The 72,089-nt window shown below is 38.5% G+C and overlaps 1 protein-coding gene across 3 annotated transcripts; it reads left to right on the top strand.

The window, feature by feature from the left end:
* The first annotated feature begins 12,972 nt into the window (after window positions 1–12,972).
* On the top strand, window positions 12,973–67,864 carry SPHKAP (SPHK1 interactor, AKAP domain containing). Of its 3 annotated transcripts, XM_010568312.1 has the most exons (11): window positions 12,989–13,072; window positions 19,459–19,569; window positions 45,858–45,917; window positions 49,102–49,236; window positions 52,212–52,467; window positions 52,747–56,491; window positions 59,944–60,123; window positions 62,058–62,144; window positions 64,163–64,215; window positions 64,300–64,484; window positions 67,072–67,215. In XM_010568312.1, the coding sequence occupies exons 1-11, from the start codon at window positions 12,989–12,991 to the stop codon at window positions 67,213–67,215; spliced, it is 5,040 nt and encodes a 1,679-aa protein (XP_010566614.1). The 3 variants fall into 3 exon arrangements, with proteins under 3 accessions (XP_010566615.1, XP_010566613.1, XP_010566614.1); XM_010568313.1 differs by lacking the exon at window positions 62,058–62,144 and having other exon boundaries at window positions 12,973–13,072; window positions 67,072–67,864; XM_010568311.1 differs by lacking the exon at window positions 62,058–62,144 and having other exon boundaries at window positions 12,982–13,072; window positions 59,845–60,123.
* The last annotated feature ends 4,225 nt before the right edge of the window (window positions 67,865–72,089 follow it).

Here is a 72,089-nt window from a genome sequence, read left to right as displayed (position 1 = left end):
GGTTGTGGCATCACAATTTGTTATATATCTAATTATTCTTGACTGCGACTTAAGAAAGTTTCCTTTCTAAATCTTGATTAAATGTAATTTATAGCTGAAAGAAAAAGGACTTTTTAAAAAATTCTAACACAGAACCTGATGTGGCAGTGCACATTTCCCAGCTATTCATAACTGGTCAACAAGCCCTGTATAGCCCTAAGTGGTCACTTTTAAGACTAGGATCTATCTTCTACAGTCTATTCTGAGCTGGGTCCATGCACCTGCAGTAACCAGCTTCTGAGTATTACAGGAGTTTTTTGTTTTCTGGAAAAATTTTGATTTATTATATGAACTGCTGAAAAACTGGAATTCATTGAATTAAGACATATTTGTGTTACAGTTAAAATTTTTTAAACAGAAAGATGCACTGAGTTTAGGAGGCCTAGACTTGGAGAATAGTTTAACTTCCATGACTGGCTTTCCCAAACACACACCAGACACTCATGTGGTAGGACATTGTATAGAATTAGTTACCTAGTGGCAGCTATGTAACCGGTTAGATTTGTAGATTTTTTTTCTTGCATGGAGGTCATGTTCTTGCTGAAGTGGCCTCACAGGGTGTATGGACTAGGTAAGTCCAGAAAGCTTGAGTGTAACCGTTCAGCCCACAGACAGAACTGTTGTAAAAGTACAAGTGTTCAGCAGGACAGGGGGGCTGCAGTGCTCGTCTGTGCAGTAATCCTAAATTACTTGGGTACTGTAGTTTCACTTCAGCAAAGGCTCAGTTTACTTAGAATGTCCCATAAGACTGGACTTGTATTTTCTTTCAGCAATGAAAAACTTAGGTGGTCCTTGTGAGACTGCATAGTTATCAGAATTTCATATACCAGGCATAGTGCTTCTGCACCAGCAGTGGAGCTGTTCATTACATGCAGTGGATCTTCAGAATATTAAACGGAGAAAGAAGAGGTGTCTCTTAGTTTTCAGAACTGTGTTTAAATTAGGACCAAATCCTTTTCCCCTAAGATTCATTTATAACTATCTATGCTATTTCAATTTGAAAAGGGAAGAGATCAAATCAGCAGGGTAACAGTTCAACAATGTGCTTATAGATTGTTCCTCTTCTATTTTGTCAAGGCAGTATCTTCCTTCTCAGTGAAAAAATGTGTATTACCATTGTAGACACCGAATAAAAATGAACAGCTGATTTATTTTTAAATGGAAAAGATTTGCATGCTGTGATATTGAAATGAAAAACCCATCATCCTCACACAAATTCTGGAATAAGACCCTCCCCTCAGAAAAAAATAATTGTTTCTTGAATGTGTAAAAATACAGAAGTGATAGCACTGCTATTAAGGAGCTTAGTTAAATGGTCACATTGTACCTGCCAATAAAGTCAATCCTAAGCATAATATATGCCATAAATTTAGTGAAATCCAATGGTCCAATTATTCACATTCTTAAAAGTAAGTAGCATATATGAACTGTATCAGTGGTTTCCATGATGTAATTTAAACGTTAATATAGTTACCAAATACAAAGTTTTGATACTTTAAAAAGTACAGCCATATTTCTAAGATTACGGAAATCAATACTGTACGTTATGGAACAGTGCATCCGAGTGTAAGAGAGAGGTGTCTTTGGGTACTACCATTAGCAGCGGATTTTTATTTAATATGAGGAAAATTAATTCATAGGTAAGCACATATTTGCTGCATGCAACAGATGATTTTCTGATTCAGAAGGCACGGCTTTTAAGGTATCAGGTATTAGAAAAATAATTGAGTAACTACTCAAAAAACAGAGATGGACAATAAACACATGATACAAATAGGAATAATAATCCAAATCCAGTAATTAAAAACATAAAAAAGAGGCCATAGGACCAGGTTTCCTTTGGCATGGATTACTTTTGGATACACAGAACTAGACTTCTCTTTCAAACTTTCTCCAAGTGAAGTTGCTACAGTGATTCCCCTCTAATAAAACAGTAGTAATTTTGCAAAACCTGGATTTAAGTGCATACATCTTTTTTGTTCCTTTGAATCAAAAGAACTTAAACCTTGCAGTGCTGATCAGGGTAAAACTTAAACACACCCAAGACATGAAACAAGAGGCAATCTCTACTCTTAATGAAGTTAATAGGAAGACCGTGGCTGCTGCTGGGCTCTGCTGAAGCAGGGCAATATCCCTGCCCCAGAGACAATGAACACCTTCAGCATCATTTGTACTGTGAGTTATGGTCATTTTGCAGTTTTGGATGCATTACAAAATACAAAAATTTCATGCTGCCATATTATTTTTATTTTTTCAAAAGAAGCCTGCACAAACTAATGGTTGTGATACAGACGGTTAATTTAGACACCTTTTTTGTTCATCATGTGTGATCCAACTACATGGTCAGCTTCACTTAAGTTATTGTAGGATCATTCCTAGACTGTGGTGCAAGTGAACTTGTCTGTATCTGAACTAACAACTAATAGAAACGCTTCTATCTGCAAGGACCAAGCATGAAAAAGAGCAAGCGGCATCAATTTAATCTTTCTTAGATTCTCTGCAACCAAATCACCTCTTGATTTCTGAGCAGATAACTGAAAATCCATGTCTACACATAGTCTGGTCTATATTTTCGCATTACGTGTAAATGCAAGAATACTAATTTAGCAAGTACTCACATAATCACACTGTGGGTAATGATAAGGTTACATGAGAGCTTAACAAGCTCAGTCGGTGGTGCAGATAGTCCTGCTGGACCTTGTGCATCCCAGCAAGAACAAATTAAGCATTTCAAGCCCAGTTATCACAATAGTTTCATAGTTACTCTGCAGTTCATTGCAAAGCAGTGGCTGAAGATCTGCGGTTTATCTACATCATGCCACCAAAGAAAAAATTTAGATTAAATCAATAACGCATTGATCTGATTCACCTTTCGACTCCCAGAGATAATGTCCTATGTTCCTTATAGATAGTTAGTAAGGCAGTAGATTTTAGGGGGTAGAAAGAAGAAGGATTCATCTTGCTAAAAAAAAAAAAACCTCAATCACAATTTCTTGGACTAAAATCTCATGCTTTCCTTATGCTGGTATAAGCTAGGAAAAAATTGAGAATGTTGCCTTTATAGCTACCACTCAATCCTGTTAAACACATTACAGTCCATGGAAAAAAGTTTCACAAATTCAAGCAAGCTAAACCAAAGACAATGCTTGTAGTTTCTTGACAGAATTATACAAAAGAATGTTTTATCATATTAGAAGCCATGGTAATTAGAGGCAGCTTCATTTTTTCACATCTCTGACAATGTTATTATGCTTTTTAAAGAAAACAAGTGGGTTTTGAGGCCTTGCTTTCTGTAAGTTATCACAGATTGCTATTTATTGATGTATTAAATTAGCATCAAAGTTGATAAGATTTGTGTTCCTTTGGGATATTAGTAGCAAATCAGAATTGTTCAGGAATATTTCAGGCATGTAAATTATGTTAAAATGTATTGTGAATAAGCAATGACAGAATGTATTCTTTGGCATTAAAATAACTTCAGAATGTACCCTGACATTTTAACTAGATAGTTTATGAATGTAACTGCAGGTGGTCATAGAAACAATACTGGATTAAAGAGAACAGGAAATTTCTGTGAATATTTTAGGTGAATTTTTAGACTATTTTTAGACTTATTTTTAGACTATTGTTTTACTTTTCTGGTATCACTAGTTAACGTAAAAACGTATTGGTTTCTGAACACTATTATAATCCTAAAGAACATTTCGAAAGATTTAGCAGGTATCTAAACCAATTTGGCTTTCTTTCAAATAAAAAGGGTTGGAAACCAGAATAGAGTTGAAGAAATAATACATAGGCAGGTACTTTTGAAAGTACTTTAGATACTGTTAAAGTAAAATATTTACCATAATCAAACTGAGTTTAGTAGGGACCAACATCACAACTCCATAGAGTAGTTTTGACCAATTTTTTAATATATAAATAAGTTGGTGAAGCTTCCTGTCCAAGGAAATGAATGACAGTGGACTATGAATTGCTTTCATTTTTACAGCTGTAGAAATGATTTTACAATTGGGTAACTTTATTTCTGAGAACTGAGGAAGAAGGGTAGACTCTCCATGGAAGAATATCTACCAAAGCTTCCATCTTTGCTCACAGCAAAGATGGTTCTCTCGGGGGCAGGCGGAAGGGAGGAATTCAAGCAAGTGGGTTCAAAATACCTGCTTAGATATTCTGTTCTGCCAAACAGAAGATCAAAATGTCTTTTGTTGCTTGCCAGAATATCTGCAAGCCACCGTTATGTTGGGAATGAGGGTAATCTGACCATTCAATTTAACACACTGCCTCCTTTATGAATTAGAACAACCACACAGGGTAGCATGGTTATTTGGTGGTAGGAGAGATCATTCTGCAGTAGCACTGTTGCTGTGTTATAAAAAGCTTGTCATAACACCAGTTCAGCTACTTGTATGCCACACAGATTCCTGATAATAGGATCACCTCACTCTATTCTTTCTCCCTCTACTCTGTTTGACATATATCTCAGAAATGCCCCCCAAAAAGAAAAAAAAAAAGAAAATAAAAAGGAGGTTCTTACACTTTACTGATTAGTTCTGTGGCTTACTGGTGGCTGAAGAGTCTTCAGGCTTTTGGAATAAATATTTTGTTATAATTTCCTTTAGCATTCAGAAACATTAACTTCTGTGATACGGAAAACTGCTTCTTCAACTACACTATGCTGAAGTCAATTCTACGATCTCATGATTTGTAATAAAGAACACTACAGCATGATATTATGGCCTCTCGGCTGGTCATACATATACTTTTTTTTTCCAAGACCCCAAGCTGTTCCATAATTCAGATTCTGTGTTTAAAAATTTGGTTTTCCAGTTTCACCAGTTCCTTTTCATTAACAGCTTTGCCCTTTACCTTTTTTAAAGTAGCTGAAAGTGATTCTGTGACACTAGGAAATTCCCAAGCTTCTCCCTTAAATATCTGGGGACAAGTCAGCCCCTTCTTAATCTCAGATTTCCAAAGCCAGATTTATTATTTGATTTATTATTTCTGAGGAGACCTGGTACAAAGAATTCCAGAAATTCTGTCGAACATTAGAAACACGCCATTCAAAACATGAAAGCAATGTTCACCTTCCTATCACGCACATAGTCCTGAGTACCTACCACATTTCAATTACACTTTTTCAGTCTATTTGATTTGTAATCAATCTAAAAAGGAAAACACTGGAACAGCTAGCAAGTTTTGATTAGCTACATGCATTTTCTATTCAAATAAAATCATGACATACACATTTACTTCTAAGTTACGAGCATCTTTGTCACATTTCTCTTCCTTTCAGAAATACTTAGTATCTGTCTTGAATTTAATTAATGAAAAGCTTTTATAGAGTAGATTTGAGATCTTTAAAAGGTAACCTTTAAGAAAAGTTGTCAGACAGTGAAATACTTGATTGCACATGTTACACTTTGAGGCCTGTTTTGTCAGTATTTGATTCTTGTTGCTCTAATACTCGGAATCAAAACCGCACTGCATGGGTCGATGGCAGAAGCTGATTGAGAAGCTTGACTGTGAAGTTTGGCTATATAATATAAACAAGATGCCAAAAATTACTTAACAAACTAGTTAAGCCAAGATTAATATCCTCCACATGAAATCACTGGTTTCTTGCTATGTCATGTTCCACTGGTTCTCCTGAAATGCCCACTTGACAGTGTGCATAGCAAAAGGATGAGAGGAGCAGTCAGAGAACACAACTTGTTTGTTAGATACAAGAAACATTTAAATCAGACTTTTTAAAGTTACCCAGTGGCTTATGGCATGAAAGCCTAATTTACAACATCTTTGACTTCATCTGCTGAGAATTTCCATTTCTAGTTGAAATCTGTGGGAGCTGCTCGCACATTTGTTATGTATTTAACTTGGACCATATTTCAGCAGATTCCAACTGTGTCACAATGTTTTTTCCATTATCTTTAAAAGAAGTCAGATCAGATAACATCACACACTTGGAATATTATTCTGTACTGCACCAACAACATTAAATCAAGAATAGGCATTGCCATCAAAAGTGCAGTAATAATATAAGTTGCTTAATAAATACAATCATGAACATTCTTGTTTGAGAGGAAAAACAAGTGTTTCCTCTTAGGTCCTCCTTTCTATGGCAGGAGGACAAGTGCTATTGTACAGTACACCTACATATGCTAAGTGAATAAGGAATTTTTTGTGGGACATCTTTTTAAGACTATTTCTGATTTTTTATTGCTTCTTGCTGACTTAGTAGGCTTAAATAGTAGCAAGCTTATTGCTTTGATGTAGAGAAAATTAAACTGGCTTATTCTGTTGTTTCTGTAATACCTGTGCCTGGATATAGTGAATTCAGTCTGTATATCTCTAAAATCATCTTAATGATCAGCACTGCCACTAAGTCATGTACATACAGACTAATTAGTTTGAAGAATCCTTCCTTTAACAAGATTTCTTATCTTTCCTGCAGTCAAATCCTCAACAGTGTCTTAGTTTCCCACCTAGCTGGGACTCCAGAGCTGAGTATAGACTCCTTGCTTTTAGGGCAGAAAAGCAGTCTTGCCTATCTTTCAGTCCATCTCCATAAGGTGCAGTCCTTTAGCCCTCCTCAAATTTAAGGGTCTATTCCTTAATCTTTCCCAGGTTCAGTCATTCTTCCTCATCAGACCTTGTCTGGTCCCTAGTTGTTGATCCAGGGCTTCTTTTTATACCTTCTAAAAATCCTCCAAATCAGGAGCTCTTCAAAAATGATTGTTACCAATACTGCATCCTACGTATCATTCTAGGTATTTTCTTTCATTGCTTAATGCACCCTACCAGGGGAGATCTCATGGTTCCTCATGTGCCTTTTCTGTAGTCTCTTCTGGCAAAGGTCCAAAGCCTGTCCTTTCTAGCAGGTTTCCTTAGTAAGCAGCCATTCTACCAGCATAACAAAGGTCCACCTGGAATTGTCCTAAAGGCATTTCAAATCCAGGGATAGGTGGGAAAAAGGCAGGATGCCTGTCAGCTCTCTGTAGAAGCCCAGTTTATATTGGGTTGGCTGTCTGTCAGTAAACTACCGAAATATAGTTAACCATCATCTGTCATTCAGCTCCTGATTGCCAACACTTTGATTTGATTGTCAACTTTTTCATCTGAGTATATCCTGCTGTAACTATTGAATGTGGAGAAGTTTGTCAGACTCATACATAAAACTTTGTTATTTTTCCTTTAAGAATTCAATCAGTAAATAAAGGAAGGAATACTTCTAAGTAGATCATGTAAAATTTAGTTAGTTTGGTTTACATTTATTCTTCAGTAAAACTTGTCTGTTCTTTTATAATATTTTTGAAAGAGGATTTGAAAGAAGGCTGATCATTGCTAATGCTTGCAGAGGCTTCCAGATTTGTTTGCTTTTTTTTAATTTGGACCAGAATAAAGGGCATTCAGGACTCTGTGAACACAGAAGGAAAAGGCTTTTTTATTGTGTGGTGTACCATAGTATGGGTTGTCTTTGCTCCTGTTTTTTATTAGCACATAGCTAAAGACATGGCCTTTTTGCAGCTGTATCACTGATAAAAATGAAACGTAAATCAAGAGTACCCAATAGACGTTATGAAATGAGCAATCTGAATATAAAGCACTTAAATTTCTACTCTTTTTAGTGCACTGATCTGTAAAACTAGCAACCCAATCCTGTACCTTTTAGACTGTACAGAAACTCAGGTCAGATAATGACAGGAAGTGTTCAGTATTTTCAGTTCCCAGTCAATAGCAGCCAAGGGAGACTGAAACAAGTCTATGAATACCTTACAAGATCAGACCCTGATATTGCCAGTGATTATACTCTGCACATGGGTTCCAAATCCATAGCAAAATCAGAAAGACATTTGTTTGAGGTATTTATAGAGCGTCTGTTTGACTAACCATCTGTGCTCTGATTGAAGTATACACATGGTCCAGACTGAATAAAACCCAATTCTATGGATTAAAATAGTAACTTTGACACTATTACATCTAAAAATTTTACTGCTAGTGACTTTGTTGACCTGTTTACATGTAAAGGTAAATTTTAAAACTGTAAAATCTGACAGGTAGCATGAGGAAAGAGTGTGACTAGTCTGTCCACTTCAAAAAGGCTTTGAAGTTAAGGGATGCTGTTTGAATGCTGCATGCCTTCCGAAACTGCTGCTTGCTTAGGGTCTGGATTAAGCTAGCTGCCTTCCTCAGCTTCTGAGTAGCTTTTGGGTTTATTTTTGAGTGTAAAGGTAAGAATATGCTAAAGTATTTGCCATGCTTTCACTTGTCTCATATTTCTATTTCAAAATGAGATTAATTCCTTTTTTTGTTGTTCATGGTGTTCAGTACAATATTAGCAAAACATTAGAAATGTAGTTTACTATAGCTTGGAGTTAATTGCACTGAGAAACCTCACTGTGTTCGTTCAGTTTGCTTCCTTCATCAAGATTATCTTTTTCATGGATCAGTATGTTTTGTATGTTCAAAATGCTGAGATTAGGAATCATAATGAAAAGGTGAAAAGCACTAAGCTGTAACAGGATTGGTTCAAAATATATATATAATGGTCACTTATTATTTATTGAAATTGCTCCTTAGGAACGATTATCGAACAGCAAGTTTTTGGAAGCTGGTTATGCTTGTTAAAAATGGTAGGAAATTGAAGTTTCTGATATAGTTTCACAAGATTAGTTTTCTTTAGTGATAACCTGGGGAATTCTTTAAATTACCTTTTCTTAGTTGATGCAGCACCATCTGCCACATCTGCAAAGATGATAATTATTTTTAGGAGCAGCTGTGTTTTTTGATTAAGTCTGGAGTCATCAAGGTAAGTATTTTTGAATTATTCAATGTAGGAAAATAGAAGCAATTGTTTTGCATTATGGTCAATAAGAAAGGATGTATTTTTATTACAGTTAGTGCCATAAACTTCATAGCTATTTACTACAGTCCTCTAATTTCCAAGAAATTCGAGAGCATTTAGCCTTGTAGGAAAAAAAGTATCAGTCATAATTCATGAATCAGTAAGACAGCAGCTGGTGGCAAATAAGTGAATGTGGAGACTCTTCTGTTAAGGAAATATTAAAGTGAAAATGGTGTACTTCTTAACACTGGGTCATAGGTCCAGGTTCCCAGTTTCAAATGCTGAATTGTAAATTAGGATCTCTCACACCAAAGGAAAAATCCCAAAATGAGCCATCCTTTAACAGAGATTCCTTGTTATGCCTGTGGCCTTCCATGATAGCTCTAAATCGGATGAGCACATCTAAGTCAGATAAGCATTCTCCATCACATAATAAACAAGGGGAGCCAAGCAAAAGTGAGAATCAGGACCTGAAACCTTCAACAGCTTCTTTTACCTTGTAGCAAAAAGGCTCTGATCTGTGCCAGATGCCTGGAAAGACTAGTGCTTTCTGTGAACTCTTAATGTGAAGTAATGAGTACAGTACGTGAATGCAGAGCTATCATTTGATGATGAGATGGCTACATCTCTGCAGCAGTTTCTTTCAGCTTCCTGCTGTTGAGGAACTAATGAGAGCAGGCAGCTTCTCAAAGATAGAATAGTTTTTCCCTGGGGACTTAATGAAAAGTAGGTTTATCTTACTGGCTTTGCTACAGAGTGAAGGTGGCAGAGCTGCATGGCCCAAGGAGGATCCCTTAAGACATCACATACACGTTGAAAATTAAAGCTTAGAAAGGGTGTCCACAGGATAAAGAAAGAGAAGTTGAAACGTTGATCTGAGATGAGATAATTGAAAAAGAGATGTTGAAAAGCCAAACCTGTGTTCCATGTTGAAAGACAGACCTGTGAATCTGAAGGTATATAGACAGAACCTCATAAGCTGCACCTCCTTGACTTACGGAAGACTCAGGCTTGTGACATTGGATGCCCAACCTGAAGAAGCTCAGCTAGGTGCTCATTTTTTCCATCAGTTAGTATGTACTACCACATATCTACTTTACTTGATACTTAGAGGTGTTCATGTAGCTGACCATCAATGGTGGCCAAGGTGTGTGAGTATGTGTTTCTCCATATTACTTTTAGAAATTGTGTACCCATAAACTCACTGAGGAAAACACTGTGGAGTCTGTTTCCAAATGTAGCGCTCATAATTTAGCATTTCTTTGTTAAAATTATTCCACTTTTCAGTGACTGTGAACCCTGACTGCATAAATCTGTTTGCAGACAGTGGGAGCCTGGAGTTCATATCACTAGCTCAACGTTAGAGTTGAACTGCAATCCAGCATGAGAATAAGGGTTCTGCTCTACAGTTACAGCACAGGAAACATGAACCCTAAGATAAAAAAGAAGCTCTGAAAGTGTTACAGATACTCATAAATGCGTTGTCCCTTGTTCTGTGAAACACAGTTGCTGATTTTACCTGTGCTCTGAATAATCAACTGGACGTGAAATACAGATCTGAGGACTGTGATAGCTGATGAGAATTTAGGTTTACCAGATTTCAGTAACACCAAAGGCAGTTGTTGCCCATCTGACCTTAAGTCTGAGATGGAGCCTTTTCTCGTTCAAAACATTTAGTGGCATTCTACATTTACTTCACTCATCACTTTCTTTTAACAAGCTTTTCTATATTTACAAATGAGGGTTTGTTTTGGAAAGAACACATATTTTAAAGAATTAAGAAGATTTTGCAAATCTTTGTGCCTTCCATATGACTAGGAAGACAACTTTACTTCTGTATGGAACATGTAATGTGCTACCCCTTACTGGAATATCACCCAGAGGTAGCACAAATTTGTTAATACTCCAGAATATGACTCTTCAACTATATTTTCCAGCTAGGCTTTATTGTACTATTCTATTTCTACTGTTTAATTAAGGTCCAAAAAGGTCTTCAGATAGTGGCCACACTATCATCTTTGTTGCTTTTAGACTCAGCAACACTTTATATACTGGAAGTTCAGTTCCCTGCACACAGAGAGCAAATAGTCATTATCAGCATATCAACTCCCTGTAGGGCAAAGCAGTGGCAAAGCCACTCAGTCTTCCTCTCAGTGAAGAGCAGGAGAAAACAATGGGCCTTGTACTTCAACCTGCAGGTCAGACTTGATTTGTAATTTACTATTAGATTGCAGAAGTGATGCATGTTATAAAACAAGGCAGTGCACAGCTTCTGCTGGGAGTACTGAGTTGTACCTAGTACAGAAGTTGCATTTAAATGTGGACTTATCAAGGAGGGTACTTAATTTACACAATATTTGACCCTCTGAATATGAGTTTCTTATTTTTAATGAAGATATAAAACCAGAATGACTTCATATGTTTAATGTCCTTCATTCTGTTAAAAGAACTCGGTATGAGGCCTATAAAAAGCTATTTTCTTTGTCAAATGCCACAGAAATTACTGCCCAGAAGTATTACCCTGTATCTATAGAATATGAGCAATGGAATAGAATTTTGTAAACAGGCAAAAATCTCCTTTCTACATACAAATGATGCTGATATCTTAGAAAGTATTAAGTGGTATCACACTTTTCAAGTGAAGTCAGTTAACCTACTGGACTCACTTGTGCATATGTATTCAATCCTCCTGTGCAATTCATGAAGCTTGCCCCCAATTAGCAATTAATAAATGCTAAGTTAGTTTTATATTTTTCATTCACTCTTCTAATTCCAGCACATACACTTTTTTTAATAATCATGGAATAGCACCACACACATCAGCAAAATTCATATTGACAAAGTTACTTATCAATGGGAGCGGATATATTCATAATTGGTCCTAAGCAGTATCAAGTGAAATATACATATATGAATCTTTGAGAGAAAGGTAGCCTTATTGATGTTTCACTGTGGATTTGCGCAAAATGTGAAAGTAGCCTCCTCTTAACACATTGGCTTAAGGTCCAGTGAAAATGACTTATAAAAATGCATTTTAGTTTTTAATTGAGCATACTCGGAAATTGCACATGGTCTGTTATCTCATTGTGACTGATGAAAGATTATTAGTTAAGCCATGGTAACCTGGTCATTTGTTATGGTCTATCACAATGTGTTCCACATCTTCTCGTAGATGATTTGCAATAAATTGAAAGCACTCTAGAGACCCAATTTGAGAAGCAGAACTTGATCATGTAGGATACTCTTTCCCTAGTACATTTCTGGAGAAATATCCCTTTAGCACTGTATGGTCTTTAACTAAGATTACATCATGTCCAGAGAGAGAAGATTTACTAAGCTTGCGACAGTTTGATTATATGGAGGGAGATCTTACAAGACTGGCCTGAACTATTCCAAAAGAAAAGTGTGAGGGGTGGTACCAGCTGTGCATGCAAATAACTTGGCTGGGGGAACTTGTTTTTATGGTTTTGTGTTTCACATCTGCACAGTCCCAAAGTAAAAACAGTTCTGTTGTGTACAACTGACTCCCAAGAGTATGTGCATGACTTACCTTTGCTCTAAACCTACAATGTATCAAGCTATTCCATCTAGATTACGGAATTCAACCACTCCTGTTGTGTTTTTTAAATTTTAGTCACTACCCCTTTACTTCTATCCAGGCAGGTAAAAATGCAGCAAACGTTTCTTTTGTCTACCAAGCTGAATTAATGCAGCAAGTATTTCATTCGCTGCTCCAAGCTGCCTGCTTATGAAAACAAGCTACCACCACTTTTTATAGTGTCATTCAAGACAGGTGGATATGATTATAGGCAGCTATATGCTATCCTCTGGTCTTCAAAAGACATTGGTCTGCTATTTTATATCCAAAGTATGTAGCTCAGGAGAGTTCCCAAGATTTTCCCAAAAAGGGAAAATTAAGGTAATAAATAGACCAGTAATGTCAGCAAGGAGAGTATAGACAGCTTCTTGTAATCTAAGTTAAGTTACATCTCTTTACTGAACTGTATTTTGGTATCATTTGAGTTATCTATGTAGCTGAGTCACTGGAAAGGTTTTTGGGGGTTTGTTTCTTTTTTGTTCTTCAGCAACTTTGAATCTCCACTGATGCATGAAGTCCCAGAGCACCAAGGCAGCAGCACAAACAGTTCGGCAAGCAGTTTGGGAAGCTCTGTCACAGCATGTAAGAAGGTAACTTCTAAGTTTATGTTATATTCAAAGGCAGATATATCCCAGGTTATAGCTTTGCTTTTTAGCTTTTGTCTTTATTGTGGAATAAAGAAATTCAGCTGATACCTAAAAAAGAAAAGGACTGATACAGAAAAATAAATTCTGCGTGCTGTGATGGTATCTTGCAATTTTGTCTGCCTGGTCTATACCTGTCTGGTCCCAAAGTATATTATACATATATGGGAAATAAAATCCCCCTGAACATTTCTATTTTTCCTCATTATCTGACAATATGAAATCAGTCCGTAGTGTGAATACCTTTAGGACTGCTCTTCAATAGGTGGCAAGTTTCCGGGAACCAGCCTGAGGGTCCAGAGCTTTGCTTCTTTCAGGTCAATACAATGGAGGGTCCTTCATGAAACAGCTTTTCTGCCTTCCCTAGTATCTGACTGGAAGGTTTTCAGCAACCCAGGATGTAGTATAGATTTGACTGTTGCTGTTTTTGTTGCCTCAGAATGGGTTTATATGTAGTTATTTAATTTAGAGGATGCGGGGGGGGGGAGGAAGTGGTGCCCGTGTGTGTATGTATGTCATTAGGAGAAGTCATATATCACAGATTATTTTATGTATGTAGGTGATTTCAGTACAACTGAGAATACACTGGTGAAGACCACGGATGCTTCCTTTTATTCCTCCTCCCCAGGGCCAGGTTATGGCAGTACAGTCCAAGGGAAGGGGGTACTTTGCAATAACCCTTAGAGCTCTACTGTCTCCTACAGGCATAATTCTAGAGTTGACAAGAAAACATTTGTTCTAATACAGAAATGTTATAAAACTTCAGAGTTCATTCAGTTTTCCCATAATTCTTACTTTTTTTTCTTTTCCTTTCACTAGCAATAATAATGCTTTCCTTTTGTTCTTTTTTTTTTTTTTTTTCCAAAATAAAACCAGTATGTATTTATATATGCAAGCAGAGAGAGAGAAAGATAAAACATGTAGAAGATAAAGATTTATTTTCCTTATCCTGAAAACCACACTGTGGGTGTGGGGGGTGAGTACTGTCTGTCTACAGAAATTTTGTTAAATGTAAAATCATTGGTATAAAAAAGAACTCAATAGACTGATGCATATGCTGAGACTGGGCTTCTCCAGCTCACCGCAACATGGCTAAAAGACAGTGTCAATATTTCATTTGATCGAAGGGTTTGTTTATTTGCAAAAGAATACCTGATTTTTAAAAAATGCTGCTGAATGCAATTGGAATCTTCATATAAGCAGAAATAAGCAGAAAATCCATTGTGTGGGAGAACATCTTAAATTTTCATTTAATCTCAGAGTTGTATATTTTATATAAGACTGAAGGACAGTGGCACAGCACTAAGAAGTGCCGCCATTGTGTTTACAAATGGTCCCAGCTTGGTCACCTTCAGAAGCACTGCTCTCTTTTAAAGGCCAGCCTTTACTACATGATTTAGAGATGCTTCACCTGTCTGATCACTTATATTTGAACTTTTCATTGTAACACGAGTTGATTTTATGATTGTTGGCACACTGAAAGTGACTCACTTGTGCCAACACTTCTGACAAACAGCAGGATGTTTTGGGCTTCTTTACAGCATTGTTAAAAAATGTGTTACCATTCTTTTCTTGTGTGAAAAAGGATAAAGTTACCAAAATAGGCCATTATCTTCTCTTTTAGCCTCTGTTAGTTACACTGATTTTTAAGTTAGATGTGTAATTGGTGGTGGAGTGAAACACTGTGGGTTCCTGCTGCAAGGGAACAGTTTAAACAGTTAACTTGCAGTTTTGAGTAATTGTATTTGGCATGAATGGCTCCTGTCAGGAACCATATGAGATGTGGCCTGTTACTACACACACAAATCCGAACAAATGCAGAAGAGGTGCCCCTTGATATCTCATCTTATTCTGTATGTCCCACTTCCATATCTTTTTTGATGAATAGTAATTAACCAAAGCAATTAAGATGATCAGCCTCGAAGACGCAGATGTTTCATTTGTGGAGCAGAGCCTTTTTAATGTTGTCTCGGTTATGGATATTTACTGTATTTTAATCTCTTATGATCTAAATCAGGGAGCAGGAAGCTGTTACACTAAACTCGTATGCAATATTTTCCTCTGGGAAAGAGTGACTTTTCCAATCCACACTCTGCTAGAGGCTGATTTAGTTCATTGATTCACAACGCACTGAGTAATGCTGACGGCTGAGTCTCTAGATGAGAGTGGAAAATTTTTTTTTTTAGAACCATGAATTACTGCTGATTTTACATTTAGTGCACGATGCAAATTCATCCTGAATTATTTTCTGAGTGTGATGATCCTGCTCTGAACCAGATATACAGCAGTGTGTGCAGCTGTTACATGTAAGTATGGTCAATGAATCAAGTTCTGCTTTCAATTGTACCAATGCAAATCAGAGGCAACCTCGCTGAATTCAGCAAAATTTCTAACAGTGTATGTCAGTGGGATTGGCCCAGAACTTGTCTCAATTAGATAAGAATGAAGAGAAGTACAAGATAGGAGGGGGACATTTGGGCAAGTGATACTGTTTGCCTTAAAAGTGCAGGCTATATAAAAGAAGGATGCTGACTGACAGCTGAAGTATAGGTTTAGGTTTCTTATCCTTTGGTACAGACCAGCTTAGTATATTTTGAAAATATGCTTAAATGCAAAAATAACAATCAGAATGTACTGGTAGACTTACATCTCTGTGGAATACCAGTTCTCACATTGCATTTGATTAATTAATTAGCCTTGTTAATTTAGGACAGCTCCTTCAAGCTTATACAGTTTTGATCATCACAGTCATACGTTATTTTACTATAAGGAATTCAGTATATTCCTTTAAAAGCATGACTATCCCAGCAAGTTTTAATACATATGCAAACTCCCACTTGCTTATATAAACACATGCACCTAGTTAACAGGGAGAATTGCCTTACAATAACAAGATGCTGTAAGAGGTATTACATTCACTCTTACAGTATGTTTGTCTTTGAATGTGATAATATTGCTGTCTGTTACCAAAGAAATATGCCCAAAAGTTCACATGGCTTCTATATATGCATTTTTGCATAGCAGGTGTGTGTAACCCTACTGTGATCAGCATTGCGGGGTGGCCCAAATTATCCTTCGTCCAAAGAAGTATTAACGGGAAGGCTCTGAGCAATAGTATGTCTGTAATGGTCCTAATGCAGAAACTTGCATTTCATAAGGTAGAGTTTAAACTCATTCAAAGTTTACCCCTCATTCCTGCCACCGCTTACTCAAATGTCACCTTCCATCTCCTGAACACCGTTCAGATATGTGTTAAACCAGACCATATGCAAAGAGGCCTCCCCCACATGTTCCTGCATGCCTCCATTTCCCATAGCACTGTCTTTTCAGAGTAATTTCCAGAGGCTTACCAGATGATTTGGGGCCAAACTGTATTCCTTGGATTGCCGACCTCCGCCAGCTTCTGCTGCGTGGACTCAAGTATACTTGGTTTTGTTTTTCTCACCTGTCTTCTTCAGATCCAAATCGCTGCAAATTATTTTCTCCAGCCTCCAGTAGTAAAAATGTTATGCCTATTGCACCCTTCTTCACATTTCTGGCTGCATTCTCAAGTGCATGTGCAGAACTACTTATGCACACGAGACCAAAATCTGGCCCAGGGAAAACATCATCCTACTAATGTTGTTCATCTCCTTGAGGTTACTTAAAAATCCCATGCTGTCCAAAACTTTCCTGTAATAATTTCTACCTTTGACTTCAAAGTCTATTATGAAAAGCTGCATACAAAAAATTATATGTACCATAAAGCCTTGCAATTTATAAACCATCCTGGAGTGACCCAAGCTTGGCAACTATGACTTGACCGGACTGAAACATTTGTTCAGGAGAGTTATTGTTTCTGTTGGTGCTTCACCAATATTTGCTTCCTGATAAAAACATCCTCTGAAAGAAAGGTAGAGCTATCAAGGGTCATTTAACATCCCACAGGAGGAAAACTAGGTGAAGCTTGGACTACCCAGCTCTTTTCGTGGGTTTATCATCTACAATATACATCTGCTATGACCTAGCTGTTCTGAAATGTTGGGTGTGCACAGCAAGTCCTTGTGACAAAGAGTAGTACCAAGGATTTCTGAAGCTCTGAAGCTTGTTTCTGCATGATAATTTCTGCCTATTCCGGTTTCTCAGAAACTGTCTGATATTTGGGAAAGCAAGCTCTAAAGTGATTAAGGCTAAAGACAAATTTACTGTGATTTTTAAGGAAATGAAACAAGACTGCTTATTACAGCAAAAGCTATTTGAGCTAAAGAGAATTGTTTCCTGTCAATGTTATGTCTTAACAGGTAATTAGAACTTCAACCCTTTAGGATGAGAAGATCTAGAATCAGATGAAATCTGAAGTCATATATATATGTGTGTGTGTGTGTGTGTGCACTTGCATGTATTTATATGTTCAATTCTTTATGTCTTCATAAAAGCCTCAGAGGATGGTAATTTTTGGAAAAGAGAAAAAAAAAAGAGCTTGATCCTAGATTTTACCAACCAGCTTATAATGGCTCAGTATTCCCACATTTGAAAATATTTCTTAAAAAAAAAAAAAAAAAAATCATTTATAACACTAATAGGAAATTGTTTCTTTGGGAAATGAAATATATTATTTTCCCCATCTAGTCTCAGATTTAGTTATGGTGGCAGGAATCTTTTTGCACTGAGACAGGAGGTTATAAAATTTATTGAGCACAGAGTCATTCAACTGGTAAACAAGATTAGCTAGCAGCCCCCAAGAAGAGACTGGTGTTCATGTGAAGCATTCATGAGCCTTTGTCATTCTCAGAACAAATTATTTGGGCACAGTGCTTTTTCTGAGTATTCTGTGAACCCTAAATTTGTATTCAGAAGCTCTTTGGAAGAAATCCCATAGCAGGGCTGGAGCGCTGAGAAACAACTGCCACAAAGGTGCAAAGCCTTTGTGGAGGGCACCAAAGAAGGGCACTGAAGCAGCCCAAATTTATGGACTGTGGTGTTCCCCATTGCCTCCTCATCCATCTTCTGCTGACTTTTATTCAGAAATCCATATAGAATAATACAGGGAGTGCAGTATTAACCATCTCACTGGCTTTCTGCCAGAAAGATAAAAATTAGAGTGGGTGGTAGTCTGTGGGTGGTAATAAGCTTATTTCTGGATTGCCCCTGAGTATTAGAAAATTGTGTCAACTGGCCAGATCAGCTTTCCACAGTCATTCATCTTCCCTGAGAAACGAAGAGGCCTCGCAAGTTCTTCCCACTTCTCTTCCTAAGAAAGGGATCTAGGCTTACAGATCAAGTGTTCCTGAAGTAGGACAAAGGTGTGTCAATGCAAAACATGCAGTAACGTCAAGTACTGTGGATAGATTTTTTTCCAGGTAGAGCAACAAATGTATATTTTAAAATATCATTATTCAAATAAAAGGCTAGAGAGCTAGAGTACAGACTGTTTCCATGTAATGCAAGAATTGCGAGAAGTACAAATAAAATATACATCCATTTCACAAACATACTTGTTAATATTGCTGCCTGAGGAAGACAATAAGCCATATAAAATGTTCTATAAGTAGCATAATTGTTGCAGCTATTCTTTTCCTGTTGTTACCTAGTTGTTTTAAAAATACTAAGGGTCCTTTTTTCATGGAAGACTATTAGGACAGAGACATCAAGTAAGGAATTCAGTTCAATATAAGCATCAGACTTGCAAAACTGGCTTTGCCTCTTTATGGACTACAGATATCTGCAGCCCCATTTTGCTTTTGTTTGAGCAAAGCTTGTGGCATAAGCTGTAGGACTTAGTCAACACAGAGATTAAATGCAAGATTTTGGTCTTATGGTACTGACTGAGCTCAGTACTCATTACAGCAGGTCTTAAGTATTTTAGCTTCTCAGAAGGCAGAAATATGTGTTTAAGAAGAAAGAGTTTGCAGCCTATCTAAGAAGCTGCTGGCAGAGTGAATAGTACTGATCTATTGTGGAGAGAGATACAGTATATCACAAAGGCTGCAACTTTGTGCACTCTGGTATAATTAAATAATTAGTTTTTCCAACATCTATGTTTATCACTTTAACACAGAACAAAACTCCTATTTTCCAACAAAAATGTTGGGTTTAGGCATCTCCGTCAAGTATCTCTAAGGACTTTCAGTTCTGAAAGAATATAAGCTAATACTTTAGGGGATATATAAATCACTTGATTTAAGGCACATTAACTGGACAGGTCCAAAAGGAACAGGGGTCCCAGTCTTGCCTCCCAGAATTTTGTAGGCAAGATTTCCTTTGAGTTACAACAATAGAGTTCAGGCCCCCAAAGCACAGTAGGACTGAGTAAATTTTTAAATTATTTTAACTATTTTTAACTATTTTAACAGATTCTCTGCAGTAACAGTCTGCTAGAATCAACAGACTACTGGCTGCAGAATCAGAGGACACCATGCCAAATTGGCTTTCTGGAAGACAAGTCAGAAAGCAACTGTGCCTCAGTAAGTACTCACTGTAATTTCCTCTGGGGAAAAGTCCACTGAGAGTTATTTGGGTAGGATGTGGGGCCGACCACAGTACATGTTAAATTAAAAAAAGTCAATGACTAACTGGCACTGAAATCATAGCAATCTAGTTTCTGTAATTTCCAGCTTTCTGTTAAAAGCAAACATACAAAGCAAAAATGAATACAGATTTCTACATAAAGCACATTAATAAAGATTACTGCAGAGGTTTCGCCACATTTGGTTTTCAGACTTTGTGGCCCTCCATATTTTTTTATGTTCATAATCTGCAACTTACAACAGAGGAAAATAAGCCAAACAGAAAATTATTCCAAACCACAACTTGGTAAGTGGCAGGTTTGAAAGAGCAGATGTTTAAAAGGCTGCTCAATGTTCCTGAAGGCATAGAGATACAATTAAAGAGAAAACTCTTTTTATAGCAGATGAGGAGAAGCTGCTAAAGAACGCAAACAGAATTATTTTACATTTGAAATGAAATTTAAATCTCACTATTGTGGGTTATAACGCAGTTAAGAACAGCTTTTGGTTAAGAGGGTACATGAAGAAATAGGAGTTATGTTGTTGCTTTACACACTAGCTACAGGAAACTGGATGGAGGTACATTGCTATGATTGTAACAGTTTTTTATTTGATGAAGGACTCAAGAGAGCAGATCCTTACTTGGAATCCTGTTTGATTGCTACTCCCTGGCCTCAGTGAGCCAACAAAGGCTTTAGAAAGAGCAGTTTTGTCTCAGGTGAAAGGTTTCCAGCACTGCTTGTGCTGCACACAACCTAAAGACCAGCGGAGGACTCTCATGGACTCTGCTGGGATTCCCTCAAGGACATGGACATTTCAGCTCTAGCTGATGAACCCAGATGCCTGCTGTCAAGAAACTGAATCTGCATCCCATGGTGGTGATGACTGGAGGCTTTGTGTCTTGCCTGGGGGTGATGCTGCATGCTTGAGAACAGCAGGAGTGATACAACAGTGTAAGTGCAGCAGTTAAAGGTTAGGAATATGGTCAAAGGTTATAGGGCTCAATTCACTGTCATGCTGTCCATTGGACTATCAGTTCCCACAAGACAGAGAGAGCAAAAGACACAAGCTAATCAGAGTGTGCTAGTAAGCAACAATACAAGGTATAAGATGAGAAACTAAACAGACTCCTGTGTCTACTTTAGATGATGCTGGGTGAAAAAAATGAAGGGGATATTAAGGAGTAGTGTTTAGTTGTACTAATTTCCTAGACTCCCCAAACTAGACAGACAGCAGTTCCCTGTTTTTTGAGCATTCTGCATGTATTTCCCAAGCAAAAGGGTCACAGTATTAGGAAGTACAAACATTGCTCAATTGCAGCTGAAATGCTGTCACTTGGAACGGTATCTTGACTACATTCTTAACCAGAATGGCATCATCAGGCAGGTAATCAATGGTATCCTTGTCTGATACACGAAAGGATTGTTTTTAATGCAGAAATCATTGACCACAGTCACTTGGTTTTACTATTTAGTACTTCATATCCTAAAAAAGGCTTATTTTCTCAGAGGAAATGATTACTCCAAATAATAATATAAAAATGAATTATGACTTGCTTTTTGATGTGTTGAGCTTTGACTTTTTTCTTCATATTTCTTTGAATCTTATAGGAAATTATATCTATCTCTGATAGGATGGAGCTACTGAGAAAAGATAGCTTGTTAAAGTAAGACTATGCTCAGATTTGATTTAAAAATACCCAATATAGCTGCTTGATACACACTTTTCCTCTTGAAAGCACAGATCAGGTTTTATCTAGCCCTGGTCAGTCACCTTGTAGGAAAAATAAGCATTACTCTCACTATTTTGCAGATATGAGAGAAGAGGCAGAAGTACTGAAATGACTTTTCATTGCAATCCCAAAAGGAGATTCTGAGATAAAGGGTTTCAGCAAGTCAAGGACCCAAATCTCACATGTGCTGAATGCCCACAATTTTCCCTGGTAAAGTAATGCAAGTCGTTAATTTTCTTTTAATCCCCTCTTTGTCAAAGAAAAGACAAAAAAGACAAAGGTCCTTCCTAAGAAAACAGCTTGTATTACTATAGTGTAATGGTGTAGTTCCTGCTTGCAGGCAGAGAGTGGGCAAAGGTGCTCCATGAGGCTTCCAGGATACAGAACTGCCCCACAGTTCCTAATGCCATCCTAAACTACAAGACCCTGCCTGACTGACCCCTTTCTTACATGGGAGAAATATTAGGATATGCTTTGAAACAAGGTCTGCCAAGCCATCTTGTCCCATTGCCTACTCCTTGTGTAGTGCACATACAGGACAGCCAGCTGTCCCTGTATGGCTTTCTGAACACAGTGCCAACTCTGCACACACAAAAAGCTTCACAATTTTCTAAGCTAAATTTATACCTAGTTGATTCTGCAATTTACAGTTATCACTATAGAAGAAAAGAGATAACATTGAAAGAATTTTATATTAACGAGGTTGAAGTAGAATGTACAATAATATATTGAGTGAAATTAAAATATCATATATAGAGAGCATTGATTTAGAAGCTAAGAAGTTATATATTATTTTGGAGCATTGCTGTTCACATCAAGAGAAAAGGTATTTGGTAGCCTGGAAGCACAGTTCTTGATCTGTCCCTGAAAGTTATGCTTTTGAGTTACTGTTGAATTGGTACTCATAAACTGTTACGAGCAGAACTGAAGTTTTGTTCATATTCCTGGTTAATTTATTCTGAGTGGTCGTACAGTACAGAATTTTTATTTGGGTGCCTAAAAAGTTGCACAACTAATGTAAATACAAGCAGTAAACTAGAAAACTGAAATTAATCATCAAACTTGATATGTGAATCAGAGTGTAAACACTTTTTTTTTTTTTTTTTTTTCCCCACGAATTGCTCTCCCCACTTTAGATACGTGGGTGGTTCATTTTGCTGTGCACAGTACATGAGCAAGCCAGGGAACAGGGAATACTTAACCACTGTGCAAGGATTAGGCATTAGTTCAGTACCATACTCAGAACCTGCAAAGCATTTCATTGTGAGTCCTTTCCAATGACTGACACTAAACAAGCAGAAGCTGCGGGAATGAGGGAGGAAGAAGGATATGAACATGGAATAGTTTCCCTAGCTTCTCAATTAGGAAGCAAACCAGACTGCCCTTAGCAGAAAATATGTTCTATCTTCTCTTTCATGTGGAAGATTTTATAAATTGCTGTTGCCAATGGTGCCAGAGATGTTTTAATCAAACTGCCTCTGAAAGTTGTCATTATGTTTGCAGAAGGAAAAAAAGAAATCTCAAACGTAGTATATCATTAATGGTTGCTTTTCCCAAAGATAGCTCATAATACATTTAGCTATAGTGTTCAGTTTTCATCTGGAAGAGTTCATGTTTAGTTATAAGGGGTCTAATCTTACTGTAACTATAAATGCAACAAGATCATATGAACATAGCTTTCATAAATGTTATATTCATTATGTTCCATTACAGATTAGCACAGTTAGTACAAGTAAAAATAGACTCATGGCTGTCCTACGTATGCTCACCAAGTATACTAACATTGATTTATTAAAACACTAAATATTTAACTCAGTTATAGAAGACTACTTTTTCAGAGAGAATTTTTTTTAAGCAGAACCGGCATTTTGGTACATGTAATAGTCCATCCATTTCCAAACTGGTTAATGAGAATGTAGCCATTATGATATGAAAATAATAAATTGTGTTAGAGGAACAGTATTTCATATTTGCTTAAGTTGGAAATCTTCTCAAGAGCTCTGAAAATTGTTATTTCAAATTCTGCTACCTTACAATAATAGAAGAAATGCTAGTGTGTCTATATTTAATCCAATGTTTCTGGTCATCTGCAAGGATGAACAATAGAAATCATAGGGAGAAATAACAGGGAGATGTGGTGTCTGTTCTCCATTTTTATGCCAACTTAGCAGTATGTTGGTGAGTTGTCTATCAAAAGAAGTGTTATATGTATAATGAGTATGATATGAACAGAGTTTGAAAGATTGTCTTGTCCTAACTTTCCTTTTCTACTTTCTGTACATACAATTTTTGTCCAATTCTCTGTGTTTACATTTAGGAAATCAGATTAGATACACTGGGATTGAGTCCAGGGGGACAGGACTAACTGTCTTATGTTATTAGGGCTTTCTAGGGAGACTTCGCACAGAGGCTAGTCAGGAAGGGGCACCTGAAAAAGATTTTTCTGTGCTTGAAGTGAAGGCACAGTGGGAGAGAGTAAAGGTAAATCCTAGGTAGTAGTGCTGTTTGTTTTCATTTCTGTATTGGAATAAAACATCCTACCAGCTCTCTTTAAACCTCCCCTGGGTTGAAGCGTGCTACCCCCCTTATTTCAGATGACCCTATCTGATTTTGCCATGCTGTCTGCTTAAAAAGGTTAAACTCCCTCAAAGAAATTCTTCTACATCAATGTTATGAGTGTTTTTTCCTCTTCAGAGAATATTTGAGTAATTGCTAAACACTAAATTAAACTTAGTTCAACTAACAATGATACTGTTTAGCAGCAGTTTACTGCTGCAGATTAGAATATGTAGTTTCATACTAATATCATAATTAGATAGTATAAATTTTAAACATAGTTTAATTATGGAAGTCTTGTTTTGTTTGTTTCCAATGAATGAGAACTTAGTCAAAATTCACCTAATAGAATAAAATACATGGATTCATGAGACATAATCATTCATAAGCTGCACGTAGTGATTTATATATGTAATTAAAGTATCTGTAATGTGACATTCTTATTACCCCATGGAGAGACTTCATAAAATAAATGTAGTCCCACATAAATATATATACCTTTGTCCACTCCATTATTGCCACGTTTCTCAGGACCTACATCAAATGCTTTGGACATGCTTTTAAGCAAACCTTATTTGAAAAGAAAAAACTGATAGATACTTTGTCCCTACTTTCCCTCCAAAGATCTAGGTTATATAATTACTAGTGCTGAACATTTGTAGTTGGTTTATGTTAGTACAAGTTAAGAAATTGAAATTCTTCCTTAATTAGATGATTTATAGTTTCTTCTAGCATTGGACTCTCCTCAAGTACAAAGTCTTAATCTTGCACACAGAAAAGTCATTTATGATTCTTCTTAGCACTTCCTAAGATTTGACATTTTTCTTTTCAATGCCTGTGCAGTAAGCATCAGCATGAGTAAGGTGGTATTGCCATGCTTCTAAAGATGTATCTTAATTGTCTTTTAGGAATTCTTAATGAAGAGTTATTTAGAAAAAAGTAAGATAAAAAAAAAGTATTATAGTCCTGCAAGACATTTGGCATTCATTTACCTCAAGATGCTTAAATCATAGCAGTGATTTTTCCAGAAATTCTCTGGACTTTTATACTCTAGAGCAGCAACAGATACAAAAGCCATTAGAAATGATATTTGCACTGAAAAAAGATTTTCTCTCAAAATGGGCCCAGACTCCAATAATCTCCCCACAAAATGTGATATCATGCCCTCTCTCTCTTCACATGACCATCTTGTCCCAACACAGAGGCTGGGAAGCAGGCCTTCCCGCTCCACACAGCCTAACAAAGCCCTTGAGAACCACTGGTCTAGGAAAATACACCCTTCCCTTCCCAAGCAGTGTGCCTCCAAGTGAGAGGTAATGGGATTTCCAGACTTTGGTGGAAATTCTGCAAACATTTTGTCAAATATCCCGGAGAAGTAGAAACACAAACTTTACACCCTTGAACAGCAGTGATAGATATGGAAGGTGGAAAATCTCTGCTTTTCAATTAGAACAAAGCAATAAAAAACAGTGCTCATTTCTTACTTTAGCATAACAAGATACCACTTTTTAAAGAATCAGGATGTGTCAAGGGCTCTAAAGCTCATTTTAAAATCATTTTATGTCTCCTTATAGCTGAAAGAAAGATCTGGCTTTGCAGGAGAGAACAGTTTCAATAAAGGGTTTAAAGATTTGAAACAGTCTTGAAATAGTCCAGCAACTTTTCCACTTGCAAGTACTCCTACTCTGTAATAACTTAAATACTCCATACAAGTATGCATATAATGTAGGCTATATGCATAGACATATGCAGCTGTATATTGGTTAGATCAAGCCCAAGGTAGCAGCGGAAGCACGTGGCCAGAGTAGAGGGAAAAGGGAAGGACAGCAGCCCAAATTTCAAATTCAGTCTTGTTAAAGTACCCTCTCATTTAACTGTTGGCTGCTTTTGTCTGACCCCGTGCCATCTCCACTTTTTCTCCAAGTGGTCTGATGAGTGCTGCTGGTAGCACAAAGGAGAGTGGAGGACAACATGACTAGGGAAGTGGGGAGGGTGGAGACAGTAACCAGCAACTGGGTGGGCTTATGCCACATGGAAGAACCTCAATCCATCCACAGTACAGGAGAAGGAAGAATTGCAGGTTGGCGTTGTTAGCTGCTTAGTTGAGTACAGAAGAACATACCCCGTCTAGAAGACAGACAGCGTCTCAAGGAAAGGAAGCAATGCTTATATTAGTGAAGGGTGGCAAGGCTGTTGCCTTGGTGATAAATAAAACAGATTGCTGAGAACACAACAGGTGATGTAATTATGGATCACGTCGTCTATGATCTCTCTGTTTACTGAGATAATGAAGAATGTAATTTTGCCATCATAGCAGCTAGATTTTCAGTACTAGCTGCTTAACTTGCTACTGTATAACTTCACTCTCCTAAGCGGGTATCTAAGCATTGCCAATTTCATTGCAGTTTAGCCATCAAGCTTTTAAACAGATTCAGGAGGAGGTTAAGGATGCCTTTATGCACTAATTTGAGCTGGTCAAATCAGGGCTTCTGTGGTCTCACCTCCTCCTCTAGCCCCTGCTTCATCTTTTTTACTACCCTGCATTTGTACAAATGTGTAGTAAGTCGGTTCAGACAGAAGAGAACCTATGAAAATAAGAAATTAGTTTTCCTGGCCAGTTCTTCCTTGAATCATCTCACTGTATTGTCAGACAAATGCCAGTGCTCACTCAAGTGATGGAACAAAAACATCAAGGAAACAGCTCCCACAAATTAATTCAAGTGGAATGATAACATATGCAGAAAGGGAAAATCTTTGGCAAGGTGTATTTTGAGGAAAAAAAAGAAAGCAGCTTTCGGTTGAATTAAAGTAGATTATGAGTGGTTTTCATTCATTTCTTCACCCAAGTCTTTTTAAAGATTTGACACGACATATCTTTGGATGTTTAGGTACAAATATACACAGTTATATTTTACATCAGTCTTTGATACCAGAATTACTTCCAGGTAACTTGCTAACAGTAGTGTGGACACTGGGTCAGGGTGCTGAAATCTAAGCACTGGAACATTTTGTATCTCTTAATAAGGGCCCCTAGCTCCAGTATGTTCTCCAGAGTCTCCAAAGAATGAAAGCACTTACTTTCCCATACTGAAGGGTGGAGATCTACTCTTACAGGAGTTCAGAAAGGAGGATGTTTCTTCCCAGGATTGGTAGCAGTCAGCAAGGCTCTATATACAACCAAGTATGGAAGTGCAATCTTGAATCCCAAAGGAGGGGGTTTTTTGTTTGTTGGGTTTTTTAAATCAAAACCGTATGTGTGTTCCTAAGTAGTGACCATACATAGCTAAAACAACTGTTTTGTTTTATTGTGTTTGAATGAAGATTTGCATTTCCTAGTAAACATAGCAAAGCTCTACTTGTCTGCATAAAACAGATAGACCTACATACTAAGATGTTTGCCCTCCCTCATGAGGTTGCATGCACACCCCCAGCAGTATGTCATATAGACAGGGGATTACAAGAGTGTTTATTTTACCTTTCACTCAATAAATACTCAACCATCTTCAAGAATAGCATTGTCTCTTTCAGAAATCAAAATCCATCCGTTGCTTTCCAGATCTAAGCCATAATTACTAGAGGTATTTTTAGTTTTAAGTCCCATCTTCCTATTCAGCCTGACGATACCTTAATTATATCCTGACAAGGAGCAGGAATCAACAGCTGCAGGCTAAATTGTGGCATTGAGTCTTAGTCATTTCTCAGGCATGTGTGGGTGTTCATGCTGCTGTGGTAAGGAATTGTACCTTCCAGAGAGCCCCTCTCTCACTTGCACAGAGAAATAAGAAACCCTCTTCACCAATTACTCTCTGCCTTATGGAGCCCAGTGCAGGCCGAAACACTAGTTTAAACGACCACTGAAAGAATTACTTATATAATCTGTAAAATATGTTTCTCTTGTTGGTCTTGTTCATACTTGGCTCTGAAAAATATATCTTCACATATGAGCTAATATTAAGGCAGAAATTAAATATGCCCTTAAAGGGTTGTATTTCCACATTTTCAGTACCATGCATGTATTTTATACAGCAGCCAAAAGCTGCCTCATTAATTTCGGGGTGGGGAAAATTGACAATAGATTTTCTTCTCTTTTCTTGTAACTTCAGACTTGGACACACTTTAATCTTCTGTCTAGATCTGCCATCTTCTTTCCTGTCCCTCTGTGATACTTTCACACAGCAGTGTTTTCCTGTCTGTATTTAAGCGAACTGGATGCTTAGCCTTACTCTGACAAAGCTATAAATAAACACCAGGAGGATCAAGTGTGGTATTGCAGCTGTATCCCCTTCAGCATTTCACACTGGCATATCTTCAGTGCCTCCATGGTCTGCCTTATCAAGAAATGGGATTCTTGTGCTACCTTCAGAGTGGACATCTGTAACTGCTTGCTGCTGTTATAACCACAGGTTCCCTCTAACATGAATTGCAGTGTGAGGCTTATAGAAATTTGTTAAACATTAAGTATACAGGGCACCAGAGAAAGCAGATGGTGCATGTGGCATAAATATTTATTGGCATATTTTCTTTAAGTCATAAGTGACAATTAATTACATCAAACCCAAAGGAATAAGCCTTAATGGGAAGAATATGTTCACAGCTGGTTTTGAAGAAACAGATTATAAAGAGATGACTTGCGGTGATTCATTAATGCAGTCCAGCCACTAAAATAGGGATAGTCTCTAAAATATCAAGACACATAAATCAACTAAGTCATTTGAGATAGGCACCTTCTGAAGAGTAATTGGGACTAAATTTCAGGTATGTTACTGCTAAAAATGCTGGAGGGAGAACAGTATAAGACATCCTTCTGACAACATACAACATGTACCTAAAAAAGAGTTGTGGCTGGGCTGGGGAGACACAGGAAAGTCACGTCAGGACCTTATTTAGATGAACTTGAGTGACTCACAGAAGATAGTATATACTAGGTTGTCTGCTTTTGGAAATGCTCCATCAGGGCTTGCAAGAAGAGCAGTTGGAAACCTCATCTGCATGTTAGATAGCAGTTGTGCAGCTCACGGGAAAGATTTTTACATAGAAACTGAAAGTAGTAATGTGGGGTTCGTGCCTGTCCTAATGAAAATACAGAGCAAGAAGGGGAAAAATACTTTCTCCACTCACAGCTAGAGAGGGAAACTTACTCTCTAATCATGCGAAGGACTGTACAACAGAAGGAAGGCCCACACTTGGCTTCAAGTTGGTGTTTCCCCAACCTGCCCTGCATCCTGTTGAAGTTCTAGGCAGAGAAAGCGTCAGTAGACTGCGATGGTCCTACTTTGACAAGGGTGGATTTTTTGATGGTTTGCAGTAGCCTGATTGCACTTTGGTGAGGTCAGGAAGGTTACCACTGTATAGCTGAGGGATACCTGTCATGAAGCCTTTTGAATTATTTAGACTACAATGCAGAAGGTGTGCCTGAGCTTCTTCATACTCTGGGGCTATCACTTGTAAATTCTCCCACCTGTGTAATACTGCTGCCTCACATTTGTGTAGATCCTTTTGCAAGCAGCTACGTGGCATATCTAGTACTTCCAAACTAATATTTTTATTTCCACATCTCACAGCTGGTTCCTCTGCCAGAATCATTTTGGCAAGCATGGAAATTAATGCAAGACAAACATTGCATCCAAATGTTAATGGATAATTAGCTCTGTCTTCCAGAAGATGCTTTTTTATTCTGAGTCACTATCAGGCTATTTCAAACACCTCATATAAGACATATTCCAATTCAAGATCCTCTTTAACCATTTAAATATAACGGATCAAATTCTACCGTGTGTGGAGGAGAGAGCTACATCTCTTATACCATTCCCAGTCTCCTATCTAGCAAAGAGTTGAGCTATGTATATTAGTTATAACAGTTAATGGCTCCAAAAAGAAGTTATGAGAGCCAATGGCAGGGAAAATAAGTCACTAAGATTTAGTCAGTGGGGCAAAGGAAACTGTAATCTAAAACCAAATAATTGCAACATAAAAGCAACAACTGGTAATTTTCAGTTTCCTTATTTCTTATGAAATATCTCGAATCTCCACAAAAAAAGTGATGTCAATCCTTATAACACATCCTTCTTCAGTAGGCATTTACCTCTATGCTCAGGGGAGGGAAATACTTGGAAATTACCTGATTACATTCTTCCATCCCATGACAGCACACCAATTCAATAGCAAGGCAGGAACCAAAATCCTGCCTGCTTCCCAAAGTTACTCGGACGCTATTAGGAGCTAATAGCCTCCAAAGTTATTAGGAGGCTAAATAATAGTAATGGCAAAAAAAAAAAGGGGGGGGGCGGTGGGGTGGGTGGAGAACACTATAGAATATTACCTGACACTCAACAAATTTCAGCTAGCAGTTAGTGAACAGTTGGGATCTCTCCCTCAGAAACTGTAGGAAAGTGTCTTTTCCCTTACATGCTTTTTAACGTAGGTGTCACAAGCCTCACTGCTCTGCATGAAGGCATTTTAAAGAAGCACGGTATAAAACCAGAAGGAAGCTGAATGAAGATCACATGTTAGGTATAATGAAACTGTACACACAAGAAAGCCACACACGCACACTCCTACTTCAGATGATCCTAATTTCCTCTTCATTAGGGTGTGTGTGACTGCATAGTTATATCTTTAAATAGCTGAGAAATTTGTGAGTGGGCCTGAGTGCAGAGACCGTCTGCCCCCCAGGCAGCTTGTCTAATTGCCTCTGTTCCAGTTCAGTCTGCTGCTGGCTGCAGCAGTAGAGCTTCTGTTAAGTAAAATGAGCAGTTGGTTATTACACAGATAAACACACATGCCCAGTGACACTGTGAGAACTTGAAGAAAGTACTAAGTTTGGAAATTCTTCTGTGTAGCTTTGTGTTCTTAGCATTCAGAGCATGAAATCTAACTTCCACCGTAAGTTGCACCTAACTGCAGTCGAATGTTTTGCCATAGGTGTTTTCTTCTCCAGAACTCAGGACCTTGTATAGACAAAGTGTAAGTTCATGTGCCCTCTGAACTGAAAGATCCTCTACAGCTGTCCATACAACATCCATTTTACCATCATAGTGTTAGCATACAGCTTTTTTTTCCTAGCTACACTAAGAAAAAGTTACTAGGCGTAAGCAAAAGCAGGGATAGGAGTTTCTGTTTTGAAGACATATTTACCTTCTCAAAGTATCAGCGTAAGTAAGAGAACAATCAGGAACCACTCTACATAGTGTTACTGAAATTACCTAAAACACCACTCCTGATAATATTGCAGGAAACTGGCTCAGGCTGAGGTTTCTAGCTCCTTTTCCAAAAAGATCCAATCCAATCCTCAACTGGATGCCAGAAATTTCTCATCTCTTTGCTTGTCTGCAAAGAAACTGGGAGCTACAAAAGCTGTGACTTTAATCATCACTGTAGGAGCTTCCAGGCCCCTTTCTGTAATGTGAGCCCAATGTAGGGATGATGCCACATAAAGCATGTCAGGGAGCCCCACAGTCCCATTTGCACCACTGCTTTGGACCTACAGGTTTAAGAAGGCCATGAAGAAAGCAGATGTTGCCTTGGTAGAAACTTGTCTAGGGGAAGAAGAAAGTTCAGACCAGAACATCTTTTTAATTTCCAGTGTCGTGGTTTCAGCCCAGCCGGTAACAAAGGACCACGCCGCCGCTCACTCATTCCTCCCGTGCCCCTCTGGTGGGATGGGGGGGAAGACGGAGGAGAGAAAAAAAAACAAACCTGGAACCTCGAGGGTTGAGATAAAGGCAGTTTACTGGAACAACACAAAGAAATTGCAACAACAGCAACGGTACTAATGAAAGAGTATACAAAAAGAGTGATGCACAGTGCAACTGCTCACCACCCGGGACCCGACGCTCCGCCACTTCCCCCACCGAAAGTAGAGACCACCCCCCGGCCCGCTCCCCATTTATATACTGAGCATGATGGCACATGGTATGGAATAGCTCCTTGGCCAGTTCAGGTCAGCTGCCCCGGCTGTGCCCCCACCTCCCAGGTTCCTGTAAAAAATTAACTCTATCCCAGCTGAACCCAGGATATCCAGCTTCGTCATTTCAGATATGAGAAATGGAAAGCTAGGAGATTCTTGCTTTAAGGGGTTTGTTCTAAACCCATTAAAAGTGTTGTTCAGATATTTTTTCTCCAACCACATATACAAATAAATATGTGGAATGAACAAGTCATTTTTTTAAGCTGCAGAGCTTAAAAATGGTAATGATAAAGCTAATAATCCAACTGACTCATGGACAGAAAAGATCTTTATTTCTGTCTGCTGCTGTTTAACTTGGTAGAAAAACATCCATGATTTCAGCAGCTGTGTGGTCTGGCTCTGGGAACACAGAGCTTGCGAGAATGGGTGAGTGTGCAGAAGTACAGGTACTTCTGCCTAATCTCTGCATGGGATTAGGGATGGTTTTGATAATTCTGATTCAGTAGCCACCTCCTCCAGATCCCAGCAGATGTTTAACTGAGATATTCCATGCTCTTTTTAACTGGTGGTATGCAAATGTGGGTAGCATCATATTTTTCTAAGCATTTGGGAAGAATCAGTATCAAATCCATCAAAATGAGGTTTCCCAGTTAAAATCACTTTATGTATTATGAACAGTTTAAAGAATTTCCCAGCTTGCTTCTTAAACAGTGTATTTGGGTAAGATAAGTCCTTCCAGATGTGCACCTCCCCCCCCCCACCCCCCCGAAAGGTGCTTAAAGAACTCTGTGAGAGGAAATTATTTATCTTCACTCTCTCATACTGGATTCTGGAAATAGATCAGTATTTAATAGATAAATCAATAGATCAGACTTCAACTGGGGCAAGACCTAAATCTGTCAAAACCTACATGTATTAGGCAAAACATTGTCCCAAAGCAGCTGTGGATTTGTGTGCATAAAAATAGTTTGACAAAGTAGTTGAATTAGATTCAAATTAGTTTGATTAAATATTTTTTTAAGAACCAAGAGAATACCTAGGATTACAGCCTCAGTAAAGAAGCATAATTATGGTTTCTGGTTGCCTGTTTACCAACAGAAATAATTTCAGGCTCAACTGAGAGCAATGAAAGAGCAAATTCAAGTTGAGGGGAGAGCAAATAAAGGAGAATTGGGGAAAAGGGAAATTTCAAAGTTCAGTTAAGGCTTTCTTTCTAATTATGCAGTGGCATTTAGGGTTTTGAGAGCATTTATTTAAGATGTCAAATTAACTGACTTGAAGAATCTTTCTAATGTGACTGAACAACAGATTCTGCAAGCATGGTAGGCATGGTGATTCATGATTTCATTTTCAAAAAATTTGTGAGATCCGAGATGGTGGTATCATAGAAGATACTTTTTTTTTTAATGGATGCTAACACAAAGCAGTTCTCTAAAAATAGGCAGAGAAAAAGAGAGGGCAGCACCAAAGTAAACCCCTACTTATGGAAAAGCAGGCAGACCTACAGGCCCCCTCCTTTTAGGGACACATTTGGCAACAGAGCGTCCCCCGATGGCTCCGAGAGGCTTAAATAGAAAGACAGAGGAGTCCGGTGTCTTGACAGAGCCATGTCAAATAACCTCCCACAGCAACAGGCTCCATCAGCAGAAGTTGAGCATTGGGCTTCAGCTTTTTTCAAGCCAAATTTTAAGCCCTTATGGTCTGTGGGAGGCAGGTGAGAAGAACAAAGAAGGCTGGAGGGTGGGTAGCTTTGATAAGGAGACAGACTGTGTCTCCGCCAGTGCTGACAGTGGGAGAAGGAGGAACTGGTGCTTCTGCCCCACCAGTGTTCCTCTTGTGACTCCTCTGCAGTTTGCAGGATCTGGTGTCTGATGTGCTTGACATGCCACACAAAGTTACCATTCTGCATGCTAGAGATTAGATCTTCATTTCCAATCAAGACATACCTTACGAGTACATGTGGGTCAAGGCCTCCATGTGACAATCTGTAGTCCCTTTCAAACTTGCTGGATCATATCTATCTAATTTGACAATAGGCCAGAGGTCCCAGAGGTAAAACTTCCTACAGGTTTCACGAACAGATTAAACTGGGAGATTGTGTAGTGCACCAGCTAAGCGTGAACTCAAACCTTGCTTATACAACAGTGAAATGAGACAAAGCCACACCTTCAGAAACACTCCACTGATGGGAAAGTGGCAGTCGGATCTTACACCTCAAGGTGCTGAAAAGTTAACATAGAAATGTTAATACATAGGTAAGCAGGCTTTTCGAATCCCAACAACTCACGTAGCCAATCAGAAAATCAACTGTTTTCCAGACCACTTCGTAAGCACAAGAACATGTAATGTTTCTTCTTTTTCAAGTAATCTTGCTGCTTCAGAGCTCTACCTATTTATAACCTGTCTAACAGCTGGAGCAGAGCTGCCCTGGAATTTGTAAAGCACGCGTGAGCAGAGAGATGCTATGCAAGTCTCCTTCAGCAGAAACAGAGGTCAGTCCCTAAAGGTTTAGTTTAAAATGACTGAAGCTGTTGGCAACCATATGTTATCTTTCTTATAGAACTTTAGTCAAAAATGATGAAAAGAGAGATTGGTGAGCCACAGCAGGAGCAAAGCCCGCAGTGAAAGACTGAGCCGGTGAAGTTGGGCAATTAGCCTTTTGTTTGAAGCATACTGTTAAGAGGGGACACAAAGCAGAGGGCATCGCTGCTGTTCTGGGCTGCTCCTCAACTCTGACAAGCCTGGCAGTGACATTTTTGTTTTTTCTTCTTTCATATTACTGTTTTGCTGGCAGTTAGTGTCTTATCTTTATTGGCCTTTGTGTAACTGAACTAATATAGGTTAGTAGATTTGAGGCTGTATTTAGAGACTATGAGTTGCTGAATTTAGAGGCTATGCCTTATGTTGTGAACTCAATGTTTAGAACAGGGTATGTTTTCTTCTGAATTGCAGTGGAAACCACTAGCTAGTTGCTAAGAGTTTGTTTTGTGTGGAAAAGGTCTCTAAAGAACAAACTGGTTCAGTCACAGAATAAGTGGATTTTTTTTGTTTGTACTTTAACTTAATCTAGACATTTCTACAGGGTGACTCTGTTAGACATTGACAATAAAGTGCATGGAGCTAAGAAGACTGTCATCAAACCATATCCATTATAAAGCTGTAACTTCTGTTGTTTGTAACACTGGTCAGCTGTAGCTGGATCTTTTGTGTGCTGAATGCAAATGCTGTTAAGGGAAGGATGAAACATTCCTTTTCAGAGGGGAAAAAACATGGTGGTATTTGTTTAAAAATTTAATCTTATGACCCAGGAAGCAAGAAGAGGCACTGAGACCAGGATGGGTTTGGTGGGGGGAAGGAAGAGTTTAGGGCATTATCCTGATCAGTTAGATTTTACAAACCTGATTTTTATTCTTAATGTGTATATTGATACATATTTATCATACAGCTGAGCTCAGTCAAAACGCATCATCAGACCTGCATGTGTCCTTCCTTAGTTCCCACCTCACTTTCTCAAAAGCAGAGAGAACTTACAGAATGGTGTGCTTTTACTGCAGAAGGATCTCACTAACCAGTGGAGCAAAGGGGCCTGTTTTTAATCTAGAGACAATAGTTTCTGATCCACTGGATCCAGTCCTGAAACCCTTTCCACAGAAGACTTTGAGTAGAGAGTTATCAGGAGACATGTTTCAGGAGGTGTGACAACCATGAAGCTGCTGATTTTGTCTGCTGCCCTGCAAAGTACCACCTCCCCATTCCTTCTTCCCCCACTGTAATCCAGAAAGAAGGCACCTAAGCCCAGGAGACAGCAATACATCGCAGACCTGCCCCACTGCGTGAAAGACAGTATGAAAATGAGAAACATGGTCTAAACTATTATGCATACTAACACTATACCACAAAAGGGGGAAAAACACCTATATTGGGTATCATAATAAAGTGATAAGCATTACTGAGTAGTTGAGGCAAGTAAGAAAAAACTAGCTCAGTTTAAAAAAAAAAAACCACAAATACACTTTTCCAGACATTGCTGCTCTACTTTCTGATCTAACAGCTTATATCTAATTGTATAAAGCGCATTTTGCTCTTTCTATCCAGCTGATAGATATACTTAAGCTTTGGTAATACCTGCTCATTCATACACCCCAGAAACCTGGAGCAGGCGGAACTTGAGTCTGATCATTCTTTCATAGTCACTGCTATGGAATATTTTCAATTGACATCTTTCTTCAGCAAAATAATTTTCATTTTTAAATTAGGCTTAGCAGCATTTACTTCCTCATCTTTCTCAAGTACTGAAAATGCCTGTAAAGCACCATAGAACTGTATGACATGCACAGATAAGCAGAATGGATTTAAGTACTTATAACTTTTTAATCTCCTTTTTTTACTTCTACATGAGATACAAATGTCTTCAGGAAAAATATTTTATAGCAGTTTAGAGCAACATTGTACCAAATGAGACTATCTAGGTGTGTTAAAAAAATAGTAGGCAAATACTCAACTGCCCCAGAAATCTGAACATTCAATTTAGTAATGCACCATCAATGTTTTCTTCACCATATATCCAACATCATAATAATTCCCTGCTTCAGTTGCTTCTAAGATTTAAGAATGCATCTGTTTGGCTTTGTAGACTACAGGCAGTTACATTTCTTGGCTTACCAAGACTGGCCTGGGCAGAGACTGCCAAGACAATCGGAATTTAGGGCTGCAGGGAGTCAGTCTTTCACCTCGGTTTCATTGTTAAATACCTCATTTTTCCAAGCCATTAAGTATTTTCTATTTTTTGGTGCAGTTATTTAGCGGAGTCTGGCCTATAGTTAACCACAACAGTTAAAACTTCCTAGCATTTTGACAACTGAAAGTTTCAACAATTTCTATGAAATCTTTTCCCTGGAAGTGTCTAAAATTTGGAAGTACTGTTTTATAAAGTTTTATCTTTGTCTTTCTGGAGCAGCCTGGTCACTGACATATTGTTCCAGACTCTGCTGATATTTGGGGAGCAGGCATCGGCCTGCCCTGCTAAGCAGGAGATCAAAGGATGCAGGAAAACAGGAAGGAGCAGGACTGGCTTCTGTGCAACCCACAAAATGGTCTCAGGTTCATACTTATTATTTTGCTTAGGAACAAATCCTCCTTGAAAATAACATCCCCTGCAATAGTTTGATGGAACCATAATTTTTCCATACCAACAATCTTCAACTACAGGAAATGGAAAAGGAAAAGATTAACTTGAGCAAAGCTAAAAGATGGTATCAATTACAGTTTATTGGTTTATATTTATCATTGTTTTATTTGGACTAGCCTTGAAATCAGATTTCTCAGCTTTGTTACCTGTCACAATTATAGTATCTAATCCTCTGAGATTCTACTTGACATTTAAATGGTACAGAAAGAAAATAAATAAGTGTAAGACCTAGCAAAAAAGTAATTTAAGATGACTAATGCAGGCACATAAAGTTTTACAGAAATTGATCTTAATTTTGTAGTCCTGCACGAGCAGTAATACTTTCTATTCATTCTGCAGCAAGAACTACTATTGACCCCAGTCTGTAAACTGAAATGGTGAGAGAGAAACATAAACTTTTTAATGGTAATGAGAGACATGCAAAGGGTAGAAATATTAGGCTGGGTATTGCTTTTGGCCTTCATGGGTGCAGAGTCATTTCTGTGAAGTTTTACATCCAACATGTGCATATTCATTGGGGCAGTCACTGAGTCATTGATAACAAGATTCCCATCAAACACAATGAATTTGCCCAAGATCTCAAATTTCTGAAGCTGCGGTGTAGGGAGACTTCTAGTCTCCAAAGCCTGAGTCACAGTGAAAACCTGATAGCAGCTTTTCAGCACATGAGAATTATATTGTACAAATTGTACTCAGAGGTGCAGATATTGGCCTCAGATGTCAATTATGAAAGTTTTCTTTTAGTAAATAATTGTGGTGAAATGATCAAAGCCACAAGCTTCCCCAAAAAAATCACACAAGCAGCCTCCTTTTACACAAGTCCTACCAAACCTAGGTGCTAAAAAAATTCCTAGGATCTCCAAAATTAGGAGGTAGTTTGTTTAATTATTAAAGGATAATCTCATGTGACATTTTAGAACATTTATTTTCAAATCATCATTTTACAGCTATTTTGTCTTTCTTAAAAAAAAAAGTACTTGAAACTCTATTGGGATTACAAGACTCAAGAAGCTGCAAGTTTAAAGAACAGAGAGATCAATAATTAGGGGTCCTTATAGACAGGCTATATATATATACACACACACATATATATATCACTAGAAGTAGAAGAGTTTTTATTTAGCCTTTACATTAGCATAAATAATTCAAGTGAAAATAAATGCAGGGTTCTTTTGGGGAGCTTTGCAGATCAGCATTTTGATAACCATCAAAACAAATGATCTTGTCATACAGACAGCAAAAACAGATGGCTGCATTACTAGAATCTGCTGGAAAAGGCATTTTATGCCATCTTAATGTAAGTAAAAAATATGTGAATGTTACTGGTCATTTTCAAAGAGACAAAGCTTACAGAAAATTTCTGGACAGAATATGGCACATAGACACTCCTTTGATATTTTCTGTGGGTTACAGTTTGCTTTGTCTCAGATGCATGGAATAAACCAATATTTTTCCCTAGGGCTTTCGCTGACTTCAGCTCCTAAGGAAACACAACACGCAGCTATATGTTCTATGAAATAGACACTTAACCATTCCAGTGAGGGATGCCTTGGAGTAGCTATATTTGGTTATTGTGCTGTGGGGAAATTATGGTGATCTAAACTATCTTTCGAAAGCCAGGAGACTTTGACTTTGGTCTAATAAAAGTTTAAAGCTACTGTATTGTTTTTCTACTTTTGCACAGATTAAATTAGGATGAGAATATGGCTCAGAATCCAAAACTGCCATCCCATCACAGAGTTACTGCTGAGAGAAGAAATGAATGAGGTCAGACACTCCATTAAATCCTTAAAGACAACTGTCATAGCATTCGTGGTTGCTGTAAAATTTCACAACCCTCTTCACAAACTGTATCTTCACAGTTCTACATTTTAAAAAAGGGATGATGTGTTCAGTAGCATAATAGCATATAAGAAACAATACACATCCTGAGAACAAACAATACCTGCCTAAAATATAGAGGGGAAACAACGTGGAAAAAAACACCAAGCCTTTAATTTCTCAAAGGATAATGTTAAATAATCAGTATATGACTGCATTAATGTAAGATGCATGTTACTCACACTGGGCACAAGGAGCAAGGGAAGGTACAAACAAGCACAGTCAGATACATATTAATTTGAAAGTCACATTGTGAGAGTTTCATACCTGCATCACCCAAACCAGGACAGAGAGGAGACAGCCGACTGCCCTGACATACAGCTACCTTCCTGCTCCCACCGCTGGACTCCTGTCAGCAACAGATGCTAACATCTAAAGTGAACAAAATAACTACTGAGCGTCATTGGGGAAAGCTTAAAGTGCAAGGAATGGCACAGTTTGAACTTGCCTTTCCTGCTGTGGAGATAGAGTCACTGCTTCAGTTCTTTGCCCTTGAGGACTGCATTCTCATCAGTGCTTCAGCTGGTTTTATATACAAAACAACTATCAGGTTTGGGCTCAGCAGTCACTCAGCCTTCCTAGGCCACACCACTGTATCCTGCACATCCACTGGCTTAGGCATTTAAACTGTGTTTTTCCTTTGCACCCAGGAACTGCCTGCTCAGAATTATCATCTCCTGCTATCTCTCCTGGGGCTAATTATCTTTTTCACTTCTGTTCGTAGGAAATTAAACATGAGTTTTATGGACAGATTGCAGTGCAGTCCCAAACCAGTTATTTCCTCTAACTCTCTCCTGGGCTGTCTGAATTGGCACCTTGCATATCTAAGTAGACTTGGTGTTGTGACAGAAGGCAGGAGAGAGGATGGAGAAAGCAGAGCAGCACAGACCTAGGACGTAAAGACCCTATAAGTTCAGCTTCCAGACAGGATTTACATACTGATATACCAACCAGGAGGGCACAGAACACGGTGAGTTCTGCACAGTTACCCTGCAAATCCAAATACGTACAGAGACATTTAGCCTATGCTGAGGTACATGACACCTGGGCCAAAGCTGATGAGGATCAACTGTATGGATACAGTGGCAGAGTGACAGGCATGAAGTGGTTTGTGCCACCTGAATGTTGTCCCGCCACCATTTTGGCATTTTGATACTGTCTTTAACTGCATAGTCGTAATCAACCAACTGATGTAGATTAGAATGAAGAAACCATGTTTAAGAGTGTCCTGTAGGTTACAAAGTCATAAACTCAAGTGTTAGAAAATGGCAGATACACAGTTCTCTGCTTCTTCATAATTCTGCACCTTTTTGCAGTCTTCCTGTTCATTGAATCAGGCGGAGATCCTGCATTGCGTAAAGGTGGGCATACGAGGTAGAATTAAGGTTGCACAAGCCATCTGTATATAGTTTTAATTTTCAAGTCCTGTCTCTTGTTTTGTCCTGGTTGCAGCTGTGATAGAATTCATTTTCTTCTTAGTAGATGGTACAGTGTGTTTTGGATTTAATGTGAGAATCACGCTGATAACACACCGATGTTCTAGTTGTTGCTAAGTAGCACTTATCCTAAATTAAGGATTTTTCAGTTTCCCATGCTCTGCCAGCGAGCAGGTGTACCAGAAGCTGGGAGGGATCATGGGCAGGACAGCTGACCCGAACCAGCCAAAGGGATATTCCATACCATAGAACGTCATGCTCCGTATATAAACTGGGGGGAGTTGGCTGGGAGGCACGGATGGCCGCTCAGGCATCTGTCAATGGATGGTGAGCAATTGCATTGTGCATCACTTGTCTTGGTATTTTGTTCTGAGTTTTTTGGGTTTTGTTGTTTGTTGTTTTAATTATATTCCTTTTCTTTACAATTATTATTACTGTTATATTCTAATATTGTTGTTAGTATTACATTTTATTTTACTTTAGTTATTAAATCGTTCTTATCTCAATCCACAAGTTTTACCTTTTTTTCAGTTCTCCTGCCCATCCCACTGGGGCAGGGGGAGTGAGCAAGTGGCTGTGTGGTTGTTGGCTGGGCTTAAACCAAGACAGGTTTAAATTCCTTTCTTTTAAAATAGATATTGAAATTTATTTGGGAGAATGATATAGAATGTATATGTATTTGGATTGGAGGGGGGACACCACCTCCTGCAGCCCTTTAAACAAGTGTTAATCACAGTTCTTTACAGCGCAGAACACAAGACTATGGCTCTCACTTCACTTACCAGAGTAACTGTATCAGTTAGGTGCAAGGGACAGCTATTATCCCAGTGAGAGGGAAGAATATAATGGATTTTCAGTTCAGCCTCTTCCCTAAGAAGAAGCTGGAAGAACTCACGCTTCATGGGGGAAAAGGGACCAAGCACCTCAAAGCTGTTTCTCTTCTCAAAAGCTGCTAGCAGCTCTTAGCTATTACAGCACTGTGCAAGAAGCTACTATTACCGTGGCAGGATAAGCTCAGCCTTCAAACATCTCTGCCGAGTTAGTATTGTGACAGAGAAGAAGATTGGAAAAGAAACAGATTTTCTTCTTAATTAAAAAAAAGATATTAGTTTAATAAAAGCCCACAAGCTAGGGCTTGTTTCAGTCTCACCAAAAGCTGTAAGATATTTCATAGGACAAAGAAAAAGCCTTTCCTTACTGTCAGGTATTGATACAGACAATAGAAGGAGGCATTAGCACTTCCTAAGACAAACAGAAAAAAAGTAGTTTGGCAGTCTTTTATCTGGGGAAAAAAGTACAGAACTGAAATAGACTTCACCATAGAACAGACACTTAAGAAAAATACACAGTTTTTAAAAAAATTACTGTTGTTAGTATTATACCTCTGAGACATTGTTTCTTTTTACCATCAGTGTGCTTTTATTTTATCTAGGGAATATTAAAATGCTAGTAGTACCAACCTTGGTTAATACAAGCTGAAATGAAAGCAATAAGGAAAATACAGACGATAATATATTTCTTTGCTTGTCATTCAGCTGTTTGCCAGCATCACTACTCTGGAAAAAAAGTGAAATTGCTTTGCCCTTCCAAAGTGAGAGAACAGTGTTACATTTTTAATGATTCCCTGAGGCTATCTGTCAATGAGTAAATATATTGTGTGTATAGTACCTTATATCCTTAAGTGCTTTATAAACAAATTTTTTTCTTAACATGTAGTTCTTTTAAGAAGTAATAGTCTTAGTTTGCAGACAGTGGACACTGAGGCATCTGCATAGTTTCTACACCAACACAAGAGTAGATTTCAGGACTTGAAATTGTTGATATAGAGAATTTACTGCATACACCTCTTACCAGTCAGAGATTATAATGCAAAATAGGGAAGGAAAAAAAAAAAATTTCTCTATTTGCTTTTTATATGATCCTGGAAAGTAAAAGCTTCTTCAGGATCAAAGCTCAGAAATTTAGTGATGATAATCTCCCTGGTACTGTCCTAGTAGAAATGCTTGGAGACTTTTATGAGGAGGAGGCCTGGGAGTCAGACCCCAATTTGTGTTATTCATGTACAAGGATCTGCATAGGGGTTGCTATTTACAATGTGATTGTGTATCAGATGGTCTCTGGATATGTAGCATACTGCTTTCTGCCAGTATTGAGACTCTAGATTTGAGTGCAGTGGTACATGTTCACCAAAAGAAAAGCGTTGTTCTCACTTCAGCAAACAGGATTTCTACACTGGAAACACTACTGAACCAAAAGTAGGTATTAGCATCTAACAGGGAAGTTGTGGGTGACTATCTCACTATGTAAAGCCAGAATTTGGGTGGTGGGGTTTTTTTTCTTTTTGTATTATGTAACACCATTTAATTTTTGTCGGTTTCTCCCCTCAAAATAGATATTTCCTAAGCCAGAATAAAAGGCACTATCTTGATGTTTCTGCATGGTTTCCAGACAGTAGCTCAGTATGAGTGGAGAGCAGACACATTTTGGAAGTGAAAAGATGTTTGTGGGAGGACAAGGATGTGAGGTGTAAAGGAGAAGCGTATGGGAAAGGATAGACATTCAAAGATACTATGATTAGGACAAGGTTAGGTTCTAGTTAAACTAAGCTAAAATACATTAACTTGCATCTGATCCAAAGGAAAAAAAGTTAGAATTAAATTGAGGTTAACAAATGCTGACTTAATCTTGGCTCTTTCTTCATAATCTATGCAATATTTTCTTCCTACAGATTATGAATTATTCTGTAGTGTTGTTTTGCCTTGTTTTGATACCTTGTCTCTGGTAGTTGCTAGAAGTTCATCAAGCAACACAAGCTAGTGAGAGCTTAAATTTTGTATTACGTAAGCAGAAAACAGTGAGAGATTTTTCAGATGGATCTTTTTCTCTTTGAGCACCTCTAGTGAAGTACCTCCAAGAAAAATATCCTCACAGTGAACTTCCTAGAAGGTAGCAGTAGTGCAGAGCCTGCCAGGATGGAGCTGTAGAGTTAATTTATGATTACAGCAGTCACGTAGTCCCACCTCCTGCTCAAAGCAGGGCTAATCTCAAAGCACACAGCAGAACAGAAAAAGTAAATGAGTTCTTCAGTGTCTTTCACCAGTGCAAAACTATTTTTGTTTAAAAATTGCCTATAATTAAAACTGCAAAATCCACAGAACAGGAAAATGCTAAGAGACCGCATTGTGTCAACGGAATTTGACAAGTGTATTTAGAAACTGGATTCAGTACTGCCGTAGGTTTTATAATATAAGTTCATTTTAAGTTCTGAAGAAAAAAAAAAAAAGATGAAAGATAATATCACTTTAAATAATATATATTCCTGCTTATACTGTTATTTCTTCTACTGAGGCATTAGCAAGTTGTATACCATCCACACCACATGAAATAGAGGTGATCGTTTTTTTTGGCTGCTTGAAAAGGACATACCTTTAGGATGGTAGTTGGTGTCACTGGTAGGAGTGCTAGTGTAGAATACAGCAGACATGTACCATTGTGCCAGCATGTAGGTAGCAAATGACAAAACAAGGTTTACCAGAGTGTCGAGTGTTTGGCTGGAATGTATGTGCAGACACGACTGCTCCTACACAGCTTTTTCAGAAAGCTTTCACACTGAATGGCAGTACAGAACTAGACCTTACCACTCTGGCATGGGGGCTTGGAAACAAAGCTCCTAAGTAACAGCCCTACCTTCAGGATGGTAGCGAACATGCTTGAGAGGACTAGAAACTGGACCCATACCTTCCAGCACTCCTACCGTGGTTGCCAAATTAACGGTCGTCTAAGAAAACGCATCTCCATGTACCTGCGGACTCATAACCACATATCATGGCGGGCATTGGACAGGTGCACATGCGAATCAAGAGTGTAATTTTCTAATGCTCTGTAATAGCTACCCATTTCTGATATGTAAAATGCCTACATATGAAATCCCAGTGGAAAGTAAGACAAATTTTTTCCTGTATAATTAACTGTAACATGTTTAGGATATTACGTAACTACCACATTATGTTGCTAGAAGGTATTTTAAATACTTTATAGCTTAGAAATTTTTATAACTATTTCTTAAAAGTTAGCCAGCCATAAAATGCAGAAGACAGTGGCATAGTCTGATTGTTCACATTTTCAGAGAAATATTATTCCTAAAACTGTAAAAATGTTGGAAAATACATTTTTAAGTTCATCTAGAAATGCCATTAAACTATTTAAAAAGGCAAAAAGCTTTCTTTTTCAGTGAGGTTTTTTTGGTTTACAATGGGAGGTCTGGCTGGATCTTTCCATCTGCTGTGCTGGCTGTTACTGCAGATGGTCCTAATCTGTACATATGGTATGTACATATATAAACTGAAATCGGTGTTATCTTGGGGTAAAAGCAGGCACACAACAGGAGCTTGGATGCCTAACACAAGAATATTGCTGAAGGGGATAATTTAGAGATTTTATTTTTCTAGGGGAAATTTACATAGAATTAGGGAAAGAAGTACTTAGTGTTTGCTGGAAAAGAAAAAGAAAAGAAAAAAAAAATCACTCACCTTTTAGAAGGTAAATTCTGGATCTGCAATTTGTTTGGCATCAGATGTTGGCTTCAGCTCAGCCCTGAATCTGTGCCAGGTTGTGGTTTAAATCATGACAACACCAAACTCTCAAACTTCTAAAGGGTTACCTCCAGTGCTCAGAAGTAGGACAGTCAGCCTAGCTTTGGAGTCCCTACTTCTAACTCAGAAATAAAGCTGGAGAAGAGATTTTCTGTTTTCTGAAAATTAGAAAATGGCCTTCCAGTCATGTAAAAAAAATGAAAGTATCAGAAATGAAATGGTCCTCAGATCTGAAGTTTCTGTTTAAGTCAATCTCACTACCATTAAATGGTTTCTGAAACTCATGATGATCAAAGAAGGAGCAAAAGACCTTGTTAAAAGTAGTACTTGCCAGTGAATCACATGTAAACTTGCTAAATAATAAGCTGTTCTGCCACCTATTGCAGTGCCCAGTTAGCACTGCTGAAAACTTCTCCTTGCATATTGGCTCATGAATCAGTTAAAAAAAAAATATTTCCATAAAGTCTTAAACTTCTACTTAGGAAGTTTGGACAGTTAGGAAAAACACTACCATATTTATGTGATGTGGAGAAAACTCTAAAAGCAACTCACAATTGCACTTATGAAACATTTAGCAACAAGTGCCTGAAAAGAAGAAATCATTGGAAAAGCAAGACATGAAGAGTTTATCTGATATATAATCAAATGCATTTTTAATATTTCTTCTATCTTTTCTAATATCTTCAGTATTACAGTTGATTGGCAACATTAGCTCATTCACCAGACGAGCTAATTGTCAGAGCAGATAAAGTCATGACTCTTGATCCTTTTTTCTTCTTTCTTAATATCTACTCTGGTATTCTCTTCACTAACTTTTCAACCTTTCTTGTACTAGGGAAAGGCTTCACATATTCAGCTGCAAGGCTAGAAAAGGAACATATATTGCCTTTAAAAGGATTGCTGCCATTCTAACATGACTTTATAAGCTACTGTTTCTTTTTCTCTCTTATTACAGGTTTGTTTTGTGAATTTAGATGCAAACAGAGATGACTGCAGCGATGAGCAAGTGAAACAGGTAACAGTCTAGGTCTTCATAACATGCACCGGGAATCTGAAATTATCTCAACATCAGGCCATATTTTATAGCTTTTCTTATTCTCAGCCCAGAAATATCTAACGGATTGTTGCAGCCTGCGAATTCACAGCAGTTATCATGTGATTGAACCTTTTGTTCAGCTTTGGTTTTATCAGAGAAGTGAACATGGATATGTCATACATTCAATTTTTTAATTTACATAATACTACAAAAAAACAATTTCTGATATCTCTCTCTTCTACTGCCAAAACTCCTTTGAGAATCTTCTACTCATTTTGGTCTTGTTCAGCTGACCAGTCTTAGTCAGACTCCAGATACTTTGATTATGTGGTCTTCAGGAAGGTTCTAGATAAAACAGAACTAAAAGGTATGTTTTACCATTTAACTGAGAGTTTGGAGGGTAGAAAAATGGGATTTTAATTTAAAAAAAAAAAAAGAGAGAGAGAGAGAAAAAAGCTTGGTTATTTTACAAACACTAAGACAACCTACATCATGATACACTATTTAGAATACATACCATTTGAAAAAAAAAAACCTCAAATCTGAGAAAGTCACATTTTGAAGATATGGCCTGGTGTCAGTTTTGAGTTTACATCTTCCTTTATCAGTTCATTTTCATCATCCTGGCTTGGTGCCCACGATCGACACGCAATACAGCAGCAATATGTGGTAAGAGAACAAAGGTAGGATCTCCTGACAATATGCAGGGACTTCCTCAGTAAAGCAGTATGGTTGGTTTGCTGAAACCACTTTCAGCTCATGGGAGGAAAAGCAATGCTGGGATCTTGTTGCCTCCTACAAGTCATTCATTAGCAGGCACTGCTTTTCTATGCTGTTTTCTGCATCCTGGATCTGTGAAAATTCAGATGTCAAAAATAAATACGGTTTCTTGCAGCAAAACAATTTTTCTGTTGAATCAGCAGGTTAACTGTGCAGAACAGCTCGAGAGGTTTAATTTTACTGAACCCACAGAAGCACTGGTTGTTTTCTAATAAGCAATGGTTTTATTATTGTTTACAATGTTTATTTAGGAACAAAAGCTGCAGCAAATCATAAGGAAACACCAAAAGCTTCTCTCTCAATCTTAGAACTGGGTATCTGTAAAAGCCAACTTAAACTGGCTTCATGCAGCTATCCTTTACAGTGCCTGGAGATGAGATTACTCCCTCACAAGCACATACCACCTTTCAAAGCAGCTGCATGATTTTTACCTATCAGCCCTGCCGCAGTGGTGCATTCACCGCCTGTGTGCTTCATAGAGCCCTAAGCTCTTCCTTCGCAGCAGAGCCCGGTCGGCTCCCCAAAGCGCTGCACCCCAACATGCCCACAGCTGGCACTCCCCACCCGGCGCGTGGGGGGGACTGGTAACAGAGAGACCGCAATACCTGGCTGCGTTTTAGAAAGGTAGTTTCTGGTGCAGAGTCAACACATTTATTAGCCATGACTGGAAAATGATTCTTTTCTTTTAGTTTTCAGTGTACATACTAAAAATTCACTACTAGCACAGGTACTGTGTATTCTTCTCTAAGAGGAAACACCCTCATCACAATTTTTGTGTATAATATGCAGTTTGTGTAAATTAGCTTGGAGCAGGGTGGATTTTTTATACAACACTGATGTGGTGGAAGCATTTCATAGAAGAATTTTAAAGATGCTAGCATAGCTGTTGTTTATATGAAATATATAACTATTTACTAATAGGTACTGTTAGGATTTTGCATTACCCATTTAACCTTGGAATGGGTTAAATTGGGGTTTTTTGGTGTAAAATAATCATCTCTCCAGACTTTTCCTTTTTTATTCTGAACAAAAGGTAAGGAACCGAAGTAAAAGATAACACAAAAAGCCATGGTTTCCTCGCCAAGAGATCTGATAAAATGTGGCAATTTAGGCAGTAGAAAAATAGAGATACATAGAGAAATGTGTGTGATAACAGAAAGGCTATAATTTGAAAAAAGAAAGGGATGAGAATTTTTTTTTGTACTATACTGAAATGTCAAACCGAATTGAAGCACTGAATTTAGTTATGTCAAATACAGATACTTAGCCTCATCTGAAGATCAGTCTACTGAAAAGTGAATTGTTCCCCAAAACTGAATTAGATTTGCTAAGCCAGAAAGTTTTATTTTACCTAATTTACTCTGAGGAAAATAACAGTACTGCGAGCTTATGATGAAAAGGAAAAAGTGAAGTATCATTGAATTGCATAATAACTGAAGCATACAGCTGGGTGCCCGAGATCTGCATTCCCTTAATGGCTTTGCCGTTTGATGGGCTGTGTTAGGGCATAAAATGGAGGTGGTATTTACTTCCTCTGCAAGGAGTCATCCTTGATTCCCTGTTCATAAAGGAAGCACACTGAGATCCCTGGCAGAAAAGAACTGCAAGCGCTCTTAGAGTAGGTATTGGCCTTTTGGTCTGGCCTTTGTAGACAAAGGAGCACAGATGTCTCCTGCACACACTGGGGACTCCTAGCAGTGTTGTGATACAAATCTATGTTTTGTAGCATCATTCATGTTGTGACTATTACCACTTTTGGCCTAGCAAATATGTAACAGGTAGAAAAAGATTGTATCATTTCAAATGAAAGGTCTTGAAGGTGTCCAGTGGAACAGCAAAGAAATGCATATTTCATCTGTGTATTAAATGCTCCTGTTATGCCAGGTTTAGCATTGCATCAATTTGATCAGCAATTTCCAGCTAACTTTCCCTTTGGTTTCTTGCTTGTCATACGCCTGGAGGAAAATCAGAAGATTTGCCCTGTTCTCATTACCATACTCACAGAATCTTTTCTGTTTTAGACAATAACAGACACAGTGTTCTCAGTCTCTCAGGAACTCACTTGTGATAGGAAGGACAAGCATTTAGATGCACAAATACAATCAAGCCGTTTAGCACATGACAATGTAAGGGATGACAGATTGTCCTGCTGGACAGCTGTGCAGAAGTTCATACTGTCACCGTTGTCTTGCCTGATAGCTCAAAAGAAAAAATGTGCATTTTAACACTGCCAGTTTTATTTTTAATCCACTCAAAGTAGTAAGTTCAAGTAAGCTTTCTAAAGGGACGCCTGTAAGTGGTATTTCATTTTGATATTTATGAATATAACTGTGCAACTCAGACTTCATTACGTGAGAGCAAAAATCTATCTTTCATACTACAGAGGTTGATCAGCGTCTCTCCAAATCTCCCCAAACTCATCAGTTCGATGAACGTACAGCCACCAAAGGAAAATGAAATAGTCCTGCTGAGTGGATTAGCATCAGGAAACCTTCAGGCTGATTATGGAGTTCCCCAGGTAGGAATCAAACTCATCTTTAAGATCACATCACACCTGTGAAGGACAGAATTTGGAAAATGGAAGAAAGGAAGCTGAAAGCAAAGACCTTGCACCAGTTTAAGAGATGGGTGGGAGTTTGCAAACATAAAAAAATAAATCTAACAAAAGCCTGTTAAGTGTGCATGGCGGCGGGGCAGCGACACAAAGATAGGAGAGAGATTCTGCTATTCCCTCTAGATCCTGTGGATGTCTGGGTTGCAGCTGATAATGCTTTAAGCCATATTAGTGGCTGATCCTTCAGGGAAGGCAGGCATTGGGGGCAGAGATGATTCATAAGCCCAGATTTCAAGAGTAGCAGGAGTCAGAAGGGTGGCACAGAGGAGGGAAAGGAAAGATGTAACACTTTTTCTGTGCACATAGCTAGATTGGGCCACAGATCCTACAGACTCCCTTTCAAGTGAAGTCTTGCTACTTCCCACTTTTGTTCCCAGTCCATCTTCTCCCATGCATGCACCTCAGAAAAGAGCTGACAATAGGACTTGAAGATCCTAGAGGCTATTGTAAACTTGAATGTGACAATGGAAAATACCAAGCTACGTTAACCATATCAGAGCTGATACCTCATTTAGCTTCTGTCAACTTAAAAAGTAATTAATGCATTAATTAAAACTTAACATTTTAAGAAGCCAAAAGCAAAGTTCTCATGCTAACTCCTTTACTCCCATTATTGCCAATGAAATATTCCCCATCTGTGATCTGGAGGCCAAGAATTCCTCTTAATGACACCACATAGAGAAAGGAAGCAAACAGTAACATTTGCTTAAAGGCATTTTAATACACAAGTTCCAGAAGCTTAACTCCTTATCGTAATAAAAGTCTTTTTCCTTCTTTCCATTTTTATCATTTGTTATGCCTGTTCATGTCTGTGTAAAGAAAAAGAATGAAAAATACTTCAGTATTTTTCAGCCTGATTCTGATCTCATTTGGCCAAGCATGAATTGGGAACAGCTTCATTAAAACTGCAGAGTTATCTTGGACTACAAAACTATCTCAGCAAACTTAAAACGAGCAGGTATCTTGTTTTATCTGCTGCAGAAAAAGAAAGCAGAAAACTTTTTTTCACTGAAATTAACTTGTGTACAAAAGTCTTCAGGTAGCAGGCCCTGGAACAGCTGTATTGCAAAGATCATTGAATTTTATGTTATACCAATACGCTGATCTTTAAAGAGAGAAATTGCCTGGTTATTGATCTTTCTTGCCACTTGTGACTAATGGCTGAATTTAGAAAAATTTAAAAAAAAAAAAAAAAAAAAAAAAAAGAGCACAAGCCCACGGTGAGAGCAGTGGAGCTCCAAACCCCACCTCCCTGGGGGGAAGCTGCTGCAATAGATACAAGGTTGTTCTGAGGCCTGAATAAGATGACTCAAGTACCCAAGTCATCCCCATCTCTGAAAGAGTGCAGCCGTTGAGAATGGCAGCCTTCTCGGTGAGAGTGCAGGCAAGAGACAAATGAGAACTAACCTAAATTTCCACCCCATAAGATGAGTAAAGCTTTGCATTGAGGCTGGGTGACATTTATTGGCCAGATAAGCACATGCTATGTTCATCCTTACATTTGTTTGGCTTTCCAGAGAATTTAATTTGTAAGGAGACTCGCATAGTTTTCATACAAGGATTTTTATTCTGCCCCCTCAGCCCTTTTCACAAGTACAACCCTGCAAACTGTGGACTGGAGAAACAGCAGGGGAATGTTCAATCTAAGGCTGCATCTGTTTTTAATAACATTTTTCACAATATAGTATATGCTCAAGTCTGATTCAGCAACAATTTCTTAGCAGCTAGTTAAAAAAAAAAAATCTGTATTTTCTCTTTTGACTTTTAAACACATTAATTTATCTGGTTTTTTCTTCAAATACATTTTTTAGGTGGAGAGGAAGAGCAGGCTAATAAACATAATAGTCATCCCACTCCCTTTATTACTAGATATTTGCTTTGAATTCACACTCAAAGACAAAAGACCTAGGATGGGGTTACATTATGCTAGATACTGTGCAAATGCACAGGGGGTCCAGGGCATCTTTTGCACAGCTTAAATTCTACTTCCTCGATCCAGAGCTGGTTCCACTCAAGCTGGCTCCTTCCTGGGGTCTGAAGTTAAAGCACAAGATCACAAGCTGCAAAAGCTTGGCTTTGCTTCAGAGTACATCCACACCGCAAACTTAGTCCCATGCAGAGATATCAACTTAGCTTTGTAGTTGTATAAATATCCAACAGTTTTAATATCAATAAAATGAGGATAACAAGGGTTCCTTCCTCTCAGTTTCTGTCCAACTTTCAACTTAATTGTACAGCTTCTTTGGGTAAGATAGTTTTATATAAAGGCTCAGCGCAGTACACAGTGGAGCCTGGTCTGAAATAACGGGGCTTTGGGCAAATAAGGAATGAGAGGAAGAAGAGCAAAGAAACAAAATAAAACACTGTTTTAAAACAGTCTGTAGGAACATCTGAAGGTGACCTGCTCTTAATCTCGCCAGCCAGTATTTACAGGACTGCCTTCAAACAAGTGTTGCAACAGAAATTATCCCGAAAAGGAATTCATGCCCACAAATGATTCCCTCAAGAGGCAGGTAATACTGGGTGGTATGAGACCATTAATAACATGTCAGATGGCTAACTCTGACATGGCTAAAAGCACGTAAGTCTCTGTCATTAAAACAAGAAGTTGACTGAAAACAAACCACTTGGTAATTTCAACAAAATAAAGATGCCCCTGTGGTACAGCTGGGTTCTCTACTAAAACTCCTGTATAACAAAAGTTGTCAGTCCAGGCAGTCTTATTTTGGCATATATGTAACTGCACGCTGCATTACAAACATCTAAATGACAAATTGTATTGCCTTTTTGCAACAACATTCCCAAGATATTTATAGAGAGGGAAGATTAAAATAAGTTTTCTTTTTTAATTAAGTAACTGAGATTCTTTTCCCCTCTAGTGTCCTTGGCTGGCAGATGTCTGCTTGGTTCAATGTGCAAGGGGGGACAGGAAAAACAGCGCAAGCTGCATCATTTTTGAAATAAACAAGTTTCTGATTGGACTTGAGCTCGTTCAGGAAAGGCAGCTGCAGATAGAAGCGCATGTCTTAAAGCCTGAGGATGACACAAACTGCTCAGTGTCTTCAATAGAAGAAGATTTCCTCACAGCATCCGAGCACCTTGAGGATGACAACGAGGGTGATGAATATAAAACTGGTAAAAGCAATGGGACTGAGCATAATACTGCTGTTGTTCGTACTGCAAAACAGCCATGGCAATGCTCACAGAAATTGCACTTGATGTTAATTCGTGCATATATTTATCTGTAATTTAGAAAATGGACAGCCATTCATATTTTTAAATTGTTGTTCAAAGACATGGATACATGGCTGTGCCGTAGTTTCACAGAGCAGTAACGCATTACACAGTTGTGCAGCTGTTTTTAAAGTTACAGGGTATTCTGCAAAAACTAATTTCTTATTTTTCTTTTAATAGGTCATGAAAAAGTAAGTGTTTCAGAAGCATCTTCAGATGTCAAAAAAAATAAAGGAAAGGGATTTGAAAATCTCCACTATAGAAAAGCCAGGTTGCCATTCATTCTTGAAGGGAACTGCATTAATAAAGATAATGCAGCTACTAGAGTCTCTGAAGCTGTGAATGTTGTGGCTGAAGATGGCATCTTACAACCTGAAGATAAGTCAGACCAGGAAATACTCTGGCAGAAGGAATTAGCTCGAAGAGCTACTTCATCCTTTAGTACTACTAATTTGACGGGCGAGGTTGAAATTTCCTGCTCAGCGCACACGTTAGAAGATGTACCTTTAACCAAAATGGCTAAAGAGGAGCTGGGGCCTCTGTATGACCCAACAGCAAAACACAGCAGTAAGACAGATGGAGAGGATTGGGCAAGTATCAGGAAAACCGATCCTCCCTCGCAAAATGAGCGGGCGACTACAGGTCAGTATGCCACAAATTTAGCAGAATCTGTTCTGCAAGATGCGTTCATTAGACTATCACAGTCTCAACCCACTTTTAGTGAGGAGGCTGCAGTCAGCATCTCCATAGGAAGCTCCTGTAAGTCAGAAGACGTATCTGCTTACCGATCGTGGAATGAACTTCCAAAGATCGTCATAGTGCAAAGTCCAGACAGTTCTGAGAATATATCTGACTGGCCAGGGTCTGCGTTCCCCAACCTGTGCCACTGGACTGAATCAGGAAGTTCTGCTGAAGTTTCAGATTACTTTGAGGAAGAACATTCAAACGGACACGGCCAGAGCGCACTGGAAGTGGCCCTGGCTTGTGCAGCCACTGTTATTGGAACCATTTCCAGTCCCCAGGCTGCAGAAAAATTCAGAGGGGATCAAGAAGCCACAGACTCTAAAAGCGGAGTGGTTGATAGTGAGGACCTACACACAACATCTTCACAGCTACTTGATGACTGTGCTAGCACAGAATATTCATTTCCATCTGCACTGTGTGGCATGACTCAAGTAGCAAGTGCTGTAGCTGTCTGTGGTCTGGGGGAAACAAAGGAAGAGAAGTACCCTGCAACTTCGAGCGGACTTATGTCTGCTGCTCAGACTTCTGCAGCCATTACTCTTCATTGTAGCATAGCTATAGGAAGCAGCATGGAGAAGCTAAACGATAGCATCGCAGAAGCACTTCTCAAAGAGGCATCAGTAATTTTGACAAAACCCAACACATACAAAAACGTAGGGCATTTTATGGAAACTATAAATGGAAAAATTATTGAAACAGCAGCAAGGCCACGGATTCCACACACTGATGAAGTAATCAGGGATGAACTTGCACAAAACTTATCCAATATTATTCTACGACATTCTATTGAAGAGGTTAGGAAGAAGAGACAGCTACACCCCTGTTCAGAAAACAGCTCAAGTACACAAGACATTTTCATGGACACTGCAAACGAGTTGCTTTTTAACATAATGTATTTCACTTTCAAGAAGATGAATGACATAAGACAAGTTGAAGAGTGTTCTCCCTTCTTTTCTGAGGGCACAAAAGTAGAGAAAGTAACAAGAGCAGAAGGATGGTCAACACGGGCAACTGCATGTGAAACTTCACACAGCCCCATTGATCACTCTGCTGTTCAGCCATTTGGTACATCCTACAGCACTAGGGCTAGCAAAGATCTTGGAAATGTCACAAACACTAGGAAAAGTAATGTGAAAGATGTAAATAGCAAGGAAAGTGCCACACTGAATTCAGAACCAACAAGTAGAGCTACAGGGCATAACACACTTGTTGCAAAAACATCTCCCAAGAAAAGATACCTGAAAAGAACCACACGAGACTGTTACAAATCCCCAAATCAGAGTAACAATCATCATCAGAAGAAAGACTACAGATCATTTTCAGACAGAGAAAATACTTTTGCAAACAATGAATGCAGGCATGGTGTTCAAGAACAGCTGTCTTCCAGTGCCACCATAAACACAGAAAACCAGGCCAAGCATAAGTGTGATGCTGTGCTAAATAATGATGTTCAGGTTAGCTTGTCTTTATTAGGAAATCATGTCTTGCTTCCTTCTCAGCCTGTGCTACAGGTGAAACATTCAAAGGACAAATATTGTATAACAGATTTTGCAGAAGAATTGGCAGAAACAGTTGTCTCCATGGCAACAGAAATAGCTGCCATTTGTCTTGAAAATTCAAATGGAAAGCAACCCTGGTTCTGTGCATGGAAGAAAGGCAATGAATATCTGGTGACCCAGAGCTTATCATGCAGAACCATGAAAAGGAAAAAGGAAACCCATGCTAATGGTTCAGTTGTTCGGAAGCACAGGGCACCTAGACTTAGTGAGATAAAAAGAAAAACAGATGAGCACCCTGAGCTAAAGGAAAGGTTGATGAATCGAGTAGTAGATGAATCCATAAACCTTGAGGACACACCAGATTCAGTCAGTATCTTTGCAAATGAAGTGGCTGCCAAGATCATGAACCTCACCGAACTCTCCATGGTTGATAGCATCTGGCAAGGTCCAAACCACCCCAGGAATAGGCTGCACTGTGAAAGATGGAGCCGAGCCAAGGCCTCAAGCTGTGAGAGCATACCAGAGGAGGACTCGGATTCAAAAGCCTCTTTCAACACCCTAGGCCTAATGAACACCTTTGGTCAGCCTGTGAGCCAGACAAGTTCTGTCTCAAAGCAGTCTAGTTGTGAAAGTATTACAGATGAATTTTCAAGATTTATGGTGAACCAGATGGAAAATGAAGGAAGAGGTTTTGATTTATTACTGGATTACTATGCAGGAAAAAATGCAAACAACATCTTAACTTCTGCATTGGAACAGGTAGCCAAGAAAAATGGTCACCTTAATGTAAGACCAAGTTGCCCATCCAAACAGTCCAGCACAGAAAGTATAACAGAAGAATTTTATAGGTATATGCTAAGAGAAATAGAAAAGGAAAATAAAGATAACATATCTTCACCTCAGAATTCAAAGGACTGGTGTGGCAATTTGCTGCCACCCTCTCTGCGATCACCTTTTTGCTTTAGGCAATCATCAATGCCTGACAGCAGATCATCAGGCTCTAGGCTAACAGTTAATGTCCCAGTTAAGGCAAATTCATTAGATGGATTTGCCCACCATCACCAAGATTCCTTAAGTGTACAGCCAGTCAGTACTGTGGCTTCTTCAGGTCTTTGCAAGTCTGACTCATGCCTGTACCAAAGATGCAAGACTGACCAGATAACAGATATGTTGATTCATGAGACGTGGGCAAGTTCTATTGAATCTCTAATGCGCAAGAACAAAATCATAGCAGATGAGGCAGAGGCTGCAGAGGCAGACCAATTTCACAGTGATTCCCCACCACATGTGGAACAATATGCAAACAGACTGGCTGCAAATATTGTCGAAAGTGGTAAAAATTTAACTGTTGTCCAGCAGGATTCCTTTGATTATACAAGCCAAGCTCATGTGCTGGAAAGCAAACACCCCCAAAGGGCAACTCGGATTAAATCAAAACCCAAAAGGGATGGAGTAAATTTGGATGAGAAAAAAGAGCATACAAAGAGCCCTGGATGCCTCCCTGCAGGTCAGCACAGGGAAGTGCCTTTAATTCAGATAGAAACTGATCAACGAGATGAGACAGGTAAAGACCTGGAGTCCTTAACTTCATGTGGCCCTTCTGAAAAGGAGCATCAAAGCAAAGAGAAGCCTCCAGAAGCTTTGGGTGGGAAACACGTGGTTTCCAGTTCCCTGCAAAATAGGTAAGTGATGAAACAGCAAATCAGCACATTGCTTTGGTGTTTGTTGTAATTTCCCAGTAAAAATTATTTTGATAAAGAAAGAAGATAAGAAGAGAAGCACTTTTAAAGAAATAAACAGGCTAAGTTCTGACTACAGGTTTCTAATAGCATAAAATCACCCAATCATGTATCACAGTGCCAATTTCTGGAGCAAACTTACATTGAATATGACCATGCTGTTTCTGAGATTCAAATCTAATACTACACAGACAAGTAAGTTTTCTCTCTACAGATATTTAAGTCTTCCATAGTCAAGACAGGAAAGACGGACAAAGTTTGAAATTTCATTTAGCGCTGGCTGATATCTCAATTTAAAAAAAAAAAAAAAAAAAAAAAAAATCAGTGTTAGTGTAAAACAGAAGATAGCAGAATTTGACCTGTAGTTCCCTGCTATGCTTGTTCATATAACTAATGCTTTGTGTACCCGGAAACAAGACCAGACTTCCAAGAGCTTGAAGTTCAGCTCTATGTTTACAGTCTGGAGCAACAAGTAATAAAAATTCTTTAGTGAAGGAAATAAAATAGTAATTAAAAGCACACCTTGCCTCCTTTGGTTCAAGACATCTCTGGTAGAATTTAGATAGAGAAAATAATAGCAATTCATTTTATTTTAATTTAATTTCACGGAGTTTATACCACAGCTTACGACCCTCTCCTTACAGTTGTACTCCTTTTGTTGAGGAATCTGCAACTTGCTTTGGTTAAGGCAAAGTGTAAGCCCAATATGAGAGTGCAGTACAAATGCAGCGGATTGTTGTGGATGCTGTGAGGTTAAGATCAAGGCTCTTTCTCAAGGCATTACCTTTTTTTAACTACATTTCTTCATCGTATCTGTTACTTTAATGGTATCTAAACTGCCAATCACTTGGAGCACTGCAGCACCCCATTATCTCAGAGTGCTAGAAAGAGTGCAGGTGCTAGTGTTAGAAACCATTTTGTAGCTCATTTTATTCTAGGCAGTGCTCTGTTTTGACTTTTGACAAAGCTCTGCTTGAAGTGAGAAAGCATGTACTTTACTGTGTATGGTAGCAGTTAGGTGGATAATTATCATAATGTCACTATTCTTTCATACTGACTCTCCCCCACTAACCTTCCTCTTCCTTCAAAGGCGACCTACTTTTAATAAGATACATTTAGAAATCTACCTGTTTGGAGTCTTGACTCTTTGAAAATGAAGTTGGTTTTGCACAGTTTGTGAGTCCTTTAATAACAACTTTTCCTCTGCCTTTGATGCAGAGTTCCCAAAGTGGCTATGGGAAGCTTAAAGCAGTAGGATTGGCAGGGCAGTTTTAGTAACCAGAGGCTACACCTACATGAGCATTTTGGTGCAGCAATGCAGTGCAGTTCTGAATCATCTTGTCTCCATGTCCATGCTTCGGGTCTGTTTGCAGCGTGCAACACGGATTTCTTTTAAAGGAATCTCAACTAGAAGCTGCACAAGTGTGTACCAGATGTGCTCGTACCCCTACTGGGAAGGCAAAGCTTCCAGTGGTTCTTCACATGGATTTGAATCACTTGTGGCATGGCTGTCTGGACCAAGCCTAGACTGAAGTAAAAACCTAGAAAAAATACATATATGTAAATATAAAAGCATCAGCACCAATTGCTTTGATCCACTCCTACTGCATGAAATTATTTGCTAGTGTAGGTACAGGCACATAGGACTTCAGGCAAAATATCAAGCAGACGTAGAGTCAATTAGAAGAAAAAAAAAAATTAAAAAAAGCCACGCAGGCCTGGGGAAAAGGTCTTCAGCAAGGAAAAAGAGTTGTTTCTTGTACGTAGGCAGTGCAACAGACCCAGTCCTATCACGGTGACACAGAAACCGTTCCAACTGACTGTTCAGAAGCAGGGAACTGTCAGTTCAAAGCATCGCTAGTCTGAGATGTAATTGCATAATGAATCAAATAAAACCCCAAAGGCAAGTAACAACGCCCACAAAAATCTCTCATGTTTTGGACCAAGTATTAGGTGCTGCCTGCCCTGGATTAAAAATCTGAATAACACCACTACCCTGTGACCTGGCTGCCCAGTGCCTTCATGTTACTACAGATGACAAGTTTTGTACCTGAGGGGTCAGGGATGACAGGCGTAGGTATTTGACAGATGTTGACTGCCTGATAGAGCAGAGGCCCTCAGGCAAACAAGTCCCATTCTCCCTGTACAGGAGGCTGCCTCTCTCTAGCATCCAGCATTCATGCAGCAACTTCTCAGTTGTCCTGAGAATGAGAGTATGGCAAAAGGAGATATCCACAATATTAATGTCTCGGTATATTCTTAATCATGTTAATTACTTGGGAGCAATAGAATTTTGGGGGTGATCTCTTGCTCTAACTGAAGACAGGGCACCTCAGCCATAACTATACATAAAAGTCTGGAGGCGAGAACTTCTCTAGAGGGATCTTGCAAATGCAGACCACCCAAAACTAGTTTTGTTTTAATTGTTATTCTGGTGCTGCAGCAGTACAATTAATTCTTTCTTATTATCCAAAAAGAGGGGTGGGTGGTTGGATTATTACATACTTTTCTGCCTGCATATCAAAAGTTCCATGTTAAGTTTCACAAAGTTCACTTTTGCTCTGAAAAGTTACCGTAAATATAGTTTTATTTTTTGCTTGTGTTTGCATTTGTGGGAGAGTGTGTAAATATATAAAAATGTGTCATATAAATGTGTGTGTGTGTGCGTGACATATGTCAAGTGTGCAGAATTATAAAGCATTTTTCCCTTTAACCCTGTATTTTCTAAACTCAGTCTGGGCTCCATATTCAATCTGGTTTCTGACTACCTGCTGCACACCTACCTAGAAAAAGAATACTTTGTCCTTCCCCAACCTAAGCAGCAAAGATCTTAAAAAACAAAGGTGGCTAAGATTCATTAGTGATTCACAACCCACAATACTTTCCTACTTTTACTTCTAGACCTCTTTTGCATCTACAATGCTAACAGAGTAGAAAACCCTGGCAAGAAACTTATTCACCCATTAGTAGGACCGGGATTTAGTGCCAACATATATTTCCAAGAAATGCTGGCATTCTGCACTAACATATACCACATATTTCAACCACTGATTGACTGAAGCTCATTAAGCAATAGGCCTATGCAGTGAGCAGTTCTTTTTGTACATGCAAAATCTTTTTGTACAAGTTAAACCTTTTCTATGCATAGTTCAGTATAAGGCTTACTTTGGTTTGTGTTTCTTTATAGCAGCCATAAGAAGATCCTTTTTAAAAAGCATCTCAGACCATATGTCCAGCTGGACTTTGTGTATAAATTATAAACTTGTCCAAACTCTTGCATCTGTGTAATTTTGCAGCTTGGTTGACTTTAATGAGCAGCATTGCTTGAAGATTGGTGACATCAGTTTGTTTGCCTATATTACAATATCAACGTGCCTTCCTTATCACCCTACCAGCAACAGTCCTCAGAGCAGACCAGATGCTGAAATCATAGGAGAGACAAAAACAGCTGAAGAATTTCCAAACCATCTCAGCAGCAGTGAAGAAAGCACTGGCAGCTGGTCCCAGCTAGCTAACGATGAGGACAATCCTGATGACACAAGTAGCTACTTACAACTCAGCGAGCGATCTCTGAGGTACCCATATTGTCTGTTCTCAGTATACAATATGGTCTAATCAACCAAGCCAATGATTCGACTACCATGCATCAAGAATGAGGGTTAACAGCTCGAGATTTATTCAGAATACTGTAAAAAAAAAAAAAAACCACAACAAAAAAAAACCCAAAACAAAACAAAAAACCCCAAAACAAACACAAACACCTAACAACAGTTCATCTCTCTACTTTTAAAAAGGTGGAAAAAAATAGCCACATTCTGGTTCTCAGCCAGGTCTTTTTATTGTTGGTGAGCAGCTAGATTCAGACAAAGAAAAAGCTTCCCGGCGCCACTCAAGTGCCTCAGTCCTACAGTGAAAGGGCCATTGGACAAGCTAATTGCGATGGTCTTTCCTTTGATTTATTTGCTACTATTACATAAAAACTGTAATGTTTATTTTGGCATCTCCTTAGCTGAGATTGATGAGACTGCTATTCCAACCAAGTATCTGTGCACTGAGAGCAGAGCAGAGCCCTGATCTGCTTAGACTGGCACAGGGGAGCAGATCAACAGAGGATGATGGAGTTCCCCCTGAGCAGGCATAAGTTCCAGAGCTCCCATTGCAATGTGCTGCTCTTTCTTCCTATTCAAGTCAGGACATGTGTTTAGAAATGTTACCTAGTCCTTACAGTTTAAATAAAGTGATGTTAGTTTGACTTCAGCCCTTTCACGACTTCAAATTGAGCAAGATTTTTTTCTTCACATGCTCTTAGATTAGGTTTTAAAATATTGTCAAGTAATTACATCTTTCTCTTGGGTTTAAGATGGCAGGGAGGGAAGACAGTATGGTAATGAAGCGGGGAAGAGAAAGAGTCTCTGTCAGAGAGCACTGTTGGCTAGCTGAAAAAATACTGAACAAACCTTGCCTGTCAGTGTGGGTGAACATTCGTCCCATGAATGTAGTATCAACATTTAACAAAGTCCTTGGTTTGAGAGAGATAATGTATTATGCCTTTTGGCTCTGCATTGAAACAGAAATTGCTACAGCAAGTCTGAATGCATGGTGTGCTGACATTGACTCAGAAAAACCTGATGGGGAAAGGAACTGTCTAATCAATCCTTCTAATATAAGGAAAAATACTATTAGTTGCTTTTCCAGTAAAAATTATGTGGTTCAAGTTGACTCACCATCAACTTGTTTGTGCTAATTGACTTGCAGCCAGCAAGTTCACAACCTGTTCATGAGATTATTACAATATCTGCATAAACATTCATTGTCAAATTTATAATGATGTTATAAAGTGAACTGGTACTATTTTTTCCAAATATTCTCAGATGTTTGGCTTCTTCACAAGAATGAAGTATAAGAGAGTATTTCTATGTATTACTGGTCCCAATGAGCACTGGCTTTAATGAAAATCTCAGTCTTTCAAGGTAGTCAGAAACATAAGGGGCCATCACTGTACCTGTGGGTTTCATCAAATCCCTGGTAGTATTTGGGGTATGATGTAATACACTGAAACTGCTGCTGGTTACGGGCATGGAGTCACCCAACAGGTAAGTAGTATGATGGGCAACTAAACGCCTTCCTGTAACTCACCACGTTCAGAGGTATCTGAATCTCTGTACCTGATAATCCTTCTTTTCAAGGACTCATTCAAACTGGTTTTTTTGTTTGAGGCCAAATGTTCATTGCATAAGCCATTCACAAGATAGTCCATTTTTTTCTCCAGTTTATAGCACTATTTGATACATGCTCCATCTAGAACTATTTTAATAAAAGCCTCATTATTTTGAGCAGATTAGTGTGCTTCATTCTGCGAACCACTTGCTGAGCCAATTGATTTTGTGGAACTTTACATAACAGGGGGCAGCCTCCTCACTTTGCTTTGTACATAAATAAATTAAAAAAAGATGTATGGAGACATGTTCAGTGCAGCTTGGCACTAATATTTAAACTTTTGCTTTGTCAGCAATGGCAACAGCAGTACAACTAGCAGTCTTGGCATTATGGACCTGGAAATTTATCAGGAGAACGTGCCATCTTCTCCTATCATTAAGTAAGTAGTCACTGAAGTGAGACTTAATGTTTAGTCTAATTTTAAGTGCAAATCGTTTACGCCATCTAAAATGTGCCAAGCCCTGCTTTGCACCTGCTGCTGAGCCTGCTGTTAGTTTCAGAAAAAAAGCACATGCAGGTATCTGTGCAGAGTGGTAGCACTAGGCAGTGAAAGATTACAGGAGACCCACCCAGGTGACTCTCTCAAGAGAATATGGATCCACCAATCACTCTGCCTAAAAGACAGTTTTCTGCTGTATTGGTTTCCCATTGTGCGAACTTTCTTCTCTGAATAACTTCAAATATTATCAAAACTCTGCTGTAATAGCAAGTAAGGTCAAGAAAATAAGGATCAATTAAAGTCAAAGGAAAAAAATACGATAGCATTCTTTCCAAGAATAATAATAATTTGGCCCAAAGTACATCTTACCTGTTGTTTCTGGGCATGTTTCTACTGAGCATGCAATTAAATTATCACGAGGTGTGCAAGTACCTGCCTAAAGATTCTGGTACCCTGAAACCTGATATAACTTGCCAGCTGGTGAATGTCACGATGCAGTCAGGGCATGGCCACTGCAGAAGTGTATAAACTGAACATCACTCGTTGAACGTGGGAACTTTGTGAAGTCGGTGACATCAGAAAATCTTCACAGCTTATTACCAGACTATACTACAACTGTCCTGCTTTGAAGAGGCTCTTTTTTTGTAAGAAATCTGGGCATTCATGTTTCTATAGAGTTACATGCATTGTCTCTCAGCTGCTGATTTGGAAACTAATCCTGTTAAAAAATTCCCATCTTTGTAGTAGGCAGTGATACCTCCTACACACCTTTCTAAAGATGACCCCTCTCCCTTATATTTCTGAGGACCAGAGGGATAAATTTTTTACTCCCCTTGTTAGGTTTCAGGGGCTATTCTCAGGTGTTAGGCAACAGGCACGAGAAGTTTGTATTTCCACAAATCAAAGTCAAGGCACAGAATACATCTGCTGTTCAAACAGAGAACCGGAAAAATATCTGATGGGAAGGAAGTTATTCAGCACCTATGATTCTATGTCATGACAAACCATACATTGGATGCTGCTGTTTTATTCTTTCCTCTCACATCTTACAGTAACCAGTACACAAGTATATATAATCTTGATTCTTTGAAGCCTTGGGGGAGATTCTGAAATCCTGTGAATGAGGGTGGTAAAGAGTAGCGTCCTCCCTTCCATACTAGAAACAAAATCTTACACTTGCAGCATTCCCCCTGATTGAAGGCAAAATGGGACAGTGGAAATGTGTATTGTAAGTGCTATCCCTCCAGGAGCGATGAAATGAATGCAATAGCCATAACATCAATGATGAATTTGCAGTCTCCTGACACATGTACATGAGCATGGATATTGTGTTCAGAAATGGAAGCTGAAGCAGTGACCACATGCCTGGAGTTTGTTTCCTGTAGTTTAAGCAAGCAATAGTACATAAGAAATGAAGATCTTTGGACATTTTTGCAAGGTGTAAACAGAATTTGTTTATCCAAACAGTTAATATATTTAAAACCAGCAGTAGTTGAAGTCATTAATAGTTATGATCGTATTTAACTATGAAAGATAGAACTAGAAAGCAAGACTGGAAAAGGTTCAGCCAAGGAGTAGAGCACTGCATAACACAGGCATTGGAAGTTCAGTATTTCCGCCCAGGGTATGAGACTTGCTCTGTCTTGCCATAATGTCATTTGCTTGTCATTATGTAAACTGTAAAGATACACAGATCCTGGTGAAATGTAATGCACAGTGCAAAACCAGTACAAGTACTTCATCCTATTACAGGAATAATGCTGCAATTCCCATAGCTTTTCCTGATTTACAGATTAAATAAATGAAATATATTCAGCATTTTATTATTTCATCCTCCGTAACTTTTTTCTTGCAGTTTTCTAGGTCTTACATTGAGGGAGAAGTTTATCCATCATGAAGCAATGTTGTAGACTGTTCCTAAATATCACTAATAAGCTTTGTTGTTGTTTGTTTCTAAGTGAATTAGTAGAAGAAAAGGTTTTCCTTAAAGAACAGACGGAAAATACAGAGGGTAAGTTGAACCATATCAATTAAAGCATACAATTTGAAGTTAAGACAAGTAATTGCACAGTAACTGTTGGGATTATTTTTCCAGAAAGTACTTCTGGGCTTTCAGTGGGAACAGCTAATTGTCAAAAGGACCTGCTGGTGATAAACTTTGATCTGGAACCAGAGTGCCCCGATGCGGAGCTGCGAGCCACCCTGCAGTGGATAGCCGCTTCTGAACTTGGAATTCCAACCATCTATTTTAAGAAATCTCAGGAAAACAGAATTGAAAAGGTAGTATTTACAGAATTGGGCATGCTATGTTATGTTTTATTGAAGTTACTGAGCTTAAAAGCAGATGCAAAAACATCATCATTACAGCAAGATAGCAAAACCTACTGTTTATTACAGAAAGGGAGGAGAGGATTAAATGTGTCAGAATTTAAGGTACATGAAATATTTAGTAGATCGTCCATGGCACAAGAAACAGTATCACCATGAGACCTTCTCCAAAGCCTCTATAACATGCTTTGATGAATCTGTTCACTTTTTCGTATCAGTGCTGCCGTTAAGTATCAATGCTCAAGGCAGAATTAACAGAGAGTCCGTATGTGGCTGCATTTGAAGGGCTGCAGATGGCTTACATGGAGTTTAAACACGTAGCTTAAAAAAATAAAAATCCCTTGCATGTGGGCATCGCACATACAAAGTTCTGCTCCTCAGTGACAGTAAGAGCTGACTACGATGCGAGACCTAAGTTGGACTTAAGATTTCCAGCTTTGAAATTCCTTAGTCCTTATGCAGGTTCTGCCTTGCCAACACCACTGATTAGGGCAGCTGCAGGCAGGTCTGAATTTGTGCCTGGCTGTTCAGAAATTGCTATAGCTGGGAATACAGCAGGGTACTGCAGGGGCCTGACAGTTCCTCCTACATTTACATGAGATCTACCAAGGCCAAACACATTGGCTTTATAGTCACTCTGTGCTGGCAGAAAAGGATTGCTGCTCACCAAGGAATGGGCCCCACTGCTGAAACGTACAGAAGATACTAATGGCAAAATAAAGATAATCCATATTAGCTCAGGTTCACTGACATAACAAGACTACAAGGCTTCTGCACCAGAGCTGATGGAAAGTTCAGAAGATAGGCAGGATGGACCTATCTGTGTAGGCATATCCTTATGTTATATTACTACCCTAAGAGACAGTTTTAGCCCAGGCAGTGACCAACCAGCGTTTCCAGTAGAACCATATTTGCAACCAGGTATCTGTTACTTGGTAAATTAGACTGATTGAAATATTTTGCATCATTGTGTGGAAATTATGAAGCACGTCCCCTGGCCTAGCAATAGAAAAGTGCTATGCGTGCCAGTACTCTTTTGCTCCTGCTCAGGTGTAGCTTAGCCTCTGCCAACCACCATTTTGAAAGCAGAAGTCTATTTCCAGAGGGAGAGGGGCAGACAGACACAGACTACCAGAACTGAGAAACCTTCTGAGGGATTAGTCCAAGCCAGAGCACCAAGAGCAACACTGAAGTCCAAAATGGCCACAAGAAGTGCAGACTGTGTCTATTCCCAAATGATTAGTTAGTGCTCCATTGTAGATAGCCCTAAATGCCACTCAGCGTTTCAGGAATGACCAAAACAGTCCCATTTCTAAGGTCAGCAGGAACAGCTCAAGCCTTAAGACTTACAAAAAGTGTCACAGTATTCAAATCAATTAATGAAAACAGTATTACAAATCAGTATTTTGGTCTTTTATGGGAAGATCATTTTGAGGAGCAGAGATATTGTTTGATTTTCTTGAGTACATGCATTTGGGAATCATAAACATAATTTAAAATGCATTCAGCAGCAACAGTCCAAATTGCATCTAATTAAAGAAACAGCTGTCAGCTTTACCCATGTGCTTTGGCAAACAGTTAATTCAATTGCAAAAATACACTAGAGAATAATGAAGCACATCCTGCCTACAACAGTGCTCTTGGAAATCGCGTGCCTATTAAATATCATTAAAATACATATTAAAAGTTTAGGCTTCAGTATGTAAATAGCAAACAGCTACACTAACTAGAGACACACAATATTTTCTTGTGCAGTTTAAAACTGGAAATGTAGAAGGAGCAAGCTAATTGGATATTGATTGTGAAATTCAAAGAAATGAAAAGCTTTGATTTTCATTTATGTGCTTCAGAAAAAAACAGGACCAGATGGATGACACTGTGAAGCCCATTATTAAATACAAAGTGGACAAAATTCAGGATTTTTTACAGCTGCTTAAGAACATATACTTAACCTCTGGTTTATCTGGAAGTTAAAAAAAAAATCAAATATAGATACTCTCTGTGATTCAACCACAATTGTGGCAAATATCTTCATGTGACAGAAGTTTACCCAGGATTCCCTCTCACCAGTACTATGTGAATATTTAAAATACTATGGGATGTTTATGTAGAAATACAGAAAGTTAAATATAAATTAAAATATAGCTAATGGTAATGAAGAGGGATTTTATTTTTTTTCTTTAGAGTGGATAGTCACACTTCCATTATTTTGACAGCAAGTTGTGGATAACAAGGAAAGTTGTGATCCTTTATCAAGCTCACTTTCACTGTTCTTACTTTCATTGCAATAAATAAGAATTGATGAGAGCAGCTAACTTAGAAAACGTCATGAGATTGGACCAGTCTCTGGGGATCTATGGAACTTCATTTCTGAAGTTTTATGAATAGAAAGAACCTTTATGTTGCTGTGCAGTGAATCGTGTCCACTCCCTCATGCAGCAGTGCATTTACAAAGGATGGTCTTACAGCAGTTTGTGTGTATTCATTTAACAAAACCTTAACCAAATCCTAAGCTTGTTTTGTTGGTTTTTTTATTTAGTTTTTAGATGTTGTGCAATTAGTTCAACGGAAGTCCTGGAAGGTGGGGGATATCTTTCATGCCGTGGTGCAGTACTGCAAGCTCAGTGAGGAAGGAAGAGAGATGACACCAAGTCTGTTTGATTGGCTTCTTGAATTGGGTTAAGAAAGTTCACCTGTTCAGCATTTTTGTTTTATTCCAGTTTAAATAAGCAGTGGTTTGTGTAACGCTCCGATTTCTGAACATCACTGAATAAAATGAGCAGCGACATACAAACTCTACAGAAACAGCACATGTCCGTTCCACAACTGAACAAGGAGCAAAGTGAAACCAAGGTGTATTGTATCTTTCTGTATCATGAGGGACTCTTGACGTATTGTGCTATAGGATGTACTGTACTAGGAGGGGATGGATTTTTAGCCTTCTGAGTGAGGGGACTACACAGTAAAAGCTTAAATTATCTAATATGTTCCATTTTATTCAGTTTGAGTAAATCAATCAGCTAAAATGGGATAGTACACTAACATTCAGTTTTAAAACACCAATATTTGTACAGTTTAACTATTAGAACCAGAGTTTGTTCCAGGATGACTAGAGACACTCACATCCCTAGATAAAGAATTGATTTATTTTTTTTAAATCCCCATAGTCTGTTAAGGGGTAAAAAACAAAACAAAACACCACACCCAAACTTTTGAACACTTAACACCTTTGCAGCTAGACAATACAATAAAAAGCTGCTGAAAACACATTTTAGTTTCTTTCCATGTGATTATTTCTCTTCCATAGCTGTTCCTGATTCCTGTCTTCTTCTCAAGGAAATAAAATCTAAACTCTCAGTTACTACCCTTAAAAACTTCATTCCTTTTCACTTGGAGGCAATGCAGTTCAGTCTAGCTACACCTGGCATATCCCTGAACACAGCTCTGCAAGTCAGGGCAGCAGGTTTCTAACCCTGTCCCACCAGACACCTGCCACATGACCTTGGGCGAGTCATTTCACCTCTGTGCCTCAGTGTGCCTACCTGGTAAGAGGGAGTAATGATAATACAATCGTTACGTAAAGTGCTTCTGTTTAAAGCACTATGTAACATGTTACATATCAGTTAAAAGCAGTGAAAAAAATACTATTTTAATTTTAATTTTAGTTTAATCAAATAAATTGTTAATAAGGTGAAGAAATGCATATCTGAAGAGAGTACCATCTCATCATAAAAATCTTAATTTTTTTAACTGACAAGAAAGCAAAATGATTGTTAAAATTTCAGTAGACATACTTGTTCATTTTGAATATTAGTGTTTGGACTATATGTGATAGTTCACATTACTATAACATTTATATAATGGTTTGATAAGATATACTATGGTATCGTCTTGTTGAGATGATCTGTTAGTATCACGCACTTAATGATACATTCTCTTGACTCTGCCAAAGAGATTGGTTTTGAATTTAAAGGTAAATATAACTTAGCACTTCACAGCTCTTCTGCAATTTGTTTCTTTGAAAATATTTATCTTTCATCTCTCCCTACCCAAATAGCGTAGTAGAAAACCTGCCTGCTTTTCCCAATAAAATATTGAAGAGATGGTTTATTTTCCATATAACAGTATATGCTTCTGTAATATTTCTTGAAAAAAACCCAACCTGTCCTTTTGCACTAAATATTTTTGAAAATTTTGAAGTAGTTTTAAATAATTTATGAAAAAGAGCCATATTATCAATTTTATCTTTAAAACAATTCCTGAACTTGCATGATTGCATCACTCATTTGTTCTGAAATACAAACTGTTAGTGAATCAAAATCTAACATGGAACATTAAACAACATGAGTAATTCTACATCTACTCCACAGTATATACAAAACGGTGAAGGTCACTTTACTGTCAAGATAAAGGTCGATTTACTGCATACTCTGAATGTAACTGTGCAGTCACTGGGCCTGCTCCTAGGAATTGCTGAACATCCATAACTCCCACTAACGTGAGTGGCAACTCTGAATGCTCAGCATTTCTGAGGCTGAAAGTCAATAAAAAGCACCAAGTATTATAGACTTAAAGTGCTTTGTTTGAGTTAATAAATGGGAGTGTATTTATTTTTAAACCAAATACAGTTAGTTGTCAGTATACAATTTTTTGCTGTGATAGAATAAATGTTTACTTATCCTACAAAGCACAAATATCATGACAGAGTTGTAACAGTGTGATGCAGTTTCTCTGTACAGTAGTTCTTAATGTTGCAATTTATTCAGAAATAAATTTATGTTATAATGTGCGTCCTTTTTGCCTTCCTAAAAAGTTCATGGATGCGCTATGGTTTTTTTGACCTATTAAATAATATTTGCCTGCCACCCCTGTAGCTTCTCAAAGCTCTGCTTCTGAATGAAAACCATGACCCATGGCCCAGACCAAAACAAGTCAGAGCAAGCTCCAGGTTCTTACCTCAGTACCAAAGCTACAGCTTTACTCAGGTTCCACAACTCATTCAAGTGATACAAGGCTAATCATAACATTCTTAGTATCGCAGTAAGATAAAGAGAAATTACATGTTCATTGCTGAGAATTAACCCCAGAATAACTCCCAACATACCAAATCTCTATTAGTGCTCACTCTAGCTGCTCTCAGCACCTGCAAAAGTGGGCAGGGGGTTGCAGAGACAGAAGTTCAGGATTTTCTTCTGCTTGTTTAAGTTTGCACAGATATTTACTGCCCTACTGCCTAGGTGGTATTTCTATGACTAAACAGAAAAGGAAACCAACACTTATCCAAGTAAATTGGAACAGGACATGTCCACCATTTAAAAAGGCTGAAAAATATTAAAAGTCAACTTTAAATACACATAAATGAGAACTTGATACTACATACAATTTTAGGTAAAAATCTCAGAGTAAATTATATGCAGTTCAGCCTCTCGGTATACATGAGCATGATGCAGGTTGTTAATATCACAAGGGCACAGAGGCGGTGGCTGCTCACTATCTTTCCCAGTACAAACTAAGACCCAACAAATGAAACTCACATGAGCCAGATTCAAAGCAAACAAAAAGAGGTGACACATTGTGAAATGAGAGGATGCAAAACTTGTACATAGATTCAAGTTCCCACTTGGGGAACTGTATAAGTTCTTGAAAGAGATACACCACAATTTACTAAGGAAGACAAACCTTACGAGTCTCAGGAGATGCCCTGGCCATCAGAGGCCACCCATGGCAGCAGCAGACATGTTTGCCTCAGCACCTGCTGCAGCGCTGGTCCCAGCCAGGGCTGTCCCACTCACCTTCCTACGCTGCGAGGCAGCTTCAGGGGAAGGCACCTTCCACCCTGGTGTCGACTCTACCACCCACCTAATGAAGAGCAGAATTTGGCCTGTAGATACATTAATTCAAATACAGGAGAATTACCTACTGAAAAATATGTATTTAAAAACTTCATTTTTCATTTGGTTTTGTTTAGGGTGCTTTTAATTCTGGGATCATTAGAAGTTGAAAAACTATAATCTACCTCAATTTTATCCTAACACCAAAGATTTTCATAGTGTCTTCAAGTAAATTAACCATTTTATTGTGGTCTATGATAGAAATGGTTACCTGTTTACAGTTATCCTATTAAATTCAGCAGGTAACCTTTCTGGAGAGGCTGATCTTACTGTCTCTCTTGTCTAGTTTCATGCAGAGCTACATAACAGACGAGCATAGGAATGTCACCATGAATCCTGCACTCTGATTTTCAAAATGTTAGGGGAAAGAAACCCCCCACTCCATTGAAATAAAAAGCCCACATGAGCAACATAAATAATAAAATAAATAATACAGAATAAAACAAATTCCATCTGAGAAGGAAAGCATATCCATACCAGCCAATTTAAGAATTTTAATTCAAGGCAGAGCCATTCATAAGTATGAGCAAACTCATAATGCCACTTTTTCAAACCCACTCTAAAGCCAGTCATCACAAGGAACAGGCCTTCAGAAAGCAACTTGCAGCTGTACAGCATTTAGCAGGACAGACAGTTAAATTAGATAGCTGGACTATCAAACTAAATAAAATAATTTGCAATGAAGACAGGTCTGGCTGATGGGTACTGTGCCCTCCTCCCAGCTTCAGCTGAAAGTTAGACAGTGAAGCGCAGCAAACTGGAAAATATAACCAAGCAGGATATATTTCATATCCTTTCACTAACTACCCAGGAAACGCAAGCGATCACACAGAAGAAGCTAAAAAAGAAAGTCTCACAAAGTGCCACTTTTAAAACATGAGTGAGTATGAGTATTATTATCCTCACCTATTCAGAAAATAATTTGAATCTCAAAAGATACAAAAAGCATATGTCAAGAGTCCAAGTACACATCATGTGCTTACATGGTAATTCTTGTCCTTGTCTTGTAAAATGTGCGTTCAGCCCTGGGGAAGTTATATGACACAAGCTAAGGGCTTTTTTCCCAGAAAAACAAACTTGTCACAGAGATATATAGTGGAAGGATTCAGCGGTCTAAAGGACAGAAACAATACAGCAAATATGACTTCCACTATGACAGTCCTTACTAAAGCACACTTCAGGAGTCACCTGAGGTAATCCTTTTCAATAACGTCACAGTGAATCAAGTTTGCCAGCATTGCAGGATAATGTTGAAAGCCACATCCCACTCCAACCACGCAGTGATTAAAGTAACAGCTTGGCGAGCGTAAGGTATGTAGAATCCAAATGTTTTTATAAGATTAAAAAGGCACCAGACAATAGAGTTAGAGCACACACATACATGCTATTTTGGTTGCAGGGACTGAAGTAGAATTAGAGAAAGGGATCAGGCTGCTACCAGAGACACAGAATGGTTTCAGGATGATACATCTATACAGCGCACTCCTAATGAATATCTCTAAAATTTATTAAATCTACATATGGGTAAACCAAGGTGCAGAGAGCCTAACATCAAAGCATTCATATGATGGTACCTAGAGTACTTTTGAAGTTCTTAGGAGGCGCCAAGTCAGCATGCTTTTCAGCAGTGCTGTGAATCACACCAGATGTGTGTTTCACATTTGAG

This window comes from Haliaeetus leucocephalus, unplaced genomic scaffold (genome assembly GCF_000737465.1).
Source record: "Haliaeetus leucocephalus isolate CR32 unplaced genomic scaffold, Haliaeetus_leucocephalus-4.0 Scaffold240, whole genome shotgun sequence".
In the NCBI taxonomy this organism is placed as follows: domain Eukaryota; kingdom Metazoa; phylum Chordata; class Aves; order Accipitriformes; family Accipitridae; genus Haliaeetus; species Haliaeetus leucocephalus.
Note: the sequence above shows the minus strand (reverse complement) of the source record. Positions and strands in the feature narration are given on the sequence as shown.

Bases quoted from the DNA above. Each gene is read 5' to 3' on its own strand.
- SPHKAP (XM_010568311.1), top strand. From the start codon at position 12,989: ATGCATGAAGTCCCAGAGCACCAAGGCAGCAGCACAAACAGTTCGGCA. The intron at 60,124-64,162 runs GTACCCATATTG...TTTGTTTCTAAG, and splicing joins CTCAGCGAGCGATCTCTGAG to TGAATTAGTAGAAGAAAAGG. The intron at 64,216-64,299 runs GTAAGTTGAACC...TTATTTTTCCAG, and splicing joins ACAGACGGAAAATACAGAGG to AAAGTACTTCTGGGCTTTCA.